We start from the raw sequence: 61,756 nt of genomic DNA on the forward strand, positions 1-61,756 counted from the left end.
ACATATAAATATAACAATCTTAGCCTTGGCGATTATACACCCCTTAGGAGAACCCAAAAAACATATCTAACTACTCCACCTTGAATTTGGAATGCTTGGTTGGGTTTATCTCCCTTCTATCACTTGGAGACATGGAGTAAGTTCAAGCAATGCTTGAACTTTTCACTATTGAATGGCTTTGTCAAAATATCAGCTACGTTTTCAGACGTGTGAACCTTCTCCAATACAAGCTCACCTGAAGTAATCAACTCTTGAACCCTGTGGAACCTCACATCAATATACTTGGTTTAAGCATGGTACACTTGATTCTTTGCTAAGTAAATAGCACTCTGACTATCACAGCACAACACAACCTCGTCTTGTTGTAAGCCCAGCTCTTTGACCAAACTGATAAGTCATAAGGCTTCCTTTGCAACTTCGGCAACTGCCATATACTTAGCTTCAGTTGTGGACAATGCAACCAGAGATAGAACCATGGATCTCCAACATATAGGTCCTCCTATAACGGTAAAAACATAACTTGTTGTAAACCTTCTGTCATCCATATCCCCTGCCCCGCAACTGAAGGACAACCCTGTTTCTTACCAAACATTATGTCATAATCCGATGTACCCTGCAAGTATCTAATAATCCATTTGACAACTTCCTAATGTCATATTCCTAGATTAGAGAGAAACTTACTTACCACTCACAACATGTGCCAAGTGTGGCCTCATACACACCATGACATACATTAAACTCCCCACAACGCTAGCATAGAGGACCTTTGACATGTCCCAGATATCCTCATCCGTACTTGGGCTATCTGTAGTAGAAAAATTAAAATGACTCGCTAGAGGTGTACACAAAAGTTTTGCATTGGTCATGCTAAACCTTTCCAACACCTTATTCACATAACCGCCCTGAGATAACCATAACCTCCTTACAGTTCTGTACCAACGAATCTCCATCCCAAGTATTTTCTTATCTGAACCAAGATCCTTCATGCCAAACTCCTTATGCAACAATTCCTTTAAATGATTCACCTCAGTTAAATCTTTTGCGACTATCAACATGTCATCGACATACAATAAAAATAAAATAAGAGAATCATCATCAAGCTTGTTCATGTATACGCAGCAGTCCTACTCACACCTTTTGTAGCCAATCTTGATCATATGTGAATCAAATATTTTATACCATTACCTTAGAGACTGTTTCAACCCATAAAGTGATTTCTTCAACTTGCAAACTAAGTTTTCTTTCCCCGCTTCATTGAATCCCTCTGGCTGCACCATATAAATATGTTCCTCCAAGTCACCGTGAAGAAATGTCATCTTCACATCCATTTGTTCCAAATGAATTTCGTAATGGGCTACCAATGTAACGCCCCGACCCGTCATATGGCCCCAGAGTGCTACTACACCTCTATATTACACCTGTCCCTAATAACATACATATACGACCTGCCCTGAATAAGGACATATAGGTACTTCATACTGATCTGCAATTTTGTGCATAGCGGAAGACATAAACATTCATATGGAATCTAAAAGACATACCAGAGTTTTCTAACTATATCCTCAAATACATACATCCATACTTAAAACATAATCAGTGCTTACAACCCCAAAAATGTTCCGAACTAATCTGTAGTATATACAAAATAACTTACATAAGCTAAAGACAAAATGGCCCTTTCAGGTTCCTCTAGCAACTAGGACCAACGCCTTATAAAACCTGAAACAAAGGTTATATGTTGGGGTGAGACACTTCTCGGTAAGGTGGAAGATATTAAATCAGTGTGTGACCACATGTATTTATTTCAATTGAAAACAGATACATATATGGAATATTCTCAATACTGTGGTATAGGAGATATATAGACATAATTTCCTATGATAGACGGTTAAGCATCATAACAAGCGAGAGTCCCCAAGGTTAGAGTAGGGTACAGGCCCATACGCTGTACGATCTCTCCGCTTGGTACTCAAACCTGTGACTTTGTCCATTTTAGTTTTCAAATCATAAATATGCATATTTATAACATTGTCTAGCTTAGATACAATAATAACAACTGCCAACACATTACCCCTTGACCTACGGGTTATGCAATTTACTATAGTCCGACTGGTACCACCTGGTCCATTAATCCACCAGTGGTCACTCCAATATCCAATCAACTATCTCGATACCCACACTAAAAATCATATGTGTGGTTGCATTGTATCCAATATATATAAAGCAGCGGAACCGCGCTTAACATTGAGCTTTTTAAGGCTCTCTTATAATGGTGAGCTTTTTAGGGTTCTCATATAACGGTGAGCTTTTTAAGGCTCTAAGAGGTTGCAGTTTTCAAATATCATATATACAATTTACTGTAAAACAAATTAACTAGTTTCACATTCATAAATCACCTGTATAGTTCCAGTATTTTCACAAAGTCATGCAATCATTCGGTGGCATAAACCGCCACACAACCTCTCGGTTTAACCCTTTTTTACGTTTATAGCTCATTATATAACCAACACCTATTTTTCACATTTTTCACGTAGCAAAATGGAACTTCAGTTCTTATAGTTCATATACGTATTTAAACAGATTCACATATTCCATTTCATATCATATGTCACACTCGTTTGATCAAAATCCGCTATATAGTATATAACTCGATAAATAGCATTTAAATGGAAAACAAGGGGTTCAAGCATCTCCTACGTTAATATTAATACAAATAAAGAAGTTTGGAAAAGTTTGGAGATCATATGTCAAAACCCTTATTTTTACCAAAATCGTAAAATCATAAAACCGGCATTTTTACCTGGTGAAACTTTACAAATAAGTAGTCAATACGTGCACATAAACATAAGCTAACTTTTTAGAAGTTTAATTTTCTAAAAATAACTGACGTAAACAAACCCCCTTACCTAATTCTGAATTCCAAAACACAACGGATCGATCCAAAACAACAATCCGAGATCCCCGAAACCTAAAAACCAAAGAACGATACTTTACTATAATCTCAACTACTACATAACTACCAAATCAAAAACGAAATCAGATATTTACCTCGATTTTAGGGACAATCCCGAAAATCTTCAAAACGACGATCTGATCCGCTATAATTGTAGAGTTTCCTCCCCTGATCCACGTAGAAACTTCCGATTGTAGAAACAGATGACGAACGGTGAAGGATCGTAGAAAGAGAGAGAGAAAAAGAAAGAACTCACTGGTTCTAGAAAAAGAAAGAGAGCTTTTGGTTTTAGAGCCTTTGACTGAGTCAAATTCGTCGACGAGGTGGCTCCTTCGTCGACGAACCAGCAACTCAGTTCATGGACGAAGCTCTACCTTCGTCGACGAACCCCATCCTGATATTTCCTTTGGCTCGTTCGGTATTTCTTCATCGACGACGCTCTGAATTTCGGTGACGAAGAACTGAAGGGACTTCGTCGATGAACATACTGCATTCATCGACAAACCTTGTATTATTTCCCTTTTTACCCTTTTATTATTTATTTTCCTTATTTACAGGTTCGGGTCTCTACAACCAACCCCAACACTATTCTAATCGATGTGTGTCGGACCACAGGTGAAAAGATCTCATCATAGTCTATTCCGTTCTGTGGATACCCTTTTGCCACCAACCGTGCCTTGAATTTTTCTCCTTCCTTTTTCTAAAATTGTTTCCTTCTTCCTAAATACCCATTTGCAACCTATCGGTCTCTTCCCATCTGGAAGCTCCACTACTTCCCAAGTTTGACTTTTATGTAGTGATTTCGTCTCTTCAATCATTGCACCCATCCACCTACCTTTCTCTTGGTTATGCACTGCCTCTTGAAATGTAGTTGGATCGTTGTAACTGGTAAGAAAAGCATAATACGCTAACTTTTCAAACCCATACCTTGGTGGTGGTCTGATAGTACGTCTGGATCTCCATATAAGAAGATTGTCAACTTGCTAGTTTCCCGAGTTAGAGCTCCCTGCAACCATAGGACCATGATCATTGCCATTGCCCTAAGCTTCCAACTCCACATGCACTGCATATTTGTCTTTACCCCAACTTTCTGGCTCCTGTTTCTATTCATCACAATCTTGAGTACACTTCATCATAGCCTTCTCATCAAAGACTACATCCCTACTAATCACCATCTTGTTTGTCACTACATCCTATAGCTTATACCCCTTCACACCCTTCCGATATCCCAAAAAGATGCAACATTGAGATTTTGGGTCAAGCTTAGACCTCTTCTCACTAGACACGTGAACAAAGGCTAAACATACAAATACCTTCAATTCGGAGTAGTCTACTGCATTTCCCATCCACACCTCTTTTGCCACTTTCCCTTCCAGTGATGCCATTGGTAATCGGTTTATCAGAAAACAAGTTATACTAACTGCCTCAGCCCAGAAGTTCTTTCATAGCCCTGCATTAAGCCTGAGACACTGAGCTTTTCAACCAAAGTTTGGTTCATCCTTTCAGCCACATCGTTTTGTTAAGGTGTCCGACGAATGGTAAAGTGTCTCTTAATGCCCTACTGCGCACAAAACTCCATAAACCGAGAATTAGCGTACTCGGTCCCATTGTCCAACCTTAGACATTTGATTCTCCTCCCCATCTAGTTTTCCACTTCTACCTTCCACAACTTGAACCTAACAAATGTATCAGACTTGTGCCGATGAAGTATACCCAGACTTTATGTGAGTAATTGTCAACAAAACTCACATAATACACATGTCCACCTTTTGATGCTACTTTAACCGGACCCCAAACATCGAAATGCGCATAATCAAGAATACCTTTCATTTTGTGAACAACTAACTTGAATTTTACCCTCCTTTGTTTTCCAAGAACACAAATCTTGCAAAAGTCCAACTGACATGATTTTATACTTTTCAAGAGTTTCTTTTTGTGTAGTTCCTTCATACCATGTAACCCCATATGCACAAGACGCATATGCCACAAGACAGTTTCATCATATTCAACATCTACGGCTGCATCTCCACCTACAACAATAGTTCCCTGCAGTGTATAAATATTCTCATCTAGTTTTTACCCTTTTATCACCGTTAGATTTCCTTTCCATACTTTCATAATCTCATCTTTGGACTTATAATTGAAACCATTACAATCCAAGGTGCCAAGTGATATCAAACTCTTTCTTAACTCCTGTATATGTCTTACATTGCTCAAGGTTCTCACAGCACCATCAAACATTTTTATCTTAAAATTTCCTATGTCAATGATCTTATAAGAAACATCATTACCCATAAGAACTGAACCTGAATTCACTAACCTATAGGTGCTGAACCACTTTGTAACGACCCTAAAATCTATACCTTTTTTTTTATAAAATAAACTGCAAAATATAACATTATGATATTCCTGTATAATCTGCTATAACATCTCAGACCCCAAGTGAACACTGAGGAAAACCTAATTATATTACACACCTATGCAGTAGAAAAACATAAACTATTCATCCATATAAACAATACCAAAATTCAGTAATTCTTCCCAAACCATACGTACATATATACACATCACCCCAGTATCATCTACTCAAAAATACAATCTCGTGTTTACACTTACCCTACAAGCAGGGTAGTATAATCACCCTCTCTATCTGCGAGCCTAATCCGCTTGCTTAACTGGATCACCTAAAAAAAATATTAAATCACTGGGGTGAGACAATGCTTAGTAAAAGGAAATATGCTATTACTAGTGTGTGGCAACTGATCTGCATAAATATTATACTGACAAGTAACCGAAACAGTGAAAGCTGAGAAGAAAATATACAATATATTTCATATCTTTTATGGTTTAAAATATATCTGTGATATTTGAGTTTCTACTTATTCATACTTCTAGTATTGTAATATGTCTGCTAATATTCTATAAATCTGTATATATATACATAACTGTGAAAAATACCCTGGAAAACTGTACATCATGATTTAACCCTTCATAACAGGCTTGTGTGGCCTATAGGCGGGACTTAATTCTAATTGGCCTACTAGGGAAGTCAATTGTAACTCTACCATCCTCAACCCGGCCAATCTGCAACCTCTCCTAGGCATGGTACTAGTATCCACCTCATCAAATCGGCCACCTCAACCTGGACTTCTGGGAAGCCTGCAATCCTTCCAAGCACGATTGACGGAAACCTTCCACACACTATCTAAGATGTGTGGTTGCACTCTAATCTATAATAGCAACAGTACCATGCTCTAACAACTGAATATATTTACTGAATTGATTCATCAGGGTCTGATACTGTATAGTACTGATATACATAATTATCTTTTTGTTTCATCATGATTCCAAAATAACCATAACACCGAAAGCTAATCTGGAAATATTGTAATGTATGTACTATATAATCTGTAATATCATAGTGTTATGGAAAAGAACCATAACACCAGAAATTGATATGAAAATATTGTATAATCTGTAATACCATAATGTTATGGAAAATAACCATAACACCAGAAACTGATTTGAAAATATTGTATTATCCAAGTTGTATAACTTGCATTATCATAGTATTATGGCTTTAGTATTTTGTAAATCACGGTAATCTGCATATGCTGTAAAATATCTTTCTGTATAAACACTGTAATTCATATTCTTGTAAAATCTACTAAAACATATCTTTGCACAATAACATAAATCATACCAATCTAAAAACTATATCATTTCTATACTGATTTGATAAGGTCTCATAAACACATTTCTGTATCGATACTATAAATCATAATAATCTGGAAACTGTATAATTTATGTATTTATCTATTAAAATCTCATGCCACACAACAAAACAAGTATTTACGTCATATTCTAAATAATTGTATTTTCTAATATACTAATAATTTGTAAATTGAGTAATAATTTGGAAAACCCATAATTTCTATAACCATTCTGAAGTTCCTAGTATAGCATATTTCCCTTACCTGACTAACTGGGAGGCTTGCCTCCAACTCCACTCTCATGCCCTCGACGTACTATTCTCAAAATCCTGAAATAATACATATATACCAATTCCTCAATAAATCACTGAATTCCCTAGCAAATTATCACATTCATATTTCCTGAATTTGAAAACTCGTAATTTCCTAAACTATAATTTATCTATAATTTACCTGGGATCCTGATACGATGCCCACTAGGATCCTCAACCCATGCCTGCTGGGTCTCAAAACACCTTAATCCTGAAAACATAACACCCTAATTTTACTCCGCAAACCACAGTATATTCTCATATAATACAAAATCTAGACTCAAATAAGTCTGAATAATCTACTTACAAAAATTTTGGGATGGTACCCAAGTTGACCTAACCAACAATCTACTCCAACAGACTTGAAGAGAATCTTCCCAAGAGTAACGTGGTGGCTTCCGATAGTCAAACCGGTGAAGAATGAAGTCGGAATCGTAGAGAGAAGGAGAGGGGAATGAGTTTTAGAGAGAGAGAGAGAGAGAGAGAGAGAGAGAGAGAGAGAGAGAGAGAGAGAGAGAACCTAGCATGCAATCCTCGCAGAAAAATGTGATTTTTGGCCTTAAATAGAATGCTTATCCACGTGGCCTCCTCGACAAGCCACGTCATCTCGTCGACGAAGACAAGAAGGGATCTCGTCGATGAACTTGTTACCCTCGTTGACAAATTTCAAGCCCTGAAATCAGCCCTCTCTATAAGTTCTCGTCGATGTGGCACGTGTCTACGTCGACGAACACTCTACGCTCGTCAACAAGACCCTGCTGGACCCCCTTGAAAAATTTGTCTTCTCTCTCTTTTCATAATTATTTAATTCTATAATTATTCAAGTTACTACACACTCCTTGTTTGAAGTCATATGATAAGAACATGCCGAGTCAACTATCCATGAGTCTGTAACGTTATTCAACCCTGACGAAACTGAAAGAACATCACCATCACTACAAACTAAACCTCCTTATTGAACCACATTTGCTGATTTAGAAATTCCCTCTTGCTTTTCAGCATTTCCTTTCTTCCAATCCAAATACTCTAGTTTAACATGCCCCTTTTTATCGCATTTATAACACCGGATATCCTTTTTTCTTCTTGGATTGAGTATAGGATTTCTGACTTAACCCACTTTTAAACTTTCCTTTGCCACGCTCATTGTTACCTTTCACCACAAGTCCTTCTCCTTCATCACATATTTTCAGCCTTTGATTAAAATTCAATGAAGCACTTGTCACCTCTTCTAAATCAAGAGTCACTTTTCCCCATGTAAGAGCGGTAACTAGATTTTTATAGGTATGAGTCAATGGCAAGGAGTTTACTAATATCAACGCCTTATCATCTTCATCAAACTTAACATCAACCCGCATCAAATCACTTATGATTAAAAGTAATGATATGTTGATCTAAGTTTGAACCTTCAATCATCTTAAGCCAATAAAGACGTTTCATAAGAAAAAGTTTATTATTTAGTGATTTGGACATATACCGGCTTTCTAAATTTTTCCATACACTCGTCAACGAGACACAGAAGACCACTCGTCGACTAGTACGGCCACTCAACAACGAGTTTCTTTTTCTGCTCTCGGTATCTCAGAAACTCTGCAACTTTCTGGCTTTCGGTATCTACTCGTCGATGAGCACAGGGCACTCATCGATGAGTCCCTACTGTACTGCACCATTTACTCCATGTTGAGTTAGGTGTAATCCCAAGAGGGGGGGTGAATTGGGTGTTTTAAAATTCTTTTACTCTATTTACCTCTAAATCCCTACTTGTATATTAGCAAACCAATTTTAGGGATTTATAACAAAAGCAAATTCAATTTACCAATGAGTTCTGAATTACCCAATTAATTGTGTGCAATGTTATTCCACCCACACATGCAATACGTCCAATTTAAATATAATTCTAAAAGTAAATAGTAAAGGGAAGAGAGAAGACAAATGCGGTTTTTATGAGGTTCAGCCAACTCGGCCTACATCCTCGCCTTGAGCAACCACTCAAGGATTTCACTAAATCCCTGCTCCTTAAAATGGGATAAACCTTCCCTTACAATCCACTGCTTATAAGAGGCACAGCTCCCTCCTACTCCACTGCTTACAAGAGGTACAGCTCCCTCCTAATCCCCTGCTTACAAGAGGTACAGCTTCCTCCTCACACCCGGTTCACAACCTGAACCGTGATTACAATTTAGACTCAAATATGCAAACACTCAATGTTGCTTCTAACAAAGCTAGTGAGTACAATTGAAATTCCTAATACATTAACATATGATTAAACTTAAAACTCTGAATGTATGAAATGATGCAATCGTTTATGTATGATATGCTTCAACACACAAATCCTTCTTTAATCAAAAACTCCTAAGTAAAGATATATATGAAACTCTTTGGAGTATAGTAGGGTTCTAGTTCACTTTGCAAAGATGCACAAATATATCTAATGTGAACTTATTAAAAGCTTTATCTTGAATATTATATTAATCAAAATCAAAAAGCTTTCTTTCAAATATTTAATCACAACCCGATCTTTGTAATATGCAAATATATATACTATATGTAATTCAAAGATCAAAATACTGAGTATATGATTTTCCAAACAAAATATCCCTCAATAAAATAAATATTTATGAATACCAAGGATATATATTTAAGTGTTTTAATGTATCTAAAATATGAATCCTTTAATTGAATATAGACTTGAATCAAACTATTCAATCAATGACAAAACCTTAATCAAGTAGTGAGATTATTCAAATAATTTATGTGAAAATATACTCACTATCAATCACCCAGCTTATTTCAACAATAGATTTGGAATGAAAAGTTCTTTGAAAAATAGATATACTCTTGAACTTATTCAACCAATATCTAAAACCTTTCTCAAGTAATGATCTTGTTAAAAAAATATTTATATGTTTATGCACATTCAAAATCAATTTCTCTAATGATATTCAATAACAAGTAATGAGATGAGAAGTTCTTGAAAATAATAACTTGAATGATCAAACCTCAATACTAGAATGAAATACAAAATGTATACGTGAGTTCCCTTCTGATTTTCTGAATTGATTTGCTCAAAGACAATGTGTAGAATGAAGTGCAGGCAATCGTATATCAATCAGCTCAAGTTTCTCTATTCTCTTTCAATAAGATGTGTTCTTCTCTTTTTGTGTGTCTTACCTTCCTTCTAGGGTTTAGAAATTCAGTATATATAGTGTCTTACCCTTAGAATTGATCTCAATCGTTGGATCAAAGAAATAGCTCGCATATTCTTTTAATAAAAATCAAATTTTTAAATTTTCCTGCAAGTCCAGGTGACTGAGGTTGAAGCCCAGGTGACCGAAGTTCCTTAAACCTTTGAAAAATTAACTTGGAATACAGGGTCAGGTGACTAAAGAGTGGTTTAGGCTCCTAAAGTGGCGAGTTCAGGCGCCTAAAGTCCCAAGTTCAGGGAACCAAAGTGCCTCGGCCAACTTGCTGTGTTTCCCATTAATTATTCAGACTACCGAACTTAATCTTCAGGCGACTGAGGTTGAGTTCAGGCTACCGAAGTCCCTTTTTTCTCAATCTTTCTTCTTTTTTTTTAATTTAAAAATTTGTTTTACTTTCTTTCTTGGCTCTTTTATAAAAACACTTTCCAAAGTTTTAAAAATATTTTTAAGTCCATGAAAGTCCCCTAATGATATACATGAAATGCATGAATCCTAAAGTTATTCTAAGTTATGTTGAGCCTCAAATTAAATCATATGAAAATGTAAGTACATGAGTTCTAAATACTCATTCCCAAGATGTTCTTGAACTTTTGTGCTTGTATCTTGATTTTTGTACTCTTTGAGTTCCATGAATCTTGCCAAAATATGTATGCTTTGCTTTATGGCTTCCATGACTCGTTATTCTTCTGTGTATACTTAATATGGTTTCTGGTCACAAACTCAATGCACAGATCAAATACCAAGTGATTTGTCATTATCAAAACCGGATTGGACTCATAGAGTCATCAATCTCCCCCTTTTTGATGATGACAAATACACGAGCAAAAATATATAATGGGTTATGCCTAACAAGGCTCCCCCTCAATTAATGCATCAAATATTCAATGAATGACAATATGCTTATGTTCATACATAAAGTGTTTAGCCTGAATCCAAATGAAATATGAAATATGCTCATAATGAATATGCTCATGATGTTTCAACCATGACATCAACAACAGTTCTTGAACTTTGCATATCTCCCTCTTTGCATAACATTAATAACAGCTTTTGCTCATTCTTCTCTACTTCTGATTTGTTTTTATTATTTTTGCTCTCATTTTTTCTCCCCCTTTTGACATCAACAAAAATGTGTATTATAATAAGACATGAGTGGACATACCCTTATGTTTTTCTCCCCTTATAAATCTTAAAGTTGTAAGCTTGTTCAACCATGAGATTAAAAATTTTACTTCTCCCCTTTTTACATCAACCATCCCCTTTGCTAATGCATAAGTTTCAGCAATTATGTAAGGATACCTAATATTGATTGATGTGATACCAAATATGGACTAATGTTATATCAAATGAGAACAAATGTTGATTGATTTGATACCAAATGTGAATGAATGTGATACTAAAAGTTGATTGATTTAATACCAAATGATTACATCTTAAGTGACGTTACTCCCCCAGAATTATGTCATCTAATATAATTCTAGACAACCACACTTATTTTACTTCAAAAAAGTTCTCCCCTGTTTTACTTATTTAAGCTCATACACATTATGGATTATGCAATTTTAAAAATTTCTCCCCTTTTAGTTCTCATCAGAAATTTACTCTGGTGTATTTCCTTCACCTTTTGGATTTTCAAAGCAAATTTCGCTATAGATATTTGCTTTAGCCAGAAAAACTAACCATACAGATCCTAATTATATCGATGCATTTCAAAACAAGATCATGTGGTTAACTCAAGCAAATTTCGGCAAAGCAATATATTTTTCAATTGGAATATTCAATGGAATCATCATGATTGAGTGCATGCCACAGAAAGTTCACTGCACATCTAAGCACAAGACATATTGGTAAGCATAATAAGATAGGAAATCATTTCGAGATGCTCCCCCTATGAATTTTAATACTTGTGTAGATGAAATGAAATGCTTATACTTATCGAAGATTAATGTCACTATTAGTTCAAAACCATATAAGCAGTCATTGTAAAATATTTTAAACCAACTATAGTGATACTATGATGTACATGCATTCTTTATGCTCTTTCTCTAGGAATGGAGCTCAGTTCTCCTAAATATTTTCAAGCAAGCAACAAGTTTAGTTCAGTTTAGTTTTAATGCAACACTCATCTGGTTAACATGTTGTATCAAATATACACACAAGAAACATGTCATTCATGATTTGATGCCAAATGTACATGCAAAATATGATACTAAATGTGATTATGCTTATTTTTCAAGGTCATAGTATTTCAAGCTAATTTGCTCCCCTTCAGATATGCTCTTATCATAATCTTATGTCTTTTCCTTGTAATCATTCTTCATTAGTATAGCTAAGCGTTCTCAAGTTTTGAATGATTTATACTTGACTTTACCAACTTTAGCTTAGAAAACCAAAAAGTCATAAACTATTTTACTTCAGAGTTATAAGTCTATACTGCTTCCTTTCTTATGAATCTCAATGCATAGGTTTCCTAGTCATTTGCATTATCATATGGATTGAAACCTATAGCATATAGCTTAGCCATTTGACACATTCAAACTCTTCCAATAGATTTGACTTGAAGTTTGAGAGCTTGTGATGTGAGCTTTTGCAAATACTCTTAATAGTTTAATTATCATTAGGTTCGGAAGAATATTCATTGTGTGTGGACAATTTATAAAATATTTTCGTGGAAGTGAATATATCCAACTACATAGACCAAAGAGAAAATTTTGAAGAATATTAATTTTGGAATAGTACTCTTTAGGTATTTCTGATTATTCAATTATTAGATAGTACCTTATAAGTATGTCTTCAATTTTTAAGCAAGGGTACTACCCTATAATGGATGAATCTTTACCGAATATGATCAGGGTATGGTAAAGATTTCTTGTGGAGGATGTTGCTTAATCACATATCAAACTTAGGAATTTTTATATTTTAAGCACAATGGGAATATTCATTAACAATCTCTAGGTAAACAATTTTATCCCTTTAGAGAATTCCACTTCTTGATTTTCACTTGCATTGGTTTCAAAAAACATTTTCTCTAAGCCTTTTCTGATATCAATATCATATTCATAATCTTTATTAGAGAAAGGATTAGATTCATCAAACACAACATGAATAGATTCAATGACAGTTAAAGTTCGTTTATTGATAACCCTATATGTTTTACTATTAAGCGCATAGCCTAGGAAAATGCCTTCATCAGATTTGGAGTCAAATTTTCCTAGATGCTCATTATCTCTAAGCATAAAGAATTTACAACCAAACACATGAAAATAGGAAATATTAGGCTTATGGTTGTTCCACAATTCATAAGGGGCCTTATTAATCGAAGGTCTATTCAACACCCTATTCATAACATAACATGCAGTATTAATGGCCTTGGCCCAAAAATATTTAGGTAAGTTGGACTCATTTAACATAGTTCTACCCCTCTCTTGTAGTGACCTATTATTTGTCTACTACACCATTTTGTTGAGGTGTCCTAGGTGCAAAGAAGTTATGTGATATGCCTTCTAAGTCACAATATTTTTCTATACTTTCATTTTTTGAATTTCGTCCTTCTATCACTTCTTATGTGAATTATTTTATATCTCTTTTCATTTTGGATTCTCCTACAAAATTTGGTGAACTGTTCACATGATTCATTTTTATGTGCAAGAAACAACACCCATGTGAATCTAGAAAATTCATCCCCAATTACAAAAGCATAAGATTTCCCACCAAGACTTTACACAAAATTAGGTCCAAATAAATCTACGTGAAGCATTTCAAGTGGTCTAATAGTAGATATGAATTTCTTTTTCTTAAAACTAGATTTTGTTTGCTAACCCATTTGACATGCCTCACAAATTTTATCTTTTACAAAAGACATCTTAGGCAAGCCTTTAACTAGTTTTTTTCTAACAAGTTTAGACAACAAATCCATGCTAGCATGTCCTAAGCATCTATGTCATAACCAACTAAATTCATTTACAGCAGAAAAACATGTCACTTGTTGAGAAGCTAAGTTGTTAAGAGAAGTAGTATAAACATTTTCATGTCTATCAGCAGTAAAGAGCACTTTGTGATCTGTTTTATTTTCTACTATGCATTTGTCATTTTCAAAAGATACTTTATATCCTATGCGATACAACTGCCTTATGCTAAGTAGATTATACTTCAGTCCATCAACCAACAAGACATTATCAATAGTGAGAGAGAAATCCTTACCAACCTTACCTACCCCGATGATGCGTCCTTTGGCATTGTCACCAAATGTCACATAGTCTCCATCCTTGGGAACGATTGAAGTGAATTTTCCCTTGTCGCCGGTCATGTGTCGTGAGCATCCACTATCTAAGTACCACCGGTCCTTGGAGGAGGACGATCTCAGGCATACCTGTAGAATAAGCTAAGTAATTGATGCTGGTCCCCCAATTTTCTTGGGTCCATAGGGGTTAGTAGCGGGATCTCCCTTAACTATCTATACTTTCCTAATTCTAGCATGTTTATTCCTAAGTGGACAATCAAACTGAATGTGACCAATGTGGTTACATTTAAAGCATCTTAATCTACACTTAGGTTCTTTAGGAGGAATATGGGATTTTGACTCACGTGTAAAGTGTCCTAAGTATAGATTAGGTCATCTAAAAATTTCAATACCATTAAAACCAAGACCCTCTTTACTTAAGGAGTTTCTTTGGGCACCAAGTAATTTTTCAAAATTTTCTTTGCCCTTAGTGAATTTAAAAATAATTTTGGAGCTATCCTCCAATTTCCTCTCAAGCTCAACAACAGTAGCATCTTTTTCTTTTAAAATAGAGGCATGAGAGGTTTTTGCCATATTAAATAATTTTGACCAATTTTCACATTTCTTTTTCAAATCATTGTTTTCTTTGGTCATTTTGCCTAACAATTTTGAAACACGAATATATTCAAACTGTAATTCTGTAAATGTAGGCATGCAATCAGAATCACAATCATCAGATGAACAATAAGAAATTATTGAACCAGAAGACAATACCTCATCCTCGTGTGCCATCAAGCACAGATTAGCGACCTCCAAGCCGCTATGATCTGATTCTGAGTCGTTGTTGCTTAGTTTGTCCCACGAAGTCCCAGCCTTCGTGGCTTTCTTCTTTTTCTTAGTTTCCTTTTTCAGTAGTGGGCAATCGGGTTTGATGTGCCCCACCTTGTTACAGTTATAGCACGTAGGAGCATTTGATTTTTCTTTTCTTTTGCTGGACTCTCCCTTCTCATTTGTAGACTCTCTATATTTTTTATAGGGCTTCCTGTTCTTCCTGAAAAATCTACTAAATTTTCTGGTTAGCATGGTCATTCATCATCAGTATCAGACTCACTGCATTCACTAGATGTGTTATTAGATGCTTTTAGTGCAGTCACTTTCTTAGCCCTATTATGCTCATTAAGTCTTTCATTTATAGACAATTCATAAGTAATCAAGGAGCCTATCAATTCATCTAAGGTCATGGCCTTAAAGTCTCTACCCTCAACAATGGTCGTAGCCTTGGCTTCCCAAATAGGAGATAAGTCTCTAAGGATTTTCCTAATCATCTCATATATGAGATAGGTCTTTCCTAATACATGTAATGAGTTTATGATGTGTATGAATATAGTGTACATGCTCCGAATGGACTCACCTACATTCATCCTAAATGTCTCATACTCACTGGTTAACATATCTATCCTACTGTCCTTCACATCCCTGGTACCCTCATATATGACCTCTAACTTATCCCATATTTCTTTTATAGTAGAACATGCCATAATTCTATTAAATTCATTTACATCAAGACTACAATGCAATATATTCATGGCAGTGACATTAAGACTAACAGCTTTCATATCATCATCATCATATTCATCCTCAATCTTAGGAACCCTAGTTGCACCCTCAATTTTCATAGGGACATAGCTTCCCTTGGAAACAATCCTCCACACCTTCCAATCAGTATTCTGAAGGTAGATGTGCATCCTCTATTTCCAGAAGGAGTAATTAACACCATTGAAAATAGAAGGTCGTGTGGAAGATGGTCCCTCAAGGAAAGGGGTCATGGAGCTATGAGTCATATGTGATCTTTTTGCAAAATAACAACTAGTCTATGCTACGTGGCTCTGATACCAATTGTTAGCTTTACCGTTATCCCAAGAGGGGGGGTGAATTGGTATTTTTAAACTTTAATCCCTAGGTCAATCTCCTAACACCAGTGTATTCACAACCCTATGGTCAATCTAGTGCAAGTAAAGTAAATGTATACCAGAATGTAAATAAAGTAATTTAATCAATCACACAAGCACCAGAAAGCAGTAAAAAAAGGGTGACACACAGAGATGTTATCGAGGTTCGGCCAATTGCGTACGTCCTCGCCTTGGCTAACAAGCACAAGGATTACCACTATGACTTGCTCACTTAAATGGGTCGAACGGCACCTATACAAATCAGGTCAATTAGCACAGGGCTGACCTCAACTTTTACAACAATCCTTATCAGGCTGGATTACAGCCCCCTCAGGCCACGCTTGGAAACACTCAAATTTTACAATCAAATGGTACAATGAAATAGTGCTTTCACGTAAAGCAAATTTGTACCCAAATGATAAGCTCAATCAAATGCGCATCAATAGCATGGATATAGTGTAAGCTCAGTGATGCAAGATGTGTTCTACCAACACTCAACACAGTATAGTCAATATGAAGCTCAAGAGTGTTTGACACAATACAATCAGTATGATGCTCAAGAATAATCAACACAAGCAATGACTTGGAATCTAAACAGAATATTTCAATCAATACATAAATATTCCAAGTATACTAGATAAACAATCAAACTAGTTTCAAAATGATTTTCTTCAATGAAATAAGAACAGAGCTAGTTTGAAAGGATTGTTTGCTTGTTTGAAAAATTATATGCACAACAATGACGAAACTGTTGGACACTTGCAATGAAATGCAAATATCCTAAGCTTTCTTGGTTTAATCCCACACAAGATTTATAATGAGCAAATCTGTGGGACAAACCTAAGCTATGCTTCCAAAAAATTAAATATCAAGTAAACACAACAAAGGGAGGATTAGCTTAAGCAACAATCAAAAAAACACAAATGAAACTCTCACAATCTCGGATTTTATCAAGAGGATGCAAGTTTGAGAGTATTAGGGCAAAAAATGGATTTTCAGGAGAGAGAGAGAGAGAGAGAGAATTTTTTTTTTTTTGCTAATCATTTACTAATCAAGCAAATGAAGGCCTATTTATAGGCAGGTAAAAAACTATAACCGTTCGGGATGCAATGGGAATAATTAAGAAAGTCCCAAACGATTAAAATTCACTTAACCCGTATTAACCCAGTTTTACCACTGTTAAATTAATTTTAACCATCCGAGGTTCAGGTGGCTGAACCTTGGTTCGGTCGCCCAAACAGACACAGTCATAAAAGATTTTCAATGAGATTCGGTCACTCGTATAAAGGTTCGGCAGCTCGAATCAAAGTCAATAGTAAAGCTACGTAACTTCGGGTGCCCAGTCTTAGGTTCAGGTGCCCGAACGCATATGTTCGGTCGCCCGAGGCTCTTTTGAACTAAAAGGCTCCGTCGCCCGAGTTGGTGGGATGTCCCTTTTGAAGGGTTCGGGCGCCTGAGGAAGATATGCTCATTTTTGGTTCGGTCACCCGAGGACAGGTCAACTTGCTGACCTTCAAGCTTCGGGCGCCCGAGAAGTTTTGTACTCCAAAGGTTCGGTCGCTCGACTCCTCTTAGCTTACTTAGATATGATCAATTTTAGTACAGTTATTTCACACTCATATTTTTTGCAATGTGTGTGTGAGTGTTGGAGCCTAGGGTCTTGCTAAGGTCTAGTTGAGCTTACACTATATCTTATGTGCATGATGTGCAAGTGATAAGCATACATCCACATGCCTAAGTTACTATTATAGACCCTCATTATTACATACCGATATGAATTACAAAACTTCACGGTCTTCTTGTTTCCTCAAGTGTCCTCCCTTAAGATATTAATTTAAGCCTGCACAAGCACTTGACAAACATCAAATATCAGTATTTTTCATTATCAAAACCGGGCGCGACCTATAAGGTCAACAAGCTTCACACCTTTCCTTTTAAATGGACAATCAAATTTAATGTGTCCCTTATTTTTACATAATACGCAGGTCATGTGAGCATATGGACCGGTGGAGGTACTAACACAGAATTTTGACACTCTAACAAAATACCCCATGTATAGGTTCTCTCTTCTCCTATTTTCAATTACGTTGTAACCTATACCTTCTTTGTCTAAGGTCATCTTTTGAGAACCTAAGAGCTTATCAAAATTTTCTTTTCCCTTAGTAAATGTGTCGATGATCTTCGTTTGATCCTCTATCTTTCTTTCTAGGTTTTGGATTTTTAAATTCTTTAAGCCTTTGCAAACGTTGTAACTTTATCAATTCATCAGTCACTTTGTTTGCTTTGCATTCAAGTTCAGAGATTTTAAGATTTTTTGCATTATCACTCAAAATCTTGGATCTTAACTCTTTCAGCTCTTTTGCCATCATATCATTCTTGTTTTCTAATGTTATGATTTTCATGTCTTTGTCTTTTTCAACACCAAACTTTGACTCTAAATCTTTCAGTGATGCCCCATTCTTGGTTTCTAATATCTTAATTTTTAATTCCTTTTCAATCATTTCTTTTTCCCAAGAAGTATGTGACTCTTGAAAATCTTCTAACTATTTTGCTCTCTTTATTTTCACTTTCCAACATTATTTTCTTTTTGGACATCTTTGTTAGCTTTTTAAGAGCCTTAGCAAATCCCTTTTGTAATTCCTCGTAAGATGGCATGTTATCATTATCAGATTCATCATAATATTCACTACCAGAAGGATCACAAGATGTATCACAGTCATTGCATGAATCATTTTGAGAATTTGAATGAGAAGTTGAGTGAGTAGAGCGTATCTCTTCATCAACTAATGCAACAAGGCCATAGTTTTCTACTACCTTATCATTTAAGCATGGATCTTCCCAAGTAGAAGACTTTTTTCCTTTGGTTTCTCCAAATCTCCTATCGAGTTCTTCCCATATCTCCTTAGCACTTTGACATGACTTGATTTCATGAAAAACATTAGTATCTAATCCAAGCAATAGAATGTTCATAGAACCGAAATTTATTTGCATTAATTTCATGTCATTCTCATTTAGCTCATATTCAGATTTAGGAATTTCAACATTATCAATAATTTTCATAGGAACTAGGTTTCCTTGATCAATTACTCTCCAAGTTCTCCAATCCATGGATTTGATAAAAATAGTCATTCTCATTTTCCACTCGGTGAAATTTTCACCATAAACATTGGAGGTCTTGCATAGATTTGTTCCACAACAATTGGGGATACACCAAAATAATCCATATGATCTTTTTACAAATTAACAATAACGTCTATGTACACCCGCTCTGATACCAATTGTTGAGTTAGGTGTAATCCCAAGAGGGGGGGTGAATTGGGTGTTTTAAAATTCGTTGACTCTATTTACCTCTAAATCCCTACTTGTGTATTAGTAAACCAATTTCAGGGATTATAATTATTAATTTTTTTAGGCAAAAAATTTTCATTATAAGTCAATGGTTAGAATTTAGGATTTATAAGTTGTCATATATATATATATAGACACACACACACATTGGGTTTAATGAGATGGGTTTCATTGGTAAGATAATATAACATGGGGTGGGGTTGGTAGGTGATTGGAGCTTGATGTGTAGTATGGACTGTTTTCAAGTAGTATTCTAAAAAGATTATATGACAAAGGAACCATACATGCATGCTTACAGAAGAGGAAATCCAAATTGAACATGTAAATGTAATAATATATAAAGAATAATTATATCTTTTATTATAACTGTTGTTATCAATTAGTTGTCTTGTTTTAAAATAATAATATTAAATTACCATTTAAGAAATAATAATATTAAATTAGTGTAATATAATAGAAGATTATATATTTCTTAAATTAATAGTAGTACATCTACTATTTTATGAGTATGATAACCAAGAAATGTATAGCTAATAATCCAATTTACTATAATATAATTTATATATCATTGCAACATGTTTAATATTGTTTCTTCTAATTTTTATTACTTTTTTTTTTTACATTATAAGAATTTCTGAATAATAAATAAAGTGTAGGGAACTTAATGTCTCGTTTAGTAAAATAATATTCTAAAAAATTGTATGATTGTGAGAAGGTAAGATACTTATAGTTGAGCATGTAAGATAAATGAATCGAAATTTTAATATATATACATATATACATAGATGCAAACATCATGAAGCTTATCACATGTATAATTACTTATATTTATTATTTGAGGAACCAAAGATAATTTCACGAAACTTATATTTTATTCATTAAATTTTTTATATGAATAATAGCATCATCATATTAAAATTACTATTTTATATATTTATATATATACACACACTCTAGTCAAACTATTACTATATTTTCACTTGTGGAAAATAGTTATTTTCCATTTCCAATTTCTAAATGATTAGAAAAATGCTTCTTTATTTTTGAAATTTCAAAGCTTTTATGGGAGGTCTACTCTAAAAGATACGGTTTTCAAGTTCTCGTAGGTCTTTACTATTTTGGGAGGTTTACTCTAAATGACAGGAAACTCAAGCAGTGTTCTGATGACTATCCTATTGTACATGGGGGAGAATGATCACAGGAGTATATGGCGTTGATTATAGTACTCAACCAACTCGAGAAATTCAAATTGGCAATAGGGCAAAATTAAACAAATTGTATCCTAATATATACAAGTATTTGCATATTGATCCAAACCAGTATGCATTGCGGGTAACTGCAACATACCCTATACCGGGGTTAAATGATACAGTATTATTTGAGGTTGTTCCTATAACCGATGATTATGGTCTATGCATTGCATTAGATGCACACAGCTCCTACCTCAATATTTACACTGTGGAGTTTTAGGCAGACGTTGACACTTGGGGAACAAATGGTTGAAGTGAAAGAAGACACCCAACCAACACCTAATTATGAAATGGTTGCATCTGGCATGGATGATCAATACAAGAGTGCGGATTTTGGTGGGGATAATTTGACTAATGTGGATTTAAATAAAGGTTCGGGATTGTCATTATAGCCGCCTATGTCTGGAATGCCTATTTATCACATGGATGAACAGTACAAGCGTGCTGAAGTTTCCGCTGATTTGTACATCATTACAAACATTGCGTTAGACAAGAGGGTGAACATTACGAACAATGTTGATTTAAAATACAAGGAAAACATCGAGTAGGAAACTGCTGAAGTGTTAAATGAGTTCACCGATTACGAAAACTATGTCGTCCGTGATGAATTGCATCCCTCCCCCTGTGAAACGAATGATGACGTCTACAACAGACAGTTTATTAACGAACCTCCAATGTATGCTGAAATTGATGTAGAGGCTGTAGATGTGACACGTTAAGAGGAGCTGCCTATACAAGTCACTCTTGGGATGAGTCATATGAGTTGTATAAGAGGATGATCTTTGAGTCCAACGATCAATTGATAGCTTCAGTGTGGATTTATCAGGCTCGAACGCACCATGATTTCTACGTGGTGAAGTCTAACCCACAATTATGGGTTGCTAAGTATAAGGAGGAGTCTGAGTGCAGATGAAGATTACGTGCAATGTTGTGGAAGAAACACAATCTATTTGAAATCACTTAATATGGTGGTCCGCACACGTGTTTGAATCAAATGTTATCACAGGACCATAGCCAAATTACATCGTCCCTAATTTGTGGAGAGATAATGAATATGATTAAGGGAGATGCATCTACATCAATCGCTACATTGAAATAATTCATAGATCTTCACTTCGAATATTCTATATCGTATCAAAAGGTGTGATTAGACAAGCAAAGGCCATTGTTCTTGTCTTCAGAGATTGGGAGATCTTGTATCAAACCTTGCCGAAGTGGATGAAAACGATGTGCGCGTACAATCCCGATACTGTTGTAAAGTGGAGGTGGACTACTATTCCAGATTACAAAGAATTTACAATTTTAGTATCTGTATTTTGGTCATTTGTAGCATCAATTAAGGGTTTTCGTCATTGCCCACCTATTATATATATAAAGGAGACACACCTATATGGGAAGTATAAAGGTAAACTTCTTATTGCTACGTCTCCATATGCAAACAGACAGATATTTCTCCTTGCATTCGCCAATGTCCAATAGGAAAACTTCGACACATGGAATTGGTTTCTATGTTGTCTTCGTTCCGTTACTATTGGAATTGGTGTGATCCCAAGAGGGGGGTGAATAGGGTTTTAAAAACTTTTTGGTTAAATCAAATTTTTACACCGATTCACCACATATCATATCCCATTTTCATAATACAAACGTGTATGTAAAATAATTAAACTATGAGTGCAGGCATACATATATACAGTATATCTCATTTAATTTAAATGTATGCATATAAATAATTGTAACAGTGAATAAACAAGCATACACATATAGAAATTTAAGTGCAGAAATTTAAATGAGATAGAGAGAGAGTGACACATAGATTTGTTATCGAGGTTCGGCCAAACCAGCCTATGTCCCCACCTTCGACATACCTCCCAAGGATTACACTATCCCTGCTCACTTAAACGGGCGAAGCAGAAGCCGTTACAACCTCTCCTTATAGAGCAAGGTAAACCCCAGTTCAATTACCAGGCTGAGCCAAAATGGTCTCCCTTACGGGGCAGAGACACCCCAGTTCAATTTACCGGGCTGAACCGAACCGATCTCACTTATGGGGCAGAGACTCCCCTGTTCAATTTACGGGATGACCCAACCGATACATTAAAATCATTTTTGTACATATTACAATGTTTATGAATACAAGCAGAGATGTACGCATTAAAGATCAAATACACACACACACTCTAATATGATATGAACTATATACTCAATAGAGAAATGATATTTTTCTTTAAATAGTTTTCCAATCTTTGAAACATGATATATATAATAAAACACTCCAAAGATTAAACCCTATAAAATATTTCTCCAACAATATCTATCAAAGTAATAGTTGGGAGAAACTCAAAGCTTTGCTTTCAAAAATGTTTTTCAAAAATGCAAGCTAAGAGAGAGTTAAAAGCACTTGAATTAAATAAATGCCCAAATACAATATTCTCTTTCAAAAAGATTTATCAAAAGAATGAAAGGAAAGAGAGTAGAAAAGTTTAAAAATTTACCCTAAAGTGATTTTGTAATTAAAAATGTAAGTGGGGGAACTTTGATTAAGAAAATAATTTGAGAGAAAATTTGGTTAATCAAAGTTGTTAATCTAAGCAAATGAAGAGGTATATATAGAGTCTGAGAGGTATTTGACCGTTAGGGACACGCTAGGTATCATTAGAAAAGTTTAATTAATTTTTTAAACTCATTTTAGCGTATTAAAATGGTCTGACCCGAGAGGTTTGGTCTACCGATGCTTGGCGTCAGTAGTCTGAGCCAAAGGCGAAAAGCCAAACCTTCGTAGGTTCAGGCGCCCGAGCTTAGGGTCAGTTTGCTGAAAGGGTATGTTCGGTCAATTGAGGGTATTTTGAACTGATAGTTCGGTCGGCCAGGGAAGGTAAAGAAAGTCAGGTTTAAGGTTCGGTTGACCGTGGACGATTAGTTCAAATTTGGGTTGGTCGCCTTAGCCAAGTCAAAGATTTGACTTCCTGGCTGGTTCGATCGACCGAGCTAGTTAAAGCTCAAATTGGTCGGTCGACCAAGGGCATCAAAATTCTTGTTTTTCCCTTGAATTTGACCTTAAATTATTTTAAAACCTTTTGTATGATTTTAATATTTATGGAAAAGGTTTTTCTAATTAATGTAAGTTGCCCTAAGATTGTTTGGTTCCCTATGGTCCAACTATGGTCATGTATGAGCATTCAAACATATCATGCAGATGCATGCATTATTATAGACCAAATAATAAAAACTTAAATGCATATACAATATAAAAAATAAATGTCTTCGTCTTTGCTCCTCAAGACTTCATGGAAAGCGTCTGAGTGTAATATTTACGCCCCTTTTGGCTTCCATTTTTCTCTTTTGTGTGTGCATACCAAATTATGAACCTGTTCAAAATACTAGGCACACACATGAGACACTTGTGTTTGTCAACATCAAAATAGAAATTGGACTCAAAAACCCAACAGTTACCAATAGAGACAATATTTGCCTAATATCAAATAGGCATACATGCATCCTGGCTGTCGTGCAATGAAATCCTAATTGGCAACCACCACATGCCCACCACTGATTTTGCCTTCGGCATGTGGTTAGAAACTTCAATACTAAAGTTGGAAACTTCAATATAAAGCTTATGGGGGAATGAGCGAGGAGGGAGCATCAAGTAAGAAATTTTGACAAGTGGATGGAGAGGATAATTTTGTAAGGTGGACAACTAGCAAAGTCATTTTTTTCCCAAATCGTTGCTCATATGTTGACTTAATGCCACAACGGTGGATGAAGGTATGGCAACATAACCACTAACCTAGTGAAATATTTCAACGTCGTCCTTAAAGGAGCACGTAGCCTGTCAATAATGGCCCTTGTGCAACTGACATTTTATCGCGTTGCACATTATTTCAATAGCCGACGAGAGGCAACTCGTAAGAAAATTGCTGGAGGAAATGTATTTACTCCACACATGTTGTTATGCATGGAAAGAGGGAAGCTTAAGTCCAATAGACATTGAGTCACAGCATTCAACAGGTCCAGTGGTACCTTTAGCATAACAACAACACAACAAAGGCCACATAAAGGAAACAATGTTCAAACTTTGACCGTCAATGGATGCCAATGCTCATGTGGGAAGTGGCAAGATTTACACTTTCTTTGCTCCCACCTGTTAGCTACATATGCACTACCAAACACTATGCAACATACGCAACGAATTTTTAACCCGATTAGGCACAAGGACTATTGACTAGCATCCTCATTTCTAGAAATGTAAACAAATCCTACATTAGCTCATCACAAAGTCATCCTAGGAGCTCACATTTATATAATGATATCGATGAAAAGGAAAGTAGGAAGAAGAAACACATGCAACATATGTCATGAACAGGGACATAACCACACAAGATGTCCAAGAAGAACCGTAGCTGGGGATGGAGCTGGCCCATCGCATTAAGTGATCATGTGGTTCATAGATGAATTAAAATCAAGAACCTCAGTATAGTATAATAGGGAAGTTCACATCACTAACCTTATTTTATAGAATATGTTATTACCTTCTATTAGTTCATTCGGTTAGTCTATATTCAAGTTTTCCTCTATGTAGCATTGATCTAGGGCCGAGTGATCATTCAATCCTAACATTCTTTGATCAGCACTGGTCCACCCAAGCATGGACCGATAGTCATGTCAACCCACTATACTGTCAAGGGGGGACTCAGTTTTTGCAGAGCTTGTTTGATGCGGACGACCACATTATTGACTAGATTTGAATCTCAAGATTCTAAGGTTTATACTGGATAGGCCACATCTAGATGGATTGGCATTCGGGGACGACCTTTGTGGAGCGCTGGAGGCAGGAGACACATAAATTTCACCTACCGCATGGTGAGGTGATGATCACATTACAAAATGTCACCATTTTGCTTGGATTGCCTATTGATGATCACATTACAAAATGTCACCATTTTGCTTGGATTGCCTATTGATGGAAGGCCCGTCACTAGTCATACATGTGGACCAACATATAATCAGACCGACGACTAAGGACAAGTAGCACTACGTCATATGTGCCACCAATTGTTAGTAGTTGTCCCACCTAACAGCATGATACTTGGTTTTCGCATCTGGATGAGGTATCTATGGAACCAGTTTAGTCATTTACCGGCGGATGCGGATGATCAGATGGTCATATTCTTCGCATGGGCGCACTTTTTGCGCTTGATATGTGGGACACTTTTCTACAATATGTCGGGCAATTATGCCCATTTGATGCTGCTCCCACTACTAGAGGATCTTAGGGGATGTGAAGTCTATTTATTTGTAGACATATCATTTGGGGTATATGAATACTATTAATAACATGGAAAAGTGTGAAATAAACCAAGGTAGTATCCTCAACTATGCACGTTGAGTTTGTGGCTTTTTATTAAGCTAGTATTCATGTTGCTTTGCAGCAAAATTTTATTTTATCACTTTAACTCATGGGTTTCATTTCCAAGTTGCAAAAAATATCTCGTGATAATAATACAACATTTTTCTTTTCTAAGAACAGTTTAGGTCGCTCAACGAAGTATCCATTATTCAAACTGGTAGTTAGAGAAGAGGTGTTTAAAAATAAAAAGTAGATAATCATGGAGCATATATGAGGCAATGATAGTATATCCATTTATCAAGGAGATTGCACATAAAGATTTTAAGGACTATGGTGAGAACATAGGTACTATGTATTATTTTTTATGTACTTGTCAGAGTATATTGATTTTGAGTAGATTTGTTTCATTGTGGTTTGAAGGGGGGATGTAGGCAAACCATATAGGTTCTGAATAATATATCTGAATTTAATAAATTTTAAATTCATTTATTTTTGTCATTAAAGCTTTTGTGCTTTCTACATTTGTGCTCGTAATGGTTACCATATGTATGACAAAGACTTGAGGTATTGAATGTTTTAACTCAAAACATAGCAGATGCAGTAAAGATAAAAATAAAAGTCAAGGGAATCTATTTTAAGTCTCGAGATATGGTATGATATTCGTAATCTTAGCTAGAGGCATCATATTAGGGTTTTATATTGAAAATGTAAAAGGAGTAAGATTAAAATAAGCACAAAGGATGTTAGATATCACGATATACTTATCACATCAATAACCAATTTGATAGGTACACTAAAATTGTAACCATAGAATATAATCACCATATGAAGCGTTGTGAGTGAACATGTTGAATTAAATCATGAAAAATGCTATCACTCTAGGTCATGTGATGTTATAAAGTAATTGTCAGAGCAAGAGCCATTTTCAAATTTTAAGAAGTATATATATAATTAACATCACCCAAATGAGAGTTTTATGGTTTCTAGGATAATGAAGGACCAAGTGTAGAGTGCAGATAAAACAAAAGTGGGATACATGACATGTTTTCAAAAGGGACATGGACCGCAAAATTTTTCCCAAAAAAAAAGACTTGCATTGCAGAAGCATACTATAAAATTTGGAAAAATGATATAATTATATATTATATTTTTCTAAGTGTTTGCTACAAGAAAATAAATTTTATTCTTATTATTCTTTTCCTTTTCTTTTCCCTTCCAGTTTTCTTTCACATCAAATCCCACCTAAATACACTCTCATGAAAAAAATTTTGAAGATAAGAAGAATGGTAACATCCCAAGATAGGCAGTCTTCTTGGCAACAAAATATTACCATGTACCTTTTGACAAAAATAATATCCTCCATTCTGAAAATTCCAAAAACCTTTCCTGACGGTTTCAAGAATTGCATGGTACCACCTCTAAAATTTTCCAAAAAAATACAAACCTTTCCCTAGCATTTTTCAAGCTATTAATTTTTTTGAGAAAAAATCTATCTTTATAATATGTAGTATTTTTAAACCTCAAGAAAAATATTTAATATTTTTAAAACCTTACGAGAGATCTCTATAAATGCCTTTTGCCCAACTTCTTATGGCCTTTAAAAATGTTCTTGAAATATCTATGATGATTTTTTTCTTATTACTAATTAGTTTTTCTTTGTTATTGCAGGGCTTTTACAACCAGCTAGCTTAATTGCAAGCCTTATTGTGGAGCCAACAAATAACACACCTGTAGAAATTGGCAACTACTAGAAATTCTAATAAATGTACCATCATAAGCATCGACAGCAAGACATTATATCCTAACCGATTCAATGTTCTGCTGAAATTCCACATTCAATATTCTTTTGTTCAGCTCTTTTTAGGATCATATCCATGCTTAAGTCCACAAATTCAAAGTAATACCATATGATTAAACCCTCAACCCTAATCAAATCGTTCATATTTTCTATTGCAGTAATCAGCCATCATTGTACGTGACACAAACCATATTTAGATAACAAACCATTTCAAAAACAAGTTTGATGAATACTTAAAACTAGCCCAGTTTCAACCCAGCATACAAATAGCGAAATTTCAAAATGCTATCAATAGACAATGGAGGACTCCTAATACCTGCTGAGGCACCAGAGGCATTTTTAATTAAAAAATAAATATCAAAAGAAAAGTCTTAATCACAGAAGCTTTTACATGCAATAATAGGCGTCTTGGAAATTAGACACTGCAGCAAGAATGTCACAATTCCAGAAATGTCTGTAGTATTTAACCATTCAGCTCCAATCAAAACATCTTCACAGATTTTATTCACAGAACCAACAGATAAATACTCACTACCTATCAAGATATTGGAATACAAATAACAATCCTCACAATACTGAAGGATGAAAAGGCATTCCCTCATTCACTGGCTGCTGCACCCTCAGAGGCAGCACTTCCTTCATCTGCATAAAGAGGAGGGGTGATTTTCCTTTTCCTTATTTGGCAGTATGATAATGATGTGCAAATGCATTAATATTTGCAGTAATACTGGCATGTCTATTTACTAACTTCAGCAGGCCATGTTAATTATCAAGCGTACCTTCACCATCTGATGGAGCACAAGGAGATTTCCTGTATCGTGTTTGCTGTTGTGTGGGCTAAAACATAGAAAGCACCAGAACATACCACATATCATAAGCATAACAGAAAAAAGACCATATGTTAGGCAAGCTATAAAAGAGGATATCTCATAGCAATTCATAAGGTTGTGTTTCAGGGAACCAGAGCATAGATTTCAGGTCTTGAATTTAAATTTGTATGAATTTTTTTAACAAAACAGACTTTCCCTACCAAACAAGCAATTCATAAAGTTGTGTTTCAGAGAATTAGAGCATAGATTTCAAGCCTTCGATTTAGATTTGTATGAATTTTTTACAAAACTCAGAAAAAATTTGTATAACATTTTATCCAAATTCAACAAATCCAAATCCAAGGCCCTGACTCCAAACTCCCAAACATGAGAAAGTTTAAAACTACTCTACACCTTTTAGAATTGGATCATATCGCCATAACAAAAATTTCAATATATACTATTGACATAGAAAAGATAAGCTAGCAATTACCTTCATATCTTAGCCAAACTAGAAGAATATTTGTGCATCACACAAAAGGGCAGATCAAAATGCAGAAGTGACCATAGAATCTTTTCCCTTTTTGGTGAAAAATTTTTGAATGCAGCATGCAAGAAAAAGCTATTCTACTTCTCTAAAATTTGTTATTTTTTAATTTAGGATATTTTCCTAGGGATTATATCTTCAAGATTCTAGGGAAAAGATGGACTTGCATGTGGTTTTATTGACCTAAAGAAAGAGTATAATAGGGCACCAAGGGAAGTTCTATGGTAGGCTCTAAAAAGAAAAAGGCGTAATTAGTAGGTATGCTGATGTCATTAAGGATATGTATGATTTATAGACTAGCACTAGGACTACAGGTAGAGCGGCTAAGGAATTTTCATCACAATAAGTGTACATCAAGGATTTTCTTAAAGCCCTTATCTTTTTGTCCTAGTGATGAATGAACTTACTAGGATCATCCAAAATAAGGTTCCATGTGTATGTTATTTGTAGATGATAGTCTTGATTGATGAAACTAGGGAGGAGTAGAATCTAAATTAGAATTATGGAGAGAAGCTTTAAAATCTAGAGGTTTTAGGATAAGTCAAAATAAGACAAAATAAATTAAATGTAATTTCATTAATTGTAGGAGGAATATCAGAGAAAAAAGTAAACTTGATGGTCAAGAAATCAGTAGCACTAGTAAACTTTTTTGATACCTTGGATCTATTATGGAAGCTAAAGGAAAAATTGAAGATGTAATTCATAAAGTTAAAGCGGGTTGAGTAAAGTGGAGAAGTGCTTCAGGTGTGCTATATGAACGTAGAATAGCCTTAAAATTAAAAAGTTCTATAGGACGACTATAAGACTAGTTCTGTTATACGGATCAGAATGTTAGACAACTAAAAAACAATATATCCAAAAAATAAAAATTGTCAAGAGGAGAATGCTAAGGAGGATGAGTGGTATATTGTTAAAAGATAAATTAAGTAATGAATATATTTGCAATAAGTTATGCATAACTCCTGTAGATGATAAGTTAAAGGGAAGGCAATTTAGATGTTTGGGCATGTGTAACATAGGCCAAAGATTGCGCCAGTGAGGAGGAGTGAGCTAATTACCATGAGGAGCAGTAGAAAAGGTAGAGACAGACCTAAAAACACATGGAACAAAATAGTAAGGATTTAATAGCCCTAAATTTGTTGAAGGAAATTACTGATGATCATGCGAATTGGCAAACAATGATTCATGTACCCAACCCCACGTAAGGCTCGACTTCTTGTGGTGATTTTAACTCAACTCACTATTGCAGTCAACACTTGACAAGGTTGTCCACGCTAAAACTTGTTGGGTTCACGATTTTGACTTAAATCACCTTGCCATGCCACCTTGTCCACCTCCACCACCATCACCATTGTCACCAAGCAGTCCTATACTTCCACCACTTCAAACCAGAATATTATATATATATATATATATATATAACAGTCCAACTTCCTTCGATCAAGCCAAATCATCCCAACCCATAGTAGAAATGAACCCAAAATTTTAATATATATATGGAAAAAACAAAAACAGCTACCACAGTTGAATCCCTTTGAAGCAATCAAAGACCCTCCATCCTCTTTGTTGATTAACAAAGGTTCACCTCAACCCATGCCATTACTAACAAATTGTTTACCCCAATGTTGGTCCTTTTTGCAAGTCGATCTGTCGTCAAAATGTCACCACACGTTTAAGAAACCTTGATGCTCATCATTCATTTGCTGCAATCCTAGCCACCAAATAGCTAAGTCAATTGGGGCCTTGAACGAACGAACTTTTCATCATTGATCGGCAATAACTATCATCATCAACATTCCATCATGAGCACAATTTGAGGAAACATGTCAAACTAAGAATCAATCATTTCCTTCTCATTGTCACCTTCGATTCTCAACCCTAGAGCCCCCAATATTTTAAAGAAAAAAAAAAGTTTGTAAAATTTGAATTCTAAGATAAGCAAGCTTGATTCTATGCTTTACACCCAAATAGCAATCCTTGATTCTAATTATTGTGAACTAAAAGAAAAGATTTCATCTTCACTCATTGAAGTAGCAGTAGAAGTAGTTGAGGAAGCTACTACTGAAATTGTAGAACCATTGCATTGGGAACCCAAGCCTTAGCCACTAATGCTAGTTGAGGAAGCTACAATATTGAGATCAAAGAACAACCACATCAAGAGCCCAAACCCCAACTGATTGAATTCATTGTTCCAAGTAAATTTGACATCTACACCTCAACAATCCCTTTAATCATATAATCTTTTTTTAAAATCACTGCCTTACATTGGTCTCCTTCAAGCCTAGTCACAATATGGGCTTCATCCTTCAGATTTTTGAAATTTGAGGTTGAATTCTATCTAATTGGGGAAGAATGAGCAACATGCTAGCAACAGCTATTTTACTTTTCTAAATTTTATTGATTTTTTTTATTTAGGGTATTTCTACTGGGATCATATATTCAAGATTCTAGACTCTAAAGTATTATAATTTAGAAAGCAAAATTCTAGGGATTATTATTTACATAACTACTAGTTTAGCTTATTTAGGCTTCCCAAATTAGTTTCTTCATCCTCCAAGCATTGTAAGCCAATAAAAAAGCCCCTATGTATTAGTTTTTATCAGTGTTTTAAAAGGTGAGGCGTTTTACCCTCCGTGAGCCGAGGCGTAAGCCTTTTGGGACTGTATTTTTTAAAATAATTAATAAATAAAAAATTACATATATAATATTAAAATGAGAAAAATGTTAGAATAATGGAGAAAATCTTTTATGTATTTACTATTTCCAAACAAAATCTTTTTTTTTTTTTGCCCCTTGAATCAGCTTCAGACATTTCAGTAGGTGCAGCAAGATTTAATTTAAACAATTAAAATATGAAACAAAAACCTGAGAGACGAATATAGAACTCAGACACGTGAGAGTTCGAAAGAGAGAGAGCAGATGCTGGGAGAGAGAGAGAGAGAGCACAGGCTTCGAGAGAGAAAGAGAGCAGATGCTGAGAGAGAGAAAGAGAGCAGAGGCTGAGAGAGAGAGAGAGAGAGAGAGAGAGAGCAGAGGCTTCGTCGAGCTTCGTCCAGGCTTCGAAAGAGAGAACAGAGGGTTCGCCGAGCTTTGTCAGCTTCGTCGAGCTTTGTCCAGGCTTCGAAAGAGAGAGCAGAGGGTTCGCCGAGCTTTGTCGAGTCTTCGAAAGAGAGAGAAGAGGCTTCGTCGAGCTTCGTCCAAGCTTTGAAGAGAGAGCGAAGGCTTCATCAGGCTTCGACGACAGAGCAGAGGAGAAGAAGCTTCGTGGGAGACCAAAAGTTGTACGCATGGCTTATGAGGCGTAAAAAAGCGTGGTTTTTTAGCTGAGGCGAATGCTTTCTTGGATTTACACCTTTACACATATGCCTTGAGGCGTTTTTGTCCCAAAATGCACCGAGGCGCGCACCGCTTTTTGAAACACTGGTTTTTATTCATATTCAAATTGAGAATTAAAATGGTCAAATGTTGGTCCTGCTACAACTCGTGCAGCTTTTTTGTTCTGAAAGAATTGGAATTTGAATGAGCATTTGAGCCATCATCATCCATTTTGAAATTGAATCAACCAGCAATTGACAAAACTTGAGCAAGTAAGTTGTCAGCATACCCAACTTTAGTGGTTCAAAAATATCCATTGGCCAATTAATCCGCAACATATACTTTCTTTTTCTTTGTTATGTAGAATCTAATGGAAAGAATGCAATCGGAAGAAACACTACACAATACAGAAATAAAACAATTTAACAGGCTAACCATGTAATTAATTTACAAGTGTACATAAAACAAGTGATTCATCCTCCTAAATTTTTTTTAAAGAAAACTGAAATGGAATTGGCCTGGTCATCTCCAAAACCCTATTCTCAGACTGTTTAAGTGCCTACGAAATATAGCATTATTTTCTTTGAAACAACCAAAGCAATGGATGATCCCAACAAGACATATACAGCACCACATTATTGGGATATGTATACCAATAAGATATGTATACCACAACCTAAGAGCACTGAAATGTCATCCATAAAACAATCCCAATAACTCCTGTGGCTGTGGAATCACATAAACCACATTAAATTCAGAAAAGTCCATTGGGCAATTAGTCTGCATTCTGCAACATGTGCTTTTTCTTTTCATTGGTATATAGAATCTAATGGAAAGAATCCAAAGAAATACAATACCAGAATTAAACAATTTGACAGCTAGCCATGTAAATAAATTTACAAGTATACATAAAATAAGTCGACCACCTGATTTTTTTTTAATAAGAAAATGAAAAGTATTTGACCTGGACATGTCCATAACCCTGTTCTCAAACCCTTTAGTATTATTTTCTTTGAAACACTCAAAGCAATGGGGAATGGAACTTATCCCAATAAGATATGTATACCACAACCTAAAAGCATTGAAATGTCATCCATAAAACAATCCCAAAAACTCTTGTGACATCACATTAACCACATTAAAAACCCAAAGTTTGAAGCACTAAACAGTCTCCTCAGGAAAATTGTTTAGCCATAACTCCCACATGCAAGACCAACAAATATCTCGATTAAGCAGTCTCTTGTCAAATCTAGCTGTATGCAAGCCGCATCCAACCCTTACAAACAGGTGGTGAAAAACGAGTCTCATTTTGACCTCATGTACATATAGTGTGAATAAGTAACTTCCCATTTCTTGAAGCGTTTCTAAGGACAAATATAGCTTTCCGATCCAAACAAATAAATAAAGTTTTCACGCACTTGATGCTTTTCCTTGAGCACAATTGATGACTATAGATTCCTTTTCTTCTTACTCATTCAAGAAATTGTCATGCTCTTGACATGGTTGCCACTTACCAGTTGTAGCATCACATCTCTCATGTTTAGCCAAGTAGCTTTTGCCTTCAGCACACAAGCTTCTAATTTGCTCATATCAACAATTACCTATTCTATACCGGCTTGCAATTGAATGAAGATTGTAGACGGTAATCATAAACCTCTATTTTTAAAAATGTAGATGGGTTTGTGGGGTGGATGGAGGGATCACAATGATTGTGTGAGATGTGGCACAGTAGCAGTGGTTGGGCAATTTCTCTATGCAGCAATCAGTGATGCTACATTCCTAGTCATTGATAAACAATAAAGGTTGATTTGTCTGGAAACACTATCAATGAAAGTGAGACCAAAAATGGAGGATCAAAGTTCGCTTTGTTAAAAACTTGATGTAGGAAATGAGAAAGATGAGGGAGAAGGGAAGAGAGATGGGAAGGCATAGTTTGAAGAGAAAGAAATAGGGAGGAGATAGCAGCAGAGACATATGCCACCCCAGGACAACACAAAACTCAATTCTGTTCACAGACAATTTAAAATAATTAAATCTGCTCAAATGTAGTAGTCCTTATTATAGAAAAAGAAAACTTGCTAGATAAATTAGAACCTTTTGAAATTCTCCTAACCAATGTAGCAATCAAATAAGACTAAAAATCAGCATCTAGATTGATGAATTCTCCTAAACATAACAAATATAGCATGATGTAACATTCTTAAATAAACTGTGGCTCTAAAATAGAGACTACCATAATACTCCACTTAGGAGTTAGGACTCAACTAGAAAGACAAATAACAATTTACTATGACAATAAAACTCCTGCAAATTAAATCAAGGAAACAATGTAAAATCATAAATTGTAGAAATCCTCTTGATTTTGCTCTTCCTCTTTATTGGTCCTCTAATTGCCTGCATCACTGTTGCAAAATATCTGAAAACTGAATAAATTTGCCAGTGCTTTCAGCTGTTTGAAACAGTCCAAGCCACAATATTGTTTGTCTAGAAAATAAGCCAATGCTGGGTGTTGGCCTCACAAGGCTTAGAATCTTGTTTTGATGATAACAAGTCAAAGGAACTTAACATATTTGGTTAAGTGAAGATTCAGGACTCAAGTGTTTTAGATCAAGATCAAGTGATTTAAGTGTTTTAGATCAAGATCAAGTAATTCAAGTGTTTTAAATCAAGATCAAGTGCTTGACAAATCTTTTGAAAGCTCGAACTCAAAGTTAGAAGACATGGTGAAGCTAAAGACTATTGAAAATTGAAGTCAAGATAAACATGAAGAATGAAAGCAATGCATGAAGACTTAGTGATTAGAAAACCCATAGTCATTAAGAAGTCCTATGTAAGTACTTCGCAAATTTCAATATAAATGTTTGAAGCTCTTAGGAATCATTGTTGACTTAGAGACCTGTTTTTGAAAACCCCAGAAAATATTTTCAAGTCTCATTTAAGTTTTCCAAGATTAAAGTGTTGAAAATCAAAGTTTTTGGAAAGTTGTAAGATCAGGCGACTAACCTGATTCGATCAGTTGACTGACATATTTATGCTAAATAAAATGAACACACAGAACGAGATCAGGCGATTGATGAAACACTATTAGGCGACTGACATTTGTACGTTGTTAAAATCTAAACAGACAGAATAAAGACAGGCAACTGACCTCATAGGCTCAAGCGACTGACCTCATTCTGTGTTTGAATAAAACGCTAAATTAAAAGGCACAGGTGACTGACCCTGATATCTCAGTCGACTAACCTTCGTATTTTTAAATTTAAAACGGCGAGGGAAAGTTTCTAAATTTGATTATTTAGCCCCTAAACTTGGAGAAAACTTGTGAAGCACTACAAGTAACTTGGAGAATACAAAAATTTACTTTTTCTATGTATAAATACATGGTAAACCTAAGGATTAAACATACCAACAAGCAACAATCAATAAAATTTTCATACATTCTAAGCTATCTTGCTGAAAATTTTTTCCGAGTTCTTGCTGATTAAAAGCTCACGGTTCTTGCTCTTTCACTGAGATTTTCAAATCTAAGATAAAACCTTGGTGATATCTTCTTGAGCTTCATTCATTATATTGTTATTTTGCTGAAATATTTTGATCTTTAACTTGTATAAATCTGCTCTAACTGAGAGTGTCTATTGTACGGCACAAAGTTTGCTTCTTTGTATTGTTCTTTTTGACGATTTAGGGTTGTTGGATCGTTGCCTAACAAGAAAGGGTAGTCTGGTTAGAGAGGGATCTCCACCTGAGAAGGAGAGAAGTTGTAAATTTGCCTAAGTAAGAAAGTTGGAATCCTCACAGTAGTTGCTTGAGGCAAGGACGTAGGCTGCAGGCCGAACCTTGTGAAAAATTTGGTTCTTAGCTCTTCCCCTTACTTTAATTTTCTGCAAGACTATTACATGAGTGTATGATCTTTACATCTTGCTGAATTTTGGAGATTGTTGGAATCTTGTTTTTGATCAATATTTAAAATCAGCATACTACAAATTATTGGTTGGTTTGATATTTTCAATAAAAGACTGATTTTTGAAAATAAACAACTGAAAGATAATTTGAACTAAAAGTTTTACAAAATCAAATCTCTGAAAATTGTATTTCATTGATTGAAGTAAAAGAATAAATTTTGAGTTTGAGTTTAAACGCTGAAGTTTGTTTCTAAACTATCTTAATATGATTCTTGAAGTTTACCATCTGGATTTCAATATTAAAAATTGAATTTGAGTTGAATATAAATTGATTATCAATAGGATAGTAATTGTAAAGGCTGATTAATTACTAAAAGTAAATATTGCCGAAATTAAAATTCAACTAAAGAATTTGAAATACAAAGAAAATTTCAAAATCCCAATTTACACCCCTCCCCCCTCTTGGGAGAATACCTAGATTCTCACTGGGTACAACTGCTTCCTTTTTCAAGTATCATGTTACTTAAGCACATTAAATGTCAAGGCTTGACAAGCGTGTAAGTATTGCAAGTAACAATAAAAAATTAAGCTGGTCAAGAATGGCGCAGATAACAGGTCATTCAAGCACATTCATAGAAAATAGATGAACTGAAATCAAGCACACTTTAAAGCTTAACATTTTCAAGCAGAGCCACATCCTAGACTCAGCTCAACTCTGCTCATTTACAACTTGTTCTTTTTTTTTCTTTTTTTTATCAAATTCAACTCCACCTGTGTTATATTTGCAACGATTATCCAGATAAATGACTAGCCTGAAAAAGAATTAATGGATAACTGACAGAGGTCCAAATCCACATAAAGCTCAATATGGCATGTTGGACTAGTATGGAGTTTGAACTTTGAACATTGTTATATTTTGAACTCTGCTCATTTACAGTCTGTTCTTTTTTCTTTTTTTTTCATTAATTTCAACTCCATCCATTTTACATTGGCAATGATTATCCAGGCAAAGGACTGGCTTCACAAACAGCAAACTGATCATTGAGACTGGCCCGGATCCACATAAATTTTAATATACGGTATATACAATGTTGAACTAGTATTGGTCCGAAAGTGGTTAAATTTTAAGCTGGATTTTGAGAAAGCATATGAGCGGGTTCGTTGGTCTTTTCTGGATAGGGCTTTCGATAGAAAGGGGTTTGGATCTAAGTGGCATTATTAGATTAGGGTTGTCTTTCTTCTGCCTCTTTCTCTATGATTATTAACGGTCAACCTAAGACTTGGTTTTCTACATCGAGGGTGCGAGCAAGGGGATCCCTCGTCTCCCTTTCTCATTATTTTGGACAATGATGTGTTGAGTTGGATGATTGAGAGGGCTATCAAAAATAGAGATTTTTTTTTTTTACAAAGGTATTGCTGAAGGTAGGGATGGAGTGGTTGCTGATGAAACCATTTTGTTCTTGTCAGATAATATGAAGTCTTTTTGTAACATTCTCACCATTTTACAGGTTTTTGAGTTAGTTTCTGGTCTTAAGATTAATTTAGCTAACTGCAGTCTAGCTGTTATTAATCTGTGTCAAGAGGTGACTTCTAGGTTTGATGCTCTTGTGGGTTGTCGGATTCGGCAGCGTCATTGACTTATTTAGGACTTAGGAGTTGCTCTAGATGAAGATCCTGGTCTTAGAGTTTTGGGATCTGGTGACTACTAAGGTCTCCAAACATCTTGATGAGTGGAATGATGTTTTCTTCTCCTTGGGAGGTCACATTAGTGTAATCCAGGCATGTCTCCCTTCAATTCCCCTGTATTTTCATCCTTCCAATGGGGGTTGCAAATGAGATAAAGAGGATCATGCAAGATTTCCTTTGGTTAGAGGTTGGTCAGAGGAGGGTTCACCTTGCAAGTTGGGAGGTTGTTTGTAGCCATAGGTCAAGGGAGGGGAGAGCTTGAGCCGTGGTAAGTTGGTGTCTAAGAACATTACTATAGTGGGCAACTAGTCATGGTACTTACCTTTGGAAACAAAATCTCTTTGGCATTGGGTTATTAAAGGTAAAATTGGTCAGCAGGAGAATGGATGGGATGCTAATATAGTTACTCATGAAAGACTCTAGAAATTAATTTCGCAAGTATCTTCTTAATGCGGAGGTGGCTGTAGGGCTCAGCTCTGGACGTACCTCTAGCTTTGAGAATTACTACCTTCCCTTCTATCTTTCGCCTTCCTTAGTTTTCCTGTGCACTTATTTCTTCTTTTCCCATTAGTCATGAATCATGACACTGGGTTTTCTCAGAACTTTAAAAGCTTGGTGTCTGGCGCACCCGCAATTAACGTGAGTGAATGCATGGCCGATTCTCATGTTTCCATAGGAATTTTAATGATAAGGAGAGAGAGAGTTTTCCTCTCTCCTAAGTTTGCTGAATTCTTTTTGTAAACATTCTCATTCTGGGGATATTTGAGTTCGGTGTTCGTATAATTCTTGTGTTTTCTTCATAACTCTTCTTACTCTCACTAAACAGGTCTTCCCATTCTTTTACTAAAATTCCTTCAAAGATAAGGCTTTTTTTACAGATTGCCATTCTTAATAGAGTCAAAACCAACAATCATTTGCAGCTTCACACACCATCTATGGCTCTCTACCCTGGTGTGCACATTATGTGTTATGCCAGTAGTGAGGATCATGCTCATTTATTTCTTCATTGGTTGGGTCTCGGTGCTTATGAAGCAAATTCTTTGTTTTTGGAGGCAATCTTGGATTTTTCCTCAGCCTTTGGAGAATTGTTTTATTGATTGTTTTTGTTGTCTTTGGAACCAAATGAAGGGAAGGGGTTTACAGGTGTACAGTTTTTGCAGCTATATGAATAACGAAGAGGAATGTTCAGATTCTTTGAGGTCATGCTTCATCTTCAGATCTGATTTGATAAAGGATTGCCTTCTTAAAAAAAAAAATTTGCTTCTTTGTAGGTTTTGTTTTCTACAGGGTGTTAAAGTAGCATAGCCTTCTCTAATATCCAGCATGATAGTCGGCCAACAAACAAAGACAACAAACCAAGCCTTGAGTTACACTAAGTAGGGTCAGCTACATCCTACATGAATCCTTTTCCACCAAATTACACAATCTTGGCAATTCCTGCTGACAAATTTAGGACGGTTAAATCCTTACTATCTCATTCAAAGTTATTAAGTTATTTTAATTCTTTATCTCTTCTACTGCCACTAATAGAAACTAGCTCACTCCTCATCACTTTTGCATTACTTGGCCTACATTGCATGTACCCAAATCAATTTTTTTATAAAAAATAAAAATAAGAATAAAAGCCATATATTATATAAGAAATTACAACCACAAAAAAGAGGGCAGGCAGTACTTCCAAAATTTTGAAAAATCATAATAAATAAATAAATTAAATAAAAACCTGTCCATCGTAGTTTGCCAAGCACTTTAAATTAGCTCTCTCTGGCCCTTCTTCACCTTACTTTTACCACCAAGAAGATGAACTTCATTACCTCAAGGATTAGACAGTCCTAAACCCATCTCTCATCCATTAACTGTTGAGCTTCTTAATCCTTCCCAAAAAACTCCTCCCCAGGGGTAGTCAGAATTCCATCCTTAAAAATAGGAATCCCCTCCAAACCATCCATCGAAGATGGAAGCATATATGATAAATCCCTAAGTAAATCAGAAGTGTCGGAATCATATCTGTATTGTTCCCAACTTTCATCCAAAAGCAACAACCCGTCACAGTCAAACTCACCACTATCATTATCCAAGAGAACCCGCCCCCCCATTTCATCTTCTCCTTCCCTTTGCTTTCCCTCTCACTAGTTGCAGCCCTATTAGCATTTGGATCTTCCACAATACATAACTTTCCTTTTGACTCTCTCCTTAAAAACTCTAGCAATGTTCTACCAAAAGACCCTCCCTTCTCCTCAATTCGCACTCTCATTTCCAGAGCCACCTAAACCACCTTCCGAGCATACACCTTTTGTCCCCTAAGCTTATCCAATTTACTCCCCATATCAAAAGAATTCCCCCGAAGCCATCAATTTTCCTTTGAATGTTTTTTTTTTATAATAAAAAATGTGTATTAAGGTAGAGAATGTACAATCAAGGCGAGGATACTAAATCCTCAAAAAATAAAAATAAAAACTGAAAAATCAAAAAATTAAAAAATCAAAACGAAAATAGAAAATAACAACTGCTAAAATTAGCCAAGAAATCCCCTCTTTAAACCCTCCCCATCATAAATCACTGAACACTTCAAATTAGCTAATTTCGTCTAACCCTTTTTTCACCTTGGATTTGCCACCATCAAGCCATGACTTCATTACCTCCTTGATCAGACAACATGAGGCCCAAGTCATCCAACAACCTTTGAGTTTCAAGTTTCAACGCCATTCTCAGGAATTTCATCATGAACGGGAGTAGGCAAAATTCCATCCTTTACCTTTTTAACATCTTTGGGGACCTCCTCTTCAAAAAAAAGGTAATACCTTCTAAACCTTCTAATCAAGGAGGTGGCACGTAATTTAAACCTCCAAAGCAATCAATGGAAGAATCTGAGGAATATCTACATTGTTCCTGAATATGGTCCAATAATAGACCTTTTTCGCATTCAAAATTACTACTCCCTATGTTGTCCTCATCCGAAACATCTCCCCATCTCTTATTCTCCCTGCTCAAATTTGCCCTCTTATTGATTGGCTTTTCCTGTATACTTAATATCCCTTTGGAATCCTTCTTTATGATTTTATGCGTTTTCTCACAAGAAAACTCTCGCTTATCTTCAATACATCTCCTTCAAAATCATTTGCATTTCCTTACGATGAGCATATACCTTACCGCTCTTCGAGTTATTCAAATAGACTCCCTTTCCAACTTGATTCCCACCAAACCAAAAATGAAATCCCGATTCTCAAAATACCTATCAGGTCTTCCTCCTTCCATCTCCTACATTTTACCTTTGTTGAAGCATCCCTCATCATGGCCATCAAAGATGTTACTAGAAGAAGAACAAAATACCGGATCATCTTGTACACCATTTGAAGATCGACGTTGTTCGATTTGTTCCTTCTTTGAAGAACAATGACCCCCTGTATCCTCCCTAGTCATAGACAAAGAGACTCCCTGAACGCAGGCTCCCTTATATTCAGGGAATTGTAGAAACTCTTGGACCTTCCAGGTTAAGTCACCTTTCTACTCAAATGATGAAGCTTCCCCACTACCCAAGCCCAGTTTTAAATCAAGGGGCAACTTTTGGGCCTCCTTAACTAATAGGCCCAACAAAGCGTTCAATAGGCTCTTATTATTTTCAAACAACCGGCTTAAATAAGTGTTAATTGATAACAAGCCAAGCCCAGCCCACTCTATCTTCGTTAACCCGTCTTCCACGCAAGAAACCCTAGCTGCCTTTGTTTTCAACTGCTCAGAGTCTTCAATATCGTCAGTTGTTCTTGAAAAGTGAATAAAATGAACTCCTCTTGCAGCCTTCCCCCACAACGAGCACAGACCATCTCTCGTATATTCTTTGAATCCGATTGACTGCCACTGTCGCCTATGCTTCCAATAGCAACCTAGCTCCAATAATGATTTCCGTCGAACTTTTTGTTGCTTGCTCCATTCAAGCTTGCTCAACAAGAACTCTTCAAAGCAACAAAGGCATCCCCAAACCAAGACAACCCTTTCTCTTACAACCCTTCAAGAACAAAGATGGGATACTTCTTTTCCTTCCATCCTTCCTAATTCCAAGAATTTCCTTGCCCCAGTCACATGAATCCCCATCCAATAATCAACACAACCCACCCTAAATCTTTGAAATCCCTTGCCTAAACCACCAACAAGATTCGAGAACCCCTGAGAAACCATAATGTTGCTCCTAAGGAGAGTCGAACCCACCAACTGCATTTTCTATTCTTCTCCAAAACAAACAGAACTACAACCTTCTCTACCTTATCCAGTCTCAAATCGAAGATTTCCCTTCGATCTGGATAGGAAGAACCCCCACCATCACACCTAACCGATAACGAGAAACAAAGGCGAAAGAGAAGAGAGGGATGAAAAGGCGAATGCCCAAGAAAGAAGACCATCGCAAGAGCTTGTGCCCTCCATCGCGAGAGCTTACCCAATAAGAATTTCTCTTTTCCTTTACAATTTGTTAATACCAGCTTCTAGGTCCTTGGTTAATATCCCCCCACCATCAATAGCCAACACCCTGGACACACTTGTTTTCTTTCCTCTCTGCAAATTTGCTCCAACTCTATTCTGGCTTTCACAGACTTTTGTCCTTCAAACTTAGCTAGACTAGAATCGCTTCCTAGGGAAGAGGAGGTATGCGAATGCACTTTCTCCATCTGTGAACCAAAAGAGAAGAGGTTGACTTGCTTCAGATCAGAATCCATAGGCTAGAGATTTAAAAATCCATTTCCTAATATTAGGGCCTGATTGCTATCAAGACCAAGCTGCTACGCCTAAGACAAATGGACCTATTGTGGATAAGCTTTTTGGGCCTAAGTTGAAGGCCCATTGCTATTTTACTGGATCTGATAAAATAATACCCAAAAGCTGACCTAGATTCAGTGAAATATTAATAATACCAAACCAATCCATTCCAAGTCCATGCCATTCCCCTTGGATTGGCAGGCCACAACCCTACTCTTTGCACAACCCAGCCCATTCCACTCTTTCTTCTCCACACGGTCATCCTACAAAGAAACCCTAGCTGCATTTGGGATGCACAACCAAATTAACAGTTGCGACGCACAACTAGGCGTCACGACCAGCATCCACCCCCACACTGATCACAGACCTTACTACTTCCCATCATCACCACCTTGCTCCATGAGCAATTAGTATTTCTATAGTCCCTCATTAGTAACAATAGTCATAGCACCATATTCCTTGGCCATCACATAAAACTCCTGCACCAATTCCCCCTGTCCCTTTCCTTCAAATCCCCTTGGTACAAAAACCAAATAATGCTTGCCATTCCAACATCATCCTAACTCTAGGAACCTCCCCACTGTCATTGTTCAAATCCCCAATAAATACATGACGCCACCAATTCAAATGCTCCAACAACCCTTGCTCAATCTTCCAAACACCAACGACCACAGCTCCAGGAACCAGTTCACTGATGACAGAGATAGAACCATGGACTATGTTTAGGGTTCCACTCCAGCACAAAAATAAACTTGCCATTTCTCAGTCCATCCAGCCTCAGATCGAAGGGAAAATCAAATAGAATGTCTGTGATTCTCTTCTTTCATGACCTACAGCCACCATAGTGATGCACTCAACCAGGAAGGAGAAGGAAAGGGTGGCTGCAAAGGAAGAAAGGACATGTTTTGTGAAGGAGGTCGATGGCGGAGGTGGAGAGGGAACCCTATCTCCTACAAGAGAGGTTTCCTTTCCTTCAATAGCTTTTCTATGTCTTTCCCCTTCCCTTTAGGAGTCTTATTTTCTATTATAATCTCATTGAACTCCTTTTTGCACCGCATGTGCCCAAACCATCTCAACTGCACCTCGCTTATCTTAACTTCTCCAGGTGCTATCCCTAACTTACGAAGAATATGTTCATTCTTTAATTTATCTTATAACATTATAACTTATACCACTCAACCCCATGCTCATTTCAGAACTTTTACTCTTTAGATGTCTTATTTCTTAGTTACCCAACATTATGATCCATAAAGCATAGATTGTCTTATAGCTGTCCTATAAAATTTCCTTTTAAATTTAAGGATATTTCTACGATCAGACAAAATGCCCAAAGCCCTTCTACATTTGACCCAACTTGCTTTAACTCTATGTATTACATATTCATTTCTCTTTCAGCTTGCATAATAGATCCAAGGTAGTGTGATTGCTAGCACTATTGGCTTAATATATTTTTTTCCCCCACTTTCTTTTTTTTATAGCAAAATAAAAAAAAAAATTAGAATAGATTAAGAATATGCAAAAAGGAGAATAAGACACCTCCTTGTAGAAAATCTAGGACAAACCAGAAAGAAAATACAAAAAAAAAAAAAAAAAAACAGCACAAATTATGTGAAAGGTGTTGACCCTGGAGTTGAACCTTGAACTTCATATGAGTACACTCCAGCTGAGTGCCACCATGCCAACTGTTCGCTTACTTTGTTTGTTTTTTTTTTTTTTTTTTGAGGATTTCTTATCCTCTTTGCATCTTCTTTTTTCTTATAAATTTATTCTTTTCCTATCTACAAAACAAACAATTGTTATGTTTTCAATAGACTTAGTTCATAGCCCAATCTCACAAATTAAATGCAAGGCTTTTGAGTACACGATTTCATTTAGATTTGCTCCACTTTATTTTTGTCAATTGTCTTAGAAAGTAACTTCTACCATAGAATTAAGACTAGGAAAGTGATAAAATTACTGTCACCCACATCTTTGCCACACAAACCAGTAAATAGAAAGTCATCACACAAGTCATTTTCTAAAAGTACACCATAACAGCTTCAACTTTTAACACACAAGACCTCTCGCAAGTCACAACCTCATGCCACTCAAACCAGCTTCAGCACATTGTTTATCACTTTATCAAGAGGAAGGGTTGAAAAAACAATATGCACATGGTACTGAAAGCACTGAAGTTCTGACTGGCAAATTTAAACAAAAATCTAATCACTACCTGCAACTTGGGCCGAAGGGCTTCAAGTGGTCCTTTAGGCTTCTCTACGCCTTGCTGTAATCATACAAAACCATTGAATAGTATTAGGTACCTTAGAGGAGTTTCCCTGCAGTTGCAAGCTTCAAGCTATAACTAAATGTTAGAGCCAGATGCAACAGAATACCTTTCCCAATGCCCAATCAGCAGAATCAAAGTAAGCACGTTCATGGTCCTGAAGTGAAAAGTAACGCTTTCAATAAAAGCAGGACAAAACAGGCACTTTTTTTTCAAACCTCCGGGAGAAAAGCCACAAGCAATTTCAAAATAAAATATCACCTTAGATATAAGAGGCGGCTTCTTGCGCATAATTCCTCCATATTTTTTCCTAACAGCCTCCTCCTATAAAAGCATGAGCTCAAATTAAATACCAGTTAGAAGTTCCTGAAACAATGTAAACCCTAGGAAGAATAGGTCTTCCCAACACATAGATTAACATTCTAAGAACCAATACATGTCAATAAATTGACGATATGAAAACAACCTCTTCTTGGGAAGATGGCAAGGATTTTTCAGAGTTTTGGGCACCATCCCCTTCATGCCCTTTGACATCCTCCATGCCTGACATATTTTCCCTGTATCACCCTGGCGTATAGCAGCTGTAGTAGCATATGGATTGTTTTCATTAACACATTTTCAGCTCTACACACATACATGTCCAAAACAATAGAAGAAATTTACAGAAGCATATTTGAACTAGACATTTCAGTAGAGGAATGATTACAACCTAGCATAGACATGAGCATAATTTAGTTAAAACCGAATTAACCAAGTAAATTCGATCAGTTCGGTTTGGTTAAAAATTTATTCAGTTCGGTTCAGTTTTCATTTTCGTTGAATTTCGGTTTTCAGTTTTTGGTTCTGTTTTTGGGTTCGGTTAACTAAATAGTATAAATTAATAATAAATAATTATATATATTATATATTATAATATTTTATATATTATATTTATTAAAATAATTATATATATTATATATTAAAATAATTCGGTTAATTAATCGAATTAACCGAACCGACCGAATGCTCACCCCTAGCCTAACATAAAGGTATTTTAGGGAAAAAAAAAAAATTTCTTCCCATAAGAGGCAGGTAAATCCTATCAAAGATAGAGACATCGTATCCCTCCTAACTTTTAAGGACAACAACAGGGGTCAAACACCATTTTTTTTAGAACACAGGACATCGGAAAAATTGCTAAGAGAAGAAAGCATTACACAAGTGAGAAGAAGAGAATTCCTCCAAATGCAAATAATGCAGTATGCGAGTAAGCATGCAAGCACAGACACAACATGACTCACATATGCCCACGAGACAAATTCTTAAAAAATTTGGACACGAAACAACCTGGACATGATAATATATAAATATTATTTTTTTTATGTCTAATTATATTAAATATAAAAAACCAACTATCAGCTAACTTCTTCAGGATTCTTTCATTCTACAATCACATAATCAGTGCTAGAAGTTCAGCTGGTTTATTTATTTACTCCTTTAAAAAGTTTTTGGCAAAGCATACAATGGTCTTGGACTAAGCAAAACATTCACAAAATCCAATAATCAAAAATCAAAGTCGTAAATAAGAAAAAATATAATCATTGCTTTGAAAATCAGCCATTACTGCTGCATAATGGTGTTAGGTAACCACATCAGTGCCTTCTGAAACATGAGGCAATATCTCAAAAGTGCTGTGAATCACACCTGCGTAATCCATTAGACTCCTCAATTACAAGGAGCTATGTCCCAAACTGGTTGTGAATTACTTAAAATAACCTTTCTACACCAGTATATTTACAATCAAATAGCCAAGAACTAAAGTCAAAGTTAAGATTAAATTAATTAAGGTAAACAAACAATGTCATATAGGAGAGTAAGGTAAACAAACAATGTCATATAGGAGAGTAAAAATCATATTTAGGAATTTTTTTTCTTCTACTACTTAGAAATTACATTTGTAACATATATCTACATCCTTCCAATCCTTTGAAAAAAAATATATTAAAATTTAACTTGAGAAGGCTGTTAGTCTCTAGTCCTTACTCTATGCAACTTATTTCTTTGAATAGAAGTTACATATATTTACATGATTATGCTATCAATTATGAAATACAAATATGCTGTATCATCTACGTTTCATTATTTTATGATTTCAGTTTAGATTGGATTACTACTCCATAATTTAGTGAATAACAACAAAGACAAGGCTTTTGTCCCTTTAGAGACAATAGAACCAATATAACATTCAACATTTAGAATGTGTTGAGTAGCTTTATGCAAAAGTCATTTAAGAGTAGCGTGTGGGATTTTGGAGTCAAAACATGTGAATTGATAAGTTCTTTTAAAAAGTTTTCTCATGAAGTAAATGTATTCAAGAACACAATATCCGTTACACATTCAATATCATCAAAGACAACACAACCCATTACACAAAGACCACTAGTGTTATGCAGACCGCCATGATTATTTAGAACTATGAATTAGGCATGATGCAAAGTAGTATTTAAATACTGAAAGACAAGCACTCCTATAAACCAAGTTATTGGAAAGCCTTACCCATATGATAAAAATAACTCATGGTTTTGAGGAGGTTCTTATGAAGGAAGAGATAAGTTGGAGGCAAAACGTAAGAAGTAGATAGACAAAGGGCGGGGGGGTCAAAATACTAGTTTTTTCCATCCAGCAAAAGGTGAGAGCACACAGAAATAAGATTATGGATTGGAGGTGGCAGTGGGCAAATTATCTATGATCTAGTGGGAATTGTAGAGGAGATTACTCATGTGTATTCTATAACTAGTTGTTTTTTAGGATAATGACTATGATTAAAGGTTTAGACTTCACATTAGAGCTCTATTTCTAAGGAACAAAGAGAGCAGCTAGATTGAACGTTTTTAGATAAAGAGGTTATAAATGCAGTTTTTGAAACAAAAGGTGGTATAGCCCCTTGATGATTTAACAATAACTTCTCCTAAAATTGTTGGGATATTATTGAGGACAATCTTATGAAGTTTTTTCACTAGTTTCATGCTAACAGAGCTACAGGAAAGAAAGAGTATCAATTCTACTTTTGTGCCAAAGAAAGATTTTTCTATAAGGGACTTTATGTCAATTAGTTCAAAGATTACAATTTCCAAGATTCAGAGCAAGATCCTGTCCAAGAGGTTGTCTGTTGCATGGGTTCCTACTATTTCCTCATCTCAATGAATGGTTATTGGAGGTAGAAACAGTCTTGATGTCTTCAGTTGCCAACGAAGTTGTTGAGTATTTTAAAAGAAGTGGGAAAAAGGGATTGTCTTTGAGCTAGACTCTGAGAAGGCATATGATAGAGTGAGTTGGGGACTTGGATAGAGTTTAGGATAAAAATGGGTTTGAATTTAGATGAAATGGATTATAGATTGTCTCCTCCTCCTCATTTAGTAATTATTAATGGTTAGCCTTGAGCTTTGGTTTACTGCTTATTATTTGGAACCACTAATAAGAGTTGTTTGGTTGTTTCTAAAAATAAATTCTGATTATAAGTACTTAAAAAAAAAAAATAAGTTGTGTTTAACTACTCATATTTATAAATAACCAGTAAGTTAAAAAATAAATATCGGATGATATGCTAGTCGTTTCATTTTTAGATGTTGTCAAGTGTAAAGACAGGTTAGCCTTAGGGAGATATGGGTTGTATGCTATGTGGTTTAGTATTTGGATGGAAAGGAACACTTGCATTTTTTAAGGGGAAGAAGACTACTTGGCTCTTGGTTTGGGATATGATTCAATATTTGGCTTCTTTATAGGTTGTTGCTGCAGGTTGTTTCAAGGGAATGTGTTTTGCGAATGTTCAACGTGATTGGTTGGCTCTATTATATTGACTGTTATCTTCTTTTTTCAGTTTCTCTGATTTGCTTGGGAGGATTCCTTATTCTCCTTTATTATACTTCCTTATATTTTTTTTCTATAAAAAAAATTTGTTCTTTTCTCTTTCATGCATTATGCAACTCAATACAGTTTACAAATAATAGAGTTTGAATTACAATTGAGCACAAACAAAAAAAGCCTACATTACAATTGAATAGAAAAAATTGAGTCCACACATGTCTATGTTCTGGATAAATTTGATTGGCAATCTACTCTCTCACATAAATGGCCAATTGTACTCGTGCAGCATCAAAGATGCCATGATCTTGAACACCTCAACTTGTAGCAGTGACACTTTCCAATAACACATTTTTGTCACCAAGCACTGTGCACCTCAAAGAAATATGCAAATTATTCAATTGATTATAACGATTTTTGGAAGAAAAAAAAAATCCAATCTTCAATAACAATGTTATTTTCAAATTTATAATTAAATTTAAAATTTTTCTGATTTTAAAATTTTATTTTAAAAAATTATTTCAAGCATTATTTTTCATAATACTCGAAGTTAAAAGTCTATTCTTAACTATGCAAATTTGTCATTTGATAACAACCATTTAAATTATATACATTCTTCAATATCAATATTATTTTAAATTCTAAAAATTAACCTTGAAATGTTTCTGATTTTATAATTTATTTTTAAATTATGAAGTAAAAAATTCATAATACTTGATGTCAAAGTCTCTTCTCAATTATGCAAACCTGTCATTTGATTACAACCACTCTTTGAAAAAAATAATTCTTTGATAATAGTATTATTTTAAATTTTATAATTAATCTTAAAATCTTACTGATTTTAAATTTTATTTTAAAATTATGAAATAAAAATTATTTTTTCATAAAGTAATGCAACCCATGCGTTATCCTTTTTCCTTCTTTGAGATTGCTTGATTTTGTTGCAATTTTTCTAATAAATTGTAAGCACTCCAGAGCTTTCAAAATAAAATTAGAATCCATGTTTGTTAATTCATCAAAAAAAAAAAATCACCAAATCAAAAGAATTTCAGATTCATGAGCAAAATGAAAACAAGATTCATTGAATATAAAATCCAGATATAAGGGTGGGGTGAATAACACAAAGTCCCCTGCGATTCGTGGAATAAAAGCCTCACGAATGAAGAAAACTCGCCAGAGAAAAAGACCCGGAGGTCGGGTGCTTTGAACTGAACAGATCTGTACTGCTGTTCAGATCTGTGGGAGAAATAGGAGAATAAAAAAATAAAAGAGCTTACCTCACGCGCAGACCCAGCCTTCGCGATCGCAGCTCACCGGTTCGAAGCTTACCGGAGAAAAAGGCCCAGCAAGCTACTGCAAGTTGCCGCAGCGCATGAGAGAGCCAGAGAGGGGGGGAGGGAGCGAGGTGAAATGGGGTCGTTGTTCTTTAAGTGTTCTAATTAATTTTAACGGACGCTTTTAGCGTCGTTTATTTTTTGTTTTTGCTTTTTTAACGGACGCATATAACTATCAAGTATTATAGAAATAAATAAAGATTAAAAAGTGAAAATTAAAAATTAAAATTTAAAATTTAAAAATTGAAAATTTGTAATATGATTAGTTAATATTTTTTAAAATTAAAACAAAGTACTACTTTGTTCATTTTTCTCCTCAAAATAACAATCCAAACAATGATTAAAATAAAAACATATTGTAGGTATTTCTTGAATATTATATTTTTAAATTGATTTTTGTTTTTTTTTAAATAATTGTATAGCAATTGAAAAGGATAAAAGTTTTTTTTTTTTTTTTGAATGACTTGTTTTTAAAACTTTTAGGAATTTCATGATTTGTTTTTAGTTTAATTATATTTTAAATTCATATAATCATCTTATTTTAATTTTCCATTAAAAACTTTGGGCAATTAATTAATATACAATAGTTAATTTCACATATTGACAGACTAGTTAGTAACGTCAACAAAAATAAGTTTTAATTTTAGAGAACAAAATAAAAAACTATTAACATATATAGACCCATTCCATAACCTCTTTTTTATTATATGATAGTGAAAACAAAACTAAAAAATAAAAAATGAAAATGAAAATGAAAAGATACTAAATTATTATTCAAGTACACCACTTTACCTTTTTAAAATTTTATAAAATTTGTGTCAAAAATTATAAAACAATAATATTTCACTTTTGAAATTTTATACATATATTGAAAACTTGAAAGGATCCGATATTTTTGTAATTTTAAAATTTTAAAAAATAAAAAATAAAATTATTTTCACAATTGTAAAATTACAATTTCATAGGAAACAGAATTTAAGATAAGTTATAGGGACAGTAACAACTCAAAAAGTTAGAGCTCCACTAATTTTTCTAAATATCTTAGATTGTTTTTTTCATGAATTCTTAGAACTTCTAAAATAAGAGGTTTTGAAAAGTGTTTTATGTAACATGTATTATTTCAAAAGCAAGTCAAATAACTTTGTGCAATTAATTAATATTTTTCATGAATTTCTATTGAATCATTTTGTTAAATAATTTGAGATTCTATCCTGGATATTTTCCAAATTTCTTTTGAATCTTGTTTAGGTAAATTTTTACCGTTCCAATTTGCTAATCTTTTTTCAATTTTTCCTAATGAAATTTGAATTTTGTTTTTATCTTATGTATTGCTTTAAGTAGATTCTTTTTATCCATTTTAATTTCTTTTATAAACTTTCATGTTCGTTTGATATTTTGAACCAATCTATCCATTGTCTTTATAAATTTTTCTTATTTTTGCAGGTCTTAAATTCCTAATCGGGACCACCCTCACGCTCTCCTGGTAAACAGGCTAACCATAGGATTTTCACTGGCTGACCAACACTTAGTAAAATTAAAACATACAATTTTTTTGAAAAATTTTGAAAAGAAGATGAATAGCTATGGCTCTTATACCAAAATCCTACAGATCGTTTAAACAAGAAAGTAAAGTAGAATTCTAAATCAATCAAGCTAGCATTTATACAGGATCAAACAATTTCTGATGCAAAGGATCAACCAATAAGGTTGCAACTATAGAGCATACTTATGAAAATAAAAATTCATTCAAATATTTGAAAACACAAATGAAAGCATTACTTAATTTTATTGATTAAGCTTTTTACATGACAGAAATCCTAAGGACAAAATTAGAGAGAGAGAGTTGAGTGGAACTCGAAGCTCAGGCTTTCTCTAGAGGAAATTAAACCCCCAACTTGGTGTGTCTTACATTGAAAATAAAATACATATTTATAGACTCAGGGCTTGGATTTCAAACCATTTGGAATTCGGGGTGAAAAGATGTGGGTGCTCATTGGGCCCCATCGACCACAAATTTCAACTTTGGATCCATTACAAGATAGACGAGCCGATGCAACGAGACAACAAACTTTAATTAAATGTGACAGTACATGGACAGCTGCCTTTGTGTGGGAACCCACCACCTTTAAATAATTTACAAACACTGGATGCTAAAAATAAAAATAAAATTACAACTCTGGCCCCAAGTGGTGGACAGGTGTAAAACACTCCACTTTCTGACACTCAAAATACAGAGTTGGAGAAAATACTTCAAGCTATAAAATGATGACTTTTGAGCAAATGGATTTGATGGCAAAAAGGACGTCTTGACATTATTTTTTGTCTTCTTTTGATAATGATAGACAATAAATTGATGAGTTATTGTTTTCTTTTGAAAGAATGTGCGAATAAAGTGGCCGCAACTTTTGACTTTTGACAATTGAAAAATTATTTCTTCTTTGAAGATTTCTTTGCCTCTGAAGAATCCTTTTGAGCAAACTCATACCACCTGTCAATATCTGAACCGATGAGATTAAAATCAGCGGTCCTCGGAGAATCATAGTCTGCTGATTTTGAAGAGTCTAAATCAGACGATTCAAGTTGAGCAATCATTTCGATCAACTTGTTCTTCATGCTGTTGGACTTTGACTTCCTTGAGCATACTGAAATAATGTCTTTGTCTTCAAAAACTTTCTTCTTATCTTTTGCTTTTGGATAAGAACCTTGAGATGGAGGGCTTTGTCCTAAGGACTGGGCAAGCCAGGCTCAAACCTTTCCTTCAGGCATGGAAAATTTTTTCCACCATCGAACTTTAAAAATTCTTCTAATTGTCTTGAATTTGATTGTCCTAGACTTCTACTTTTGGTTAATAGAGATCGAAAATTGATTTTGACATTTCCACTTGGATCTTGAATAATACTTGTAGCCATTGTTTTTTGTATTGATTGAATTTTTTCTTCATGGTTTTCACTTAACTCATTAAATTCTCATTCTAGGCTGAAATTTCTAGCAAACATTGTATTGAACCAAACATTGATGTAATTTTTTTAATCATAGGTTTGAGAACAAAAAACTCCTCTGAACCTTCTTGAGACACGTGGATGCTGATCCCACTCAGAAGGAGTAATTATCTTCAAAATTTTGAATTTTGAGAAGTTTACTTTTGAAACATCTTGAAGATCATAATTATGATCTATGAAAGCTGAATTTGTTTCAAACAAAAGATTTTAAAAAATTTTCCAAGATGGTTCCTATCATGGTTCATATTCTTTGGTCCTGAAAAATGCATTTTCCCTGAAATTATTCAAAATAACTTTAAACTATTTCAAAAGAATTTTTAACATCCTCAGGACCTATCAGACTTTTATTCAAGCCTTTTACAATTTTGTTCAATTTTTATGATCACATGGATTTTTTTCTGAGACTATGTTACCAAATGAAAGTTTAAATAATTATTCAAAAACAATATGAAGATTTAGGCAGAAAAAGCATTTCAAGTGTTTATACATAACCTAATAGGTTTTACCAACTTAAAGAAATTAATTTTGAACCGGAAGTACCACAAGGATATTATCAAGAGGAATCTGAAGAGTCAATTTCTCCAACCATGTCTCAAGCTTTAGATAAAAAAAAAAAAAAGTCGTAGAAGAAAGTCAAAGAAAGAATTTATTAATCATAAGTAAAAAGTTTGAACCAAATATGCAAGTCCTCAAAGAAGATTACAAAAACAAACTTAATCAAAAGAATCGAGATAAATTCTTTGCAAAATATAATAAAGAAGGAAGGGAAAAAATAAAAACTGAATGGTTAGAAAAAATGCAAAAGTTTCAAAAGGATATTCTATTTTTTAAATATTTAAAAGATAGACAAAATGTTAATGTTATTCATAATAATAAAAAGCATTGGAAGCTATTAAACAATAACTATGTATGATCAACACATCCGCCAACAAACTCTTTCAAAATTGATTACAAAGGAACAGAAGTAATAGCCTCACCTTACAAAGAAGTTAAAAATGTTAATAATGATCTTGATCAATTAATTAATCAAAATAATTATACAAATCAAATGCTTCAATCTATTGCAAATCAATCTACAAGAATTGATAATATTTTAGAAGGATCATTAGAAATTAAAAATAATAGTATCTTTGAAAAAGGAGAAATAAGTAAAAGTAAAAAGAAGGAACCCATATTCAAACCTTTCTCATTATTTGACATTAATTTTAGTTTTGAATCTTAAAATGATCAAATCACTAGAAAAATTGAAGAAATCCTTAAAAAAACATAAAACATTAATACTTTAACAAAAGAAGAAGCAATTTATAATTTGAAAAAAAGTTTTAGAGAAGAAAGTAATTTCGAAATAAATAAAATAAACAATAATTCTAGGAAAAACAAAAGTGTTAGAACTTATTACAAAAGACCCACACCTCCAAGTTTATTATTTGAAGATGAACCTTTAAAATCAAATAGAAGTTTCAGAAGTGATTCACATGAATGGAATCTTGATGGATTCACAGAATATCAAATAACTACTTTAGTCCAACAAATGACATTAGCAGTCACTGCTTTCAAAATAACTAATCCAAGAGCTGAAAAACCAACAATAGCAGCAATACTAGTTCAAGGATTTAATGGGTCATTAAAAGCTTGGTGGGATAATTATCTCATTTCAGCAAAAAGAGATCAATTTTTTACCGCGGTCAAAATTGAAGAGAGAGATGGTCAACCAACACAAGTAAGTGATGTTGTATCAGCATTACTATGGTCAATACTCAAAGCCTTTACGAGAGATCCTAATGATAATATGGAGAAAAATAGTGTTATATTAGTCAATCTTATATGTCCAAAATTATCTGATTTTTCATGGTACAAAGATATTTTCATTGCAAAAGTTTTATGGAGACCAGATGGTAGAAGTGGGTTTTGGACAAAAAAGTTTATAGGAGGATTGCCCAAATTATTTGCTCAAAGAGTTAGAGAAAGAATCAAAGATACATTAGGAACGAATTATATAACAATTACATACAGACAAATCATTAGTGTTATAAATCATGAGGGTTTAAAATTATGCAACAAACTCAAAATGCAATCCCAATCCCAAATGAAAAATGAATTTAAAAAGAATAAAGAAGAATTAGGAGATTTTTGTACTCAATATGGGTATGAAAGGATCCAAACTCCTTCAAAAAGACATAAGCATCATAAAAAGTATTATAAAAAAGCATCTAAAAGATATTACAAAAATTATGACAAAAATCATTATAGAAAGAAAAAGAAAAACTATTCAAAAGATTATAGGCAAACAAAAAGTAAAACAAAATATAAGGATAAAAAAGAAATAACTTGTTTCAAATGTGGAAGAAGGGATCACTATGCAAAAGACTGTAAAATTAAACAAGACATTAAGGAATTAAATTACAATGATGAACTCAAAAGGAAAATGATTTCATAAATCACAAGCAGTGAATCATAATTATCATTATCTTTAGAATCAGAAGAAATTATTCATGAGATACAAGAAACCTCTTCCTCATATTATTCAGAATCATCCTCAAAAGAAGAATCATGTAATGAAAAAGTAGGATTTTGTTTTTGTGATAAGTGTTTAATATCTCTCAATGTAAATACAAAAGAAGGTGAAATAATGTTAGAAATGATTGAACATATAGAAGATCCAAAAGTTAAAAACAAATACTTAACGAAATTAAAAGAACAATTAATTAAAGAAGAAAAACCTAAGTTTCGAAAAGGATATGACATCACAGAAATTATTAATAGATATAGGGAAAAAGAACTTTTAGTTAATAATACAAATAACCAACCAACCATCCAAGATTTACAACATGAAGTTAATAATACAAAAGAGGAAATAAATAAGATAAAAGAAGAGATGCATAATCTACAAATAAAAGTTAGTTCAAACAGTAATAAAGGAAAAGAAAAAATTGAAATAATTGAATATGAAGAAAATGACTTTGAAATAGATAGTGAAAAAGAAGTCTTTTTAGGATACTTATCAAAAGTCAATATACATAAGTGATACACAGAAATTAAAATTGTAATTAATAAGACATTTGTTCTTGTTGCCCGTGCCTTATTGGACACTGAGGCAGACAAGAATTGTGTTCAAGAGGGACTAATTCCAACTCAATATTATGAAAAAACATTACAATACAATTGTATGAAGCAAATAATGCAAGGCTTCAAATACAATACAAAATATTAGACATACATGTATGTAATCAAGAAATTTGTTTAAAAACAACTTTCATACTTGTCAAAAATATGCAACAGGAAATCATACTAGGAACACCATTTTTCACTCTAATTTATCATTTTAAAATTGATGAAAATGATATTCATACTCAAATTGGAGGTCAAGAGATTACATTTGAATTTTTGGAAAAAATGAAAGAAAAGGAAGTTAATATTCTAAAAGATCTTGCTGTCAAAAGAATTAACCTAATTTGACAAAAAAGAAAAAATATTAAACAATTATCAAAAGAAATCTATCATAAGAAAATTGAATAAAAAATTCAAACCCCAAAAATCAAAAGTAAAATTAAACAATTCAAAGAAAAATTAGAAAAAAAAAAAGTTTGTTCAAATTTACCTAATGCATTTTGGTCAAGAAAAAAGTATATGGTAAAATTACCATACGTCAAAGATTTTACAGAAGATAAAATACCTACAAAGGCAACACCTATTCAAATGAATCAAGAGCTATTAGAATATTGCAAAAAATAAAATAAAATAAAGATTTACTAGACAAGAGGTTAATAATTAGAAAAAGTAAATCACACTAGTTGTTCAGCTTTTTATGTTCAAAAACCAAGCTGAAATTGAAAAAGGAGCTCCAAGACTTGTAATAAACTACAAACCTTTGAACAAAACTCTTCAATGGATTAGGTATCCAATTCCTAATAAAAAAGATTTATTAAAATAGATTATGTACAACCTCAATGTTTTTTAAATTCAACATGAAATCAGGATTTTGGTAGTGTAGCCATAACTATTCATCTTCTTTTCAAAATTTTTCTGAAAAATTGTATGTTTTAATTTCACTAAATGTTGGTCAGCCAGTGAAAATCCGATGGTCAGCCCGTTTGCCAGGAGAGCGTGAGGGTGGTCCCAGTGGTGGTCCCGATTAGGAATTTATGACCTGCAAGAATAAGAAAAATTTAGAAAAACAATGGATAGATTAGTTCAAAATATCAAACGAACATGAAAGTTTTTAAAGGAAATTAAAATGGATAAAAAAGAATCTACTTAAAGCAATAGGTCAGATAAAAAGGAAATTCAAATTTTGTTAGGAAAAATTGAAAAAAGATTAGCAAATTAGAACGGTAAAGATTTACCTAAACAAGATTCAAAAGAAATCTGGAAAATGTCCAGGACAAAATCTCAAATTATTGAACAAAAAGGTTCAATAGAAATTCATGAAGAATATCTTGTCAAATATCGCTTTTTTATTTTGACTATTGATGACAACTGAAAAGTGTAATTTACAATTTTTTAAGTGTTGTAAAATAGAATCTAAAGGTGATCCTTGGGACTCGACCTCTATTTTTATTTGCTTTAGTATTTTAGATGTTCTAAGCAAATAGTTGAGTAGGAACAACACTGGGTTTATTTGAATGATTTGAGGGTTGGTACACAAAACGTTTAACTTTATAATAGTACCCTAACTATGTAGCAAATTTTTGAAATTGTATCATTTTAGTATTAACCACTGTAAGTTGAGCTTAGTGGATATAGGCTTAGATTCTTAGGATATCTCACATTATTCTTTAAGTTGTTAAGTTGTAGTGTTTAGGAGTGATTTCTCACTTCTGTAGTAGTGCTCTTAGGGGTAACCCTATTTCTTTTCTTTTCTTTTCTTTTCTTTTTTACAATTCAATTTTCAATAAATTTGTTAAGAAAATAAATAGATGAAAGGAAACTTTTTTTAACCTTAGGGGTTGCCATTACTTGTCTTTCTCGTATTCCCAACTATTTTATAGTATTTATAATTTTGATAGGGTTGAAAAGATAATGAGAAATTTCTTGTCCAATTCATATATGTGGGGATAAAATGATTATTTAATTATTTGGAAAGATAGGTAGAAGTCCAAGTCTTAAAATGGAATAGGGATAGGGTATCTAGTGGCTAAAAATGTTTCCTTAGCTTCTATAAGAAGTGGTTGTGGCGTCTCCCTTTGAAAACATGACTTCTTTGTGATAAAGTGATCACAAACAAATGTACGTGGAATGAAGGGGATGGCAAGTTGGAGGGAAATATTCTTGCGCTAACCCATGCAAATTCATCTTTTAGATATATCCCTCTTCAATTAATTTAACGAAGGTGGAATTAAAATCCCTCCACAGGAGAAAAAAGGAAGTTCCACTAAATCTTTTTCCACCTCTTTACTCTTCACGATATTATTATTTCTAACTTTCTTATTCAAGATGGTTGATCTATTCTTCGTGTTGTAAAATTACGCCTTTAGATTATGTGCATGCACACACTGAAAATACAAAAAAAAAAATAAAAATAGAGAATTTTAAATCAAAAAGAAGAAGAAGAGCATAAATTTACATAGTTTAGCAATGTGCCAGCATCGACGGAGTCCCTTTGCAATTTTCATTATCAAACGAAAATTGTCTTAGGGTTTCAACCCTTGGCTACAATATGTATTTATAGTCCCGTATGAAAATCCAAAATATCCTCTTATGATAATACAATTATATTCGTGCCTTGACTCAAACATACTGTAATGTACCACTGAGGGGGATTCCCTCTCCCTCATACGCACCTCCTATTTGTACTAGACCTTAAGTAGATAACTCTGTTAAATATGTTAGCTTTACCGTAATCCCAATAAGGGGGGTGAATTGGTATTTAAAAATTGATGCCCTAGGTCAATATCATAACAGTAGTATTTTCACAACCCTAAAGTCAATCTAGAACAAGTAAAATAAATCAACTGCAATGTGTAACAGAAATTAAATAACACAATCTAATTAACCAAGCATGCACTAGAAAGCAGTAAAAAATAAGTGACACCAAAAAGTGTTATAGAGATTCTGAAAATTGCCTACATCCCCACCTTGCCTAACAAGCACAAAGATTACCACTATAATGCTCACTTAAACGGGTGGAGCAGCACCTAAACAATTAGGTCAATTAGCACAGGACTGACCTCAACCTTTACACACAATCCTTATCGGGCTAGATTACCGCCCCCTCAGACCACGCCTGGAATACAACAGTATTTTTCTCAATCAACTAGTACAGTGATTATACTTTCATATAAAGCAGATATGTACCAAATACGCGCAATCACATACACATCAATAATATGGATATAGTGTAAGCTCAGTGATGCAAATAGTTGTGCTAACAACATTCAATATGACTCCTGGAATACAATAGTATTTTTCTCAATCAACTGGTACAGTGATTATCCTTTCATGTAAAACAGATATGTACCCAATACGCGCAGTCACATACACATCAATAATATGGATATAGTGTAAGCTCAGTAATGCAAATTGTTGTGCTAACAACACTCAATATGATATTATCAATGAAATGCTCAAGAGTATTCAATACAAGCAATATCTTGGAACTTAAGCAAAGCACATTTCAATAGCAAATCAAGATTTCAAAAATATCAATCAGATATCCAAACTAATTCAATAAGATTTTCTTCAATGAAATAAGCACACTACTAGTTTGATAATATTTTTTCTTGTTGAAAATATTTTTACACAACAAAAATCAAAGCTATGGAAGTCTTGCAACAATTATGCAAAGACCCCAAAACTTGCTAGTCTATTCCAACAATGATTTATAATATAAAATCAGTGGGATAAAATTAAGTCAAACACCCCAAAAAGAATATCAATAATCATACAAGCAAATGAGAGTTTTAGCAAAATCTAGCTATCACAAGCACATTATATACGCTCTCACAATCTCAAAATGTACCAAGAGAATGAAAATTCAAGAGTATTTGGACAAAAAGAGTATTGCAAAAGAGAGGATTTTTGGCTAATGAATTTGTTAATTAATTACTAATCCTCACAAATGAGCTAATATTTATAGGCAAGGTAAAAATTATAACCGTTAGGGACTTGTTGGGAATTCTTAGAAAAGTTCCAAAATGTTTAAATACAATTAACCCAAAATAACTCGTATTTACCACAGTTAAAATATTTTTAACCCGGCGAGGTTCGGGTGGCTAAATCGTGGCTCGGTCACTCGAACAAATACAATCATAAAAGGTCTTTAAATCAGTTCGGCAGCGCGAGTTTCAGCTCGGTGGCCTGACCCAAATTCAAAAACATTTCTTCGGATTTTTAGGTGCCCGATCATAGGTTCGGTAGCCCGAACTCATGTGTTCGGTCGCCCGAGGCCTTATTTGAACTAAATCCCTCGGTAGCCCGAGTTGGTGAGAGGTCCTTTTCAAGTAGTTCGGACGCCCATGGAAGGTATGCACAAAATTGTTCGGTCGCCCGAGAGCCTAAGTCAACTGTTGACTTCTCAACAGTTCGGGCGCCCGAGGAGTTTTGAACTTCTGGGGTTCGGTTGCCTAAGCTATCTCAAATTCCCTAATAATATTCAATTAAGTGTATTTTTAACACTCATGTATTTTGTATGATATATGTGCATAAGTGTTGGGACCTAAAGTCATACTATTGTCTTACTGAGCTTACCATATATCCTATATGCAAGATATGCAGGAAATTATTACAAACCATATCCCTAGTTACTATTGCAGACCCGTATTACATTAATTGAATTTACAATATGAATTAAAATCTTCAGGGTCTTCATGTCTTACTTCAAGTGTCATTCCTTGAGATGCTTATCTAAGTCTGCACAAACTCTTGAAAACCATCAAATACCTAAGTATTTGTCATTATCAAAATCGGGTGTGACCTATAAGATCAACAAAATACGAATCATAACTCAACAATTCAAATCTTTAATTCAATCATCATATTAAGGATAAAGTGGTGGATGATTTTTGTTCTTTGAATACCATTCTTTATTTGTCCACAGTGGTATAACTTTTAAAATCTATCAATAAAGGATTAGGGGGAGGTTTTGACATGGAGGTTTAGATGTTTAAAGGCCTTAAGCACTCCTCAATGATGAAAGGCCTTGTGGTGCATAGGAGGGCATTGTCAACTTATGGTATTTTAAAAGTTTGAGAAATTTAGTACAAAAATAACAATTAATAAGCTTAAACAC

General features: G+C 34.4%; 1 protein-coding gene across 1 annotated transcript; it reads right to left on the reverse strand.

The window, feature by feature from the left end:
* Positions 1–28,388: 28,388 nt before the first annotated feature.
* Positions 28,389–50,659, reverse strand: LOC131160608 (uncharacterized). The gene is made up of 7 exons (XM_058116441.1): positions 50,474–50,659; positions 45,823–45,937; positions 45,618–45,680; positions 45,466–45,513; positions 45,303–45,356; positions 28,865–28,922; positions 28,389–28,727 (listed from the first exon to the last, which is right to left on the reverse strand). Exons 2-7 carry the CDS (start codon positions 45,904–45,906, stop codon positions 28,684–28,686), a joined length of 351 nt encoding a protein of 116 aa, XP_057972424.1. The 5' UTR covers positions 45,907–45,937; positions 50,474–50,659; the 3' UTR covers positions 28,389–28,683.
* Between the last annotated feature and the right edge of the window lie 11,097 nt (positions 50,660–61,756).

The sequence above is a fragment of the Malania oleifera genome, chromosome 7 (assembly GCF_029873635.1).
Source record: "Malania oleifera isolate guangnan ecotype guangnan chromosome 7, ASM2987363v1, whole genome shotgun sequence".
In the NCBI taxonomy this organism is placed as follows: domain Eukaryota; kingdom Viridiplantae; phylum Streptophyta; class Magnoliopsida; order Santalales; family Ximeniaceae; genus Malania; species Malania oleifera.

Coding starts and splice junctions, on each gene's coding strand:
- LOC131160608 (XM_058116441.1), bottom strand. CDS start 45,906: ATGTCAGGCATGGAGGATGTCAAAGGGCATGAAGGGGATGGTGCCCAA. Junction 28,923..45,302: donor CCCTTCGGCCCAAGTTGCAG/GTAGTGATTAGA, acceptor TCTATGTTTTAG/CCCACACAACAGCAAACACG. Junction 28,728..28,864: donor TGCTCCATCAGATGGTGAAG/GTACGCTTGATA, acceptor CTCTTTATGCAG/ATGAAGGAAGTGCTGCCTCT.